Raw genomic sequence first — 60,948 nt, forward strand, 5'->3', positions numbered from 1 at the left:
GCAGTGGGTAAAAATATTTGTGGGGGCACAGAGCAGCAGAAACATTAGAAGACTGGCAGCCACAGGAAGCAGGGTCCTGAGTGAGCGGCTTGAAGCAGATGCAGTTTACCAGAGCACATGCAGCGAGGAAGATTGCCGTGGCTTTTTTGGTGGGAAAACAAAGGGGTACAAGGATTTAAGGGCCTGAAGATGGGAGGTATTTGACATTGAACTGTCTGGAATCTCGGAGGCAAATAGCACTAACTGAGGAATACAAAACGGGTCAGCAGAAGGAGGTTCAGCTTTGACGCTTAGTCATTTTTTTTCTGTGAGGGGCTAACTTCTGGGATTGCTCTAGTTTTAAAGGTTTCATATTTGGGTCATGTCTCCAAACAGAACCACTGGCTCCCTCTGACTAAAAGCTGAGATGAGCCTTGAGAGGAATGTAGGTTGTCACCAGAGCTATTTTGGCAATGTACAGCCACTAATGATTGTGATCACAGAGCGGGCTGCGGAGCAGTTGCTTTGCTCTCTCTTTTTTCTACCAGCAAGTTTGATCATGCAGCTCACACCGGCGCTGCAGGGATTAGAGAGTTAAACAAATGGCATGTCGGCTCCGCTTGCATTTTGCGTCAAGGAGAAGCAACACGGACCCCCTTTCAGAAACTCTCAGTAGCCGCGGTGAGGACAGTGGAGTCTGTGTGTCAGCTCAGAGCCACGCAGAGAGTCAGACGCACAGTTCTGTCCATTTGAAGGTGACTCCTCTGTCACCAGGATTTGCCAACAGTCAGTACTCTTCACTATTCATACCCAGGGTTAACACTGGAGGGTGTAATAAGAAGAGAATTCTGCAAATCTCGCTGCAGCCCTGTGGCCAGCTGAGTGGAGAGCCGGATGGCAATATAGAGGATGGAGACCCAGGGGTTAGTGAAGTTGGAGCAGGTACTGGCTCTGACGGGGGCTCATGCAACAGCAGCATGGCCAGCGACGCTGGGTACTGTAGCAGCAACAGCATATTTGAGCCAGAGGCTCCAGAAAAGCACAGGACCAACCAGGAGAGGAGTCTATTCTGCAAGTCCAAAGTTCCGCTGCGACGGTGTTCCTCCTTGGTTATATTTCCAAAGAGCCCCTGCAGCACTCCACCTGCTTCCCCTGTAAGTGCAGTGGCTCTGCCTCCTCTCCCAGTAACAAGGGGGTCTAATCAGTCATGTCTTCCGACGACTGCCAGTGAATTCTCACAAGACGATGAGGGAGTGACTTGCAAAGGGTCCACCAGCACTGCCGTGAGTGGCCATCGTCAGCCAAAAGGAAGCCATTCAGTCGAGTTTAGGGACACGAAACACATGGTGCACTTTAATATTCCTTTACAGGATGAACCCAAATGCAATGTGGAGGACAGAAGTACAGTGACTGAACTGCCATCAGCTCCAGACAGGTCTAATCGACACTCAAGCAGTGTGCTGCTGCATTTTGCCCACCTGAGACCAACATCATCAGCAAAGGGAGCGAGGCCCATGGCTGCGGTCAATGTGGATTATCCTGAGGCTCAATACCCAGCAAAGCACCATGACTGTGAACTCGATGCTCGGAAAAAACTCTATCGCAGTATATCTGCGTGTTTGTTTTCCTCGGCTAAACCATCAGAGAAAAACAATAATCTCTGCGTATCAGGAAAAAGCCAAGATGGGCCTGTGGAAAACCATTTCCATCATGCCTTTCAAAGGAGCTTTTCCCTTGAGGTGCCTTACCCCAATACTGGAATTTCATGTCATGTTTCAAATCCAAAGCTCAGCAGCCCTTGTTCTCCTCACGTACACATCCATTTGTCCCCTTGCTGCCCTGCAAAGTTGCCCAGCTCTGTCACTGATGTTAACACATGCCACAAAGAGAAAAATGCTCCAAAAAGCCATGGTCAAAACATGAAGGTGAGTGTTGAGTTTAACTGATGCTTCCTGACAATTGTAACAAGCTGGAATGCCTGAAAGCCTATGTATTGAGAGTCTAACAGCTCTGCAAATGATATTCTGTCAAGATACCCGCCTCATAATGGAGTTATGACAGAGCGCTGTGAATCTGCTTGCAATGTTGTTGAACTGGTTCTAGAAGAATCCACACCGCCTAAACTGAACTACTCAGGACAACACGTTTAAATTCCACTTTCAGCTATAGTTGAATGAAGATGTAAGTGCAGTTTAACGTAATTTTAAGGCTGTTAATATTTTCTTGAAATAATAGAGCTCCCCTAAGCTAGTGAGGTATTGAAAGGTCTTTTTGCCAAGGGTGAGCCTTTCTGTTTGTTCCAAGACAGAGCGACTTCCAGTAACCGAGAAGCTCTCTAAAGCAAAGTCATGCAGCTAACAAGCGCAATGTGGACAAACTTTCAGAGGTGTTCAGTTACATTACAGTTAATCCTTCTGCATATTAGCTACCAGGAAACGTGTGAATTAGAGACGCAGGTTTCCTTCAGTGTTGTGGGGCTCATTGTGGGTCTCTTTACTGGCATTTGAACTCAACAACTTAGTTGAGTTCTCCATTTTTATTATTCTGTTAGCACTATGAATGATCGCCCTAAGTATTTACCAGGGCTAATTATAGCAGTGGGAAAAGCAGTGCCCCTTGCTGACATAAATAAAGTGCTTCTGAAATATTCCCCCTGACTCCAGATAGTCTGCTGGTCTGAAGCACTGCCCAGTCCTCCGGATTCATATTTAACAGTGTGATACTAGAGCAGCACACAGTCATGCTAGCTATCTGTGTGTGTGTGTGTGTGTGTGTGTGTGTGTGTGTGTGTGTGTGTGTGTGTGTGTGTGTGTGTGTGTGTGTGTGTGTGTGTGTGTGTGTGTGTGTGTGTGTGTGTGTGTGTGTGTGTGTGTGAGAGCTGTTCCCAGTAAACCGGTGGCGTGCTACTTCCCCTGTGGACTCTCCTACCAAGCAATGTTTGTAAAATATTAGGTGTCAGTCTCCCCATGTATTTAGCAGGTTGTTAAAAAAGAAAGGGCTCCTTGAGTAATTAAATGGTGCCTTTTTCTTTGTTTTATCATATTTTAAGATACCTAATAAATACCAAAATATTACTAGCTCTTAAGATTGTTTTTTTGTCACATTATACAACTTCTTTGAGATTCAATGTACAATTTTTTTGTGTCTTTTTTTGAACTTATTTACCTGCTTTAATTGTACTTTCTCTGCAAAACAAAATGTAGATTTTACATCTAACAGCAGGGTTTTTCATTCAAAGGCTGAGTTTGTGCCCTGGAATGAAAGGAAAAGTACATCAAAGGTGAAATAAACTAAAGGTCATGAATGTAATTTAAAAAATAATTATTGACTAAATATGTTGAAATGAGCTTTGTTGTTAGAAACAACCTCACTTTTAAAACACCATTAAAAAGAAAAATATCATGTTTAGTATTAAACATGATAGTAATGATAAATATGTTTGTCTTAAAAGGATATTAAACAGCATTTCAAAGATCCCTCTGTTGTCAATTTGTGAAGGACATACAGAATAATCAAGATACTGTTTCTCAGCTAGTCTTCAATGCCATTCAATCTAAAAAATTAAAAAATAAATATTAAACCTAACCAAAATTGAAATAAAATAGCATGTATAATATAACAAACACTCCAGGACAGATGACTTATGTGTAGTCAGTGACGGCCGCGTGATACAGTAGCAGTGTCAAGTAGTTAACATGACAGGAACAACAGGAACAATGGGGATCAAGATGTATAATACAGTAGCCTGTGCAAAGCTAGTGCAATAACTTGGATGCTTTGTCTGATATAAATGGCAAGAAGTGGAGTGAGTAGAAGATAACTACAGTATAAAGTTTATGTATACACATAATACTTATGAGTGAATATTGACAATCCAAAATTTTATTGATATAAGTTTGGTATTGGATTAATCATGTTAATTTTTATTACAGTTTTTATGTTCACTTTCATATTTCATCAAATTTTGATGGGTTTTGATTCTTTTAAAATACTGTTACAAATACAAGCTCCTTAGCCTTATAGTTGAATATGTAAAGCAGCTGCATGTGTTTTTAAAAGACCTTTATATACTACTGTTACCTGCAGCTCCTTCATAACTGCACACAGCTCCTCGCCAGTTAAGGAACAACCAGGCATGACTGTAATTTGAACAAATCATAGTGAGAACTTAACGTTGTATTTGATCTTTAGACAACTTAACCTTTATACATTAATTTGCAACATTGAATAGGAAGGCGTGGTGTAGAAATAAGTGTGCATAGCCACTAATTTTTATCTTAATTGGGACTAATAGTTGCCTGAGAGGTCACACTCTTATTGTAAAAACGGCTCAGCATAATTTCTCACCAGTTGACTAATGGCGAGTGCAATGTCAAATTTAGATGGTTTAAAGATTGTTTTTTCAGCCAGCAGAGATGAAAACTGGCAGTTTTCCTTTCAGAGTCAGAATAAATATGTTTTGTTTATACATCAGATTTTCCATGAACAGTGCAAATGATCAATGAAAGCTTTAAGAGACAATGGGGCTGTTTCTTGTGGCAGAGCACACGCTTTCACGTGTGTGAAACAGGTGCCTGTCAAACGTTTCACAGGTTTTGATTCAACTTTACCATGACAGTGAGGGTCCATGATTAGACCCCGTAAGATCCAGTTCAGTACAGATCATCACCACACAGTTAGTTTGCCTACTCCAATAACATTGAACTGAGGAGTTTATTTTTCACAGGCTGCTGCCCACCTGTTAAAAGCAGTTTGTCGTTGCACAGCTAAGATGGATATCACTTAGCTTGCTCCACAGACGCGCAACACGTGTCCGTAGCTGTTTGTACAACCCCATACAGTCTCACATCAGCATTTCTTGGTAAACTGAGTTGCATTTGGTATCACTTGAGACTTTGCGAAAGCTCTGAAAAAACATGTATCTGTGGTTATCTTTTTATCTGGAGGTTCTACTTTCTCCTTTGTTAAGCTTCACCTTACCTCACTAGAGAAGCTTCTAGAAAAAGAGATGATTTCATCGCTGTATCTGTCTGCTACATATATAGATGTGACCTACTCAGTCTTTCAAATTAGCAGGGGGAGCCATCAGCATCAGCCTTTAATTGTTGATGCATTGCTGTTTGCGGTAAACTGAGTTGACAGAAGGAATCACTTATCCAATCAGTCAGTGACTGTGGAGTTGAGCCTCTGAGCATTTAAGCAGACTGTTAAACGGTATGGAGGAAAGCATATGTTGAATAGTAATGTTGCTAATGATTCTAAGTGCCACGAAATTAGTAGTCAACTTGTTCACGGTGAGCTTTAGTTTAATTCTGTTTTAGTGGAAGAAGTTCTGGCAGGATATCCAATCAGGCCTGACAACTAATCTAAATGATGTTGTCTGTTAAGATGTTGTATGTGTTTGCATATATAAGACAACCCAACTAGGCATGGGACGATATGAAAATTTCATATCACGATATTAGTGGACAAAAATATCACGATTACGATATTATCACGATATTAGCGCGTCGCTTATAAAATTCTTAAAATGCAAGGAAAAACACTAACCGTGGATCCACTGGTTCCTTCAGAACATTTATTCTCAAATCATTCTCAACACAGTGACACTTGAGGTAGAGAACAAATAGTGTACTGTAAATGTTATGCATTACAAAGTGTAAACTATAGTACCGGTACCGGTACTTATTTGAACTTTATTTTTTTGTAAGAAAATACTTCCCTGAGAGTCGAAAGAAATAAGTGACAAATAGAAATAAAGTGACAAAGTAGAGCCAGGTCTGGGCCGGATATGCAACCGGGCGAGTGAATTGACACTTTCTTGCAAAAAAAAAATAAAAAAATAAAAAAAATAAAAATTTGGCGATAATTACAGTACCCCACGATAACGTTATCGCGGCCGTTTTTTATCGCGATATACGATAATATCGTATATCGCCCCATGCCTAAACCCAACATAATGTCTTAATGAAGGACTGAACCACCACGTCCCACCGGAGCAGCTTCAGTGTGTTTTGGTGTTTCTTCAACAGATCTGTGACCATCAGCTGGAGGGATTGAACCCCACTCTTTTAAGATATATATCCTTGTTTGATGCATTGATGATGATGTTTAGTGAGGATCTTTTGACTGTGAAGTACATTGCCTGTGTTTCACATTATTTTTCATAGCCACCAAGCCTGTCAGTGGCAGCATACTTACTTTAGATGTGGCCATCCTGAGCAAGGCTGTACTTATATAGACTTAAAATTCCCTCAAAGTGTTGCTACTGTAGTTCCCATCCATTTATTTACGTTTAAACAAGACGGCAAACATCCTGTGAACACTTATGATTGAGGGATTGTGCTTCAGGGAGATTTGAACACAATAATGTGAGCGTATGTAGCTGGAAGAGAGCCTTCATGTGAAATAATGGCATGACGTTATGAGGATTTCAGAAACTCCTGTTTCCTCTGTTTTCACAAGAATTATACTAAATATAGTGTTTTAAATACAGCGACAACCACTGTGTATACTATAAACTCTATTATTTAGTAAATCTCAGATCACTGGTTGATACAATTTTTATATCCAGTTTTGAAAATAGTTCTGCTGTTGACAAGAGGATATAAATAAATACGTGTTATCAATGACACTCAGTGTTGACACATCCTTCAGTCATAAGTATTGGGAGGACATTGTTGTAAAACTGCCACTTCTGACTGGAAATGGAAAGTGTCAAAAAAGGCTGAAGATGATAGAAAAGGAAAAGCTGAGCTTTTGAGAATGCAGATACGAATGTTGTATCTCTGAGACTTTAGTGAGTGTGTGGTGCTAAAAGACACAAATGTAAGTACCTAAAAACATCTCTATGCAGCAATGTCGCGTTTAAAGTGATTTGTTGAACGTGGTCAGAGCTGACATACATGACTTTCTTTGACTATATGGGCCTCTTTTGGCTTCATCGTTAAGGGTGCAAGGACAGACGGAAGAAAGCCCCCATCTAAATATATACACATAAACACTTGTACTGCTGTTAGAAAGTTTGACCTGTTGTGGGTGTTAATTTGGTCCCACCGTGCAGCGTGTTCACCTTCGACCATCTGCTTTCGAGACTGCGTAAAGGGCAGTGAATGTGTCCTGCGTTCAAAGGCAGAACGGTGTATCTGGCAAATCCCACATTATTTTGATCCCAGTCAGTGTAGCAATAACACTGAGCAGCCATTCATTGGGGGCTCATAAACACATTTCTTTTTGTGCTGCATGCTAAATATATACAGAAATAGACCAAGTCAAATTATTATCATTGTTTTAAGAGGGGAAGTGTTTGTGCTGAAGACAAGAGACACTTTCTGCGATCATTAACGATGAGAGTTAAGATTAAACGGGGCAAAGGGATTTCCCAAAAATAACTAAAGGACTTATTTTAAGATGAGGAGATGCACCAGTTTAATCTGAGCAGACAGGAAATGCTTCTGTCTCAATGTAATGGGGGTAATGTAGAGGACAGTCCTGTCCTCTGTGTGTTCTTGTCATAACTCTGACACCTGTGTGACTTCCTGTCTCTTACAGACGCGTGATGACTTTCTCGGACAAGTGGATATTCCCTTAAATCAGATACCGGTGAGTCCTTGATCCCTACTTTATGTCCTGATTTTTCTTTCTTTCTTTTTTCAGTTTGGAAAGATTTTTTACCAGTTAGAGACTTATTTTAAGAGGGTCCTGGTTAAGACAGGCAAAAGCTCAGTCAGCAGCAGTGCACTTGAAATCTAAGCCCAATATAAGTACCGTCATATACACGTGCATATTAAAAACGAGCTTCCAAAACATTAGAATCATAATTATAAGCTAAAGAAACATAAATAGCACAAATATTTACTGGTAAATAACGGCATTAATATTCAGTCATCACATTTAGAGCCAGATGTAGCTTGCCTACAGATCAATTAAAACAAGCTATAAGTTATATAGAAACCCAGTCCTTTAAGTTCAAGGAGCAACATGTATAATTTGTTTTTACTGTACGCACTCTCAACCTCAGTCTCACCCATAAGTCCATGTAAACATAAACATGCGCACCCTTATTCTGGTTTCTGTTCCACATCGCTGTTCACAGTTTTGCAAACACAGTCCGTCATGTTTATTTTCAGTCTATACTTTTGTTTAATTATAAATACAACACGCACAAATTAGCCTTCATTGCACACTGTCACCATCATTTCATGTAAAGTCCCAAAAAAAAATGTGTTCATGTGGAGCTAAGTAGTGGATTCAGTCATGTCTTTGTTAAACTATGCACAGCTTAATTAAAACTTTCCTTTCCTCTTTTTTTTCTTTTCTTTTGTTTTCTTTTCCCCCTCAGACAGAAAATCCTAACACAGAAAGGCCATACACATTCAAGGATTTTCTGCTCCACCCACGAAGGTTGGCATTTCATGATCTTATAATTTCTTTCCCTGTTTCACATTCCATTTTTTTCATATATTGATGAAAAAAAACTATTTGTTTTTCATGCACCATGTATTCTTTCTCATCTGCAGAGGAAAGGACACGTGGAAACAGTTTATCCTTTTGCTTTTCAATATTGCTAACAGTGTTTCTTCCATTTTTTACTCCCTCAAAGCCACAAGTCCAGAGTCAAAGGCCATCTGCGTCTCAAAATGACATACCTGCCAAAAAACTCAGAGGAAGAAACAACAGATCAGCCTGAGAACATGGATGTAAGTTAACTCTCAATGTCACACATCCCCTTGCGTTAGTTTTCACAACGTAAAGATCCTGCATCAGGTTGTAACAGATCAGGTTCGAACTAAGCTTACACAGTGCTAGCTGAGGGGCTCGGCTTTTATTTAAAATGATTCATAGGTTTTACCCCTCAGCTCTATTTCTTGTGTTCGATCCCTTCATTTTCCTAGAAAAAAATAGATTACGTTCTTTTGACCTGCATTCCAATAAGCTCACTTCTGCGTATTGTGAGGGCAGTTTGTGAGTCCAGGAACAGCGTGGATTTAAGAGTAAGGTTGGAGTGACCTCGAATGCTACTGACTAAAATATCGTTGTTAGCCTTTGCAAACATCTACTTTATTAGATGAATATAACTGAAACTGTGACGAGTTGCTCCTCATCCTGATTTAAAATGTCTTCCACTGTGAAATCGGTAGCATCGGTAGCACAGATATCATGACTTGGTACTGCATGTGAACCCCATTTTTCTGCATTTTTTTTTATCATAAAATGAGACCCGATCTTCGTCTGAGTCACAGTAACATAAAACACAATGTGCTGATCTGAAATCTGATAATACACAATTATAATTCCTCATGTCTTTATTGACTATTGAATACGTTAATAGTTCAAACTCCTTTGGCACCAGACACTTCCAGCAAGTGATTTCAGACGCTCTGGATACGTCCTGTTTTATTTTGAAATCCCATGCGTTTAAGTTTTGTCTTGACTTCCCTTGTTCCTATCTGCCCTGATCGTTTGCACCTGCGTCTCCTCAAAACCCTCCATGTGTCATGTCAGGCTTTTTTTTTTTTGTCACGCTTAGGCTCTTGTCTTTTGCAATCCTGCTCAGCAGCGCTTTGGTTTTGTTTGTTTAATAAACCTCGTTTTAATTTTGAAAAAAAAAAAATCGCTGGATCGCACCTGCACAACTGTCAGGAGGTTGTTTAGTCCGTTCCTCTTGTCAGAACTGCTTCAGCTCAGATACATTTGTTAATGTCTCTTAATTCCAAAGCTCTGACTTGGTCAGTCCAAAAGGCAGATTTTTCTTCATCTTCACTGAAATGCACAGTCGTTGTCCTGCAGCAAAGTGAGCCCAATTCATGGTACTGCCTTGATCATTTCTCACCAAATTATAATGTTTTGATGTTGGTAATCTGTGACCTTTTTGTGCCAGTGCTGAGAATTCTCCCCAAATAATTCAATTTTTTGTTATAATTCAACAAAACATTTTTCAAGCTGTGTTGCAGATTGCCAAGGGGATCTTTCACAAACTACAAGTATACAGCGGTCAATTTTGGAGAGCAGCAGCTTCCTCTTAGACGTTCTGCTTTGGGCATCCTGCCTGTTCAGTGATTTATGTATGAAGCACTCATGAACAGAGATGTTTGCCAGTTTCCCGTGGGTTCCTCTTTAACTCACTGAGATTTCTCCGTTGTAATTTATGAAATACCTTGCCTGGCACTCACTTCTAGCTGCTGTCGGGGCAACATGCCCTGCCTTTTAAAATGTTGGCGTTTGTGTTTTTTCTGCAGCCTGATTGGGAACTCCTGGAGACTCAGGACATGTCCGGTCCCAGACAAAGCCAGGTGCTGCCTCCTCTCCCCTCCGGCTGGGAGGAGCGGCAGGACAACCTGGGAAGGATCTACTATGTAAATCATGAAACTAGAACTACGCAGTGGCACCGACCCACAATACAGTAGGAGAGCTCCCATCCCTCCAAAAGTCGCATTGATTCATATTTAGTACATTCCTCGTGAATGACGGTGTATGTGTGTGCTGCTCTGCTAACCAGGGACAGTGATGTTGAAATTCAAGGAAGGCAGAGCAATAGTACAAGTCCGGAGCACGCCTTCATTACGCGCAGACAGATCTCAGACCACGACGAGAGCACCACGCAAGAGTCACCTGAGGTAACAGTGTTGCTCTTTTCTGTTCAGAACTATTTTCTCCTTTTCATTCTGTTATGGAGAGTCATGGCTGGTTTTTATCATGCTAAAAGTTAATTTCCTCTCAGAAAACCTGAAAGAACATTTTTCATTTCAAATGTCGAAGTCTTAACTGTACTGTACTGCCTTTCCTGCTCAGGCCCAAACATGGTAATTCACTCAGCGGGTCAGATATTTGCCTTAGGACTTAGTAGGTACCAAATACAGAGTGAAGGAAAATAGTAGAGTGAATCCTGGACTTAATCAGTCTGCAAAAATAACTCCAAATGAAAAAAGAAATGTTTCTCTGTTGGTGTGTAAATAGGATCGTCTTCTTTCTTTCTAATTGAAATTGTTACATGTTTCTGCTATGCAAAATAGGGAAAAAATGTAAATTCCAGTGTAAGAATGACTGTCAAAGGTAGTCAAAGCAAATGTGTTAAACTCCAAAGAAAGTTTAAGCCTGGAGTGTCCTGTCACTCATCTTTCAGAGCTGGGAGATCATCACAGAAGATGACGCCACCTTGCATCAAAGTAATAACCAGTTCACATCGCCTTCATCCCAGGAGTCTGCAGAGTTCCATGCACTGTGCTGCGACCTAAGAAACGTTCATGTTTCACAGTCCTCACTTAGAGAGCAGCGCTCCTCTTCGATGGTGAGTCATTCTCTGTGCACATGAGGCTCCTGTTACTGAAAGCCAGCGAAACAGAGCCATAAACAGATTAATGGGAACCATGAGTTTCCATTGAGAGAGGTATGAGAGAGGTGGAGAATGCATGCACATTAACAATAAACTGATCTTTGGTGTGATCTGTCTCCTCTGCTGCAGAATCACGCAAGTAATTCAAGACATTCCAGTCTCCGGGAACGTGCCCACTCTTCACCTGGAGAGGAGCATCCAGTAAATCCTGTGGTGATTTATTTTCCTCTTTGTTTAAATCCCTCCTAATTAATTTATTACGGAGACTTCAGTGTTTTAGATTGTTGGGTATATTTTTGTAATACTGCTTTCAGATGCAAAACCCATTTATTTAACAGTTTGAAACACAACGTAGAGAGAAAATGTAAACATTCAGGCAGATCTTTGAATACCCAGTTAAAAATGAATAAAATAAAACTGTAGCCAGCATTCAGGAATATTAGTCTTGGTCACTGATCGATTGTCTAGGCTCTTCTTCATTCTGAAGCTTGTTTGCTGCTTCTATCACATGGTTCTTTGCATCTGCACGTATCAAAAATATGTCCATCTCTCACCCACTGCTGTCCTGCCTTTGAATTGAGGCCGGGACAGAATCCATTTGGTGGTTTCTTATAATAACCAGTTGAAGCGCTTATAAGCGTCAGCAGTGCAGACTGATGGACGTTCTCCAACGGTGAATGTCCCGCAAGTGAGCAACTCATCCCATAATGGCACTTGCTCAGACTTTCAGTTATGAATTGTTTTATAAAGTTCTTTTAGTTCAGTAATCACTTGCTTCTGTAGACGGCTCTTTGCAGAGTGTTTCAACAATTTTACCGTAGTGACCGCATCAGCTTCGCCAGTCTGCACGAGCACGCAGCAGTTCCTTTTTTTTAAAATTATTATTATTTATAATTTTTATTTTCAAAATGAAGACAAGGACAATAAATAAACAAAAAGGTTAACAACACCACATTTCACATAATCAAAAAAAAAAGAAACATTACAATAACAAAAAAAAAAGACAAGGGGGTGGGGGGAAGGGTTGGTACAGATAAACTTTAAGAATGATGGTGCCTCTAGCGTCAGTTCAGGTCCAGCTTTAAAAGAAGAATAAAATAAAATAAATTATTAATATTATTATTACATTATTCTCTCATTATTCAGTTCAGCAGTTCCTTGATTTGTGTTGTCCAAGTTTTTTGTCAACTCCATGTTCAAATTTGTTACGTTCCCAAATGAGTGCCTGACAGTGATTTTAATTACTTATTTAAGTTCACGCACATTCATATAACACAAAACAATAGCTTAACATTTTTTTCTTTATCTTTTGTAAACCAGACCAGCTTTAGCATTTTGGACATATTCACATTAGACTCTGTAACGCTAAATCGGTGTGTTCCAACTTCGGTCTGAAAATAGTGTGGGTGTCTTACCTACTGTGTCATATAATTCTCTGTTGGATGTCGTGTAACTAGACTACTGAAATATTAAGCTTGAAGGTGTCTATAATGATCATTGTATTCATTTTTAATATCAATAGATGCTTCCAGTCTCCGTTGGGTTGCCTCCAGGCTGGGAGGAAAAGAGGGACAATAAAGGAAGACGCTACTTTGTCAATCACCTCTCCCGAACCACTACATGGACCCGACCCATCATTCAGGTGCACAGCAGACTTTCTTACCGACACTGATGTATATTGAAACTACTTACAAAACTTGTTCCGCTTCACTATGATATGCTTAATAAAAATACAACGTAAATCCAATTTTGTTATCGCCTTACACAGAAAATTCAAATGTACTTGGTTTTTAAACGTGTTCCATCCAGAATATGTTGTAAATACTGCCCGGCATCATCGGGATTATAATGAGCAACAGGCTGCATAAAGAGTATATTGTCTATATTACCGTGGTAGAAATGCTCCTGGTCTTTTAGGCACAAACTGTTAATCTGATAATGAAAACTATCCCACAAATAAGTTAATGTCAACTTTATTCTGAAAGACTAACAAGTACTAATCCATAACAAGTAAACTGACAACCATTATAAGTATGCTTGTTGTGTATTTTTAAATTATAATTTTGTTCACTCAAATGTAACTTACATGTGTATTATTAGTAACTTTAAGTAAATCCATTATACAGTTGATGATGAAGCTGCAATATAAAATTAAACTTACATGGAAACTATTCACTTACTTTCATTTTACAAGTCTCAGTCTTTCAGTAAAAGGGAGAATGTGAATGATAGTCGAGTTATAATAAGTATGTCTGGGCTATATACTTAAAAATGCACCATAAAAGAAATTTTAAGCTACACTGTTTCTTAATAGTGTGAATGTAGCAGAATCCTAAAATGGCACTACTGTTTTTTATGTTTCTGCTTAGTCTTAAGTACTCTCAAACCTTGTTTGTGTACTTTTGTTTGCACAGAGAGCTTCAGAAGCAGCTGCCGAAGCCGCTGCACAGAGTTCTGCAGCTGCATCTCAAAACTCCACACCTCCTCCACAACCACCTGAGTCGCCTAATGAATCTGTTCAGCACACTCCAAGTCCAGACACCACCATTGAATCGGGTTCCCTGCCCACTGGTTGGGAGGTTCGCAGCGCTCCCAATGGAAGGCCCTTTTTCATCAATCATAACACAAAGACGACTACCTGGGTAAAAAAAGAAAAAAGAGAGGCTGGTTAAAACATGACAAATGAAAAACCTCCAGGTTTCTCTGTGTGTGTGATGGAAAATTATGCCTTGGCCACTTGATTAAACCAAAAATGCTGAGAGCGACAAAGATGTAGCCTTGGCCCATAAGTGTACAGACTGATAGTCTTCGCCAAAACAGATTAACATCGACCTTAACAGTGTTTTGTCTGCCAGAATTGTAAGAATGATGATGATCATTTATGCTTTAAAGAGATTAAGCTTCCTTTGTTACGTTGTCATTCTGCATCGAGACCCCTGGTGTATGTTCTGACCCATTTGCATGCAACTGCTTAATTACATCTACTGAAATCTGGATCCTCTCTCAAGTCTTATTATTTGGTAAATTAGACGCAGTCAGTTTCAGTCCAGATATTCACCTAGTTGGAAAGAACATATTAAAGAACATTTAATAGTTTTTCCACAAGTGTGTGTGTGTGTGTATGTGGCATTTTATCTTTGACTGAAAACTCCTGTATTTCGCTTCCTCTGAACAGGAAGATCCCAGGCTAAAGATTCCCGTCCAAATGAGGAGGAGACACTCGCTCGACCCATCTGACCTCGGCGCCCTGCCGGTAAGTTCAACAGAAAAACAGCAACAAAAGCATCAGTAATTGTGTATTAACTTTGGACATTTCATATAAACTAAAACTTGTATTTGACATGTAATTAGAATAGTACCAGTTGTGTAATTGTAATCCAGATTATGTTTTCATAATTCCTAGCCTGGTTGGGAGGAAAGGATCCACAGTGATGGGAGGATATTCTACATAGATCACAGTGTGTACAACTTTATACTTCTATACACAATGCATGCACACACACTTATCAATGAATGGTGTAAATGATAACTTTTATTTGACAGACACCAAGACCACACAGTGGGATGATCCCAGATTACAGCACTCGGCTATAACTGGACCAGTGAGTACAGACAGTATTTGACTTCTCATTCTTCTCAGAGCACGAGGCTAGCATGAAAATAAAAGTTATATCTTTAAAGATTTCCTTTTAAATATTCATAATCTTTTTGCAGTTTACATCCTAAGACTCACTGATTTCCCCGTCACCTGACTCTTGATTTTTCTGATTGTAGGCAGTGCCTTACTCTCGAGATTACAAACAGAAGTATGACTACTTCAGAAAGAAGTTGAAGAAACCAGTGAGTGTCCTCAAGCAGCAGTTAGAACTGTGATTACTGTCTCTGATGGTGAAAAACAACTCATTATGTTTCCCACCTAGGCCGACATCCCAAACCGCTTTGAGATCAAGCTGAGGCGAAATGCGGTGCTGGAGGACTCGTACCGACGCATCCTCGCAGTGAAGAGGGCAGACTTGCTGAAGGCCCAACTGTGGGTTGACTTTGAGGGAGAAAAAGGCCTGGACTATGGCGGCCTGGCCAGGGAGTGGTTCTTCCTCATGTCCAAGGAGATGTTCAACCCATATTACGGACTCTTTGAGTATTCTGCTACGTGAGTCAAAAACTGTCTTTTTGAAACCTTGCTTTGTTGTTTTTATTCACTTTGTGTTCAACAGGGGCTCCTATCCTGCTGTACATTTACAGTATTTCATCATTGCTCATTTTGTGCAGTGTTCTTAGGAAAATTAAGATGTATTCACAATTGTAGGCCACTTTTCAAAGCTAAATCGCATGTTCTGCATTTGATTGAGACTGTAATTATAAAATTGAAAATGAGCTGGAATCCTACTCATTTCGTTATTTCCTTTGTACCATAAGACCTTAGCAGAGGTTTGATTAACTAGTTCCTGTGGTAGGGTGTCATCGATTTGTCTGGTTAAAGTTTACACTTTTTTTCCTTTTTTTTTTTTTAAGCCCTTTGGATGTCCTTTGTAACAAAATTGTTGTCACATCAGGTTGCTTGAGATGGTGAAAAATGCAAACTTGTATAATAGTGTCATATTAAAGAAAAGCAGTGATCTTGAAGTGGAGACTGAGGAAGGTTATTTGGGGCTATTTGTTACAAATCCTAATTAGTGTTTTTCCTTGTATGATTTGTCTTGCAGGGACAACTACACACTTCAGATTAACCCCAACTCAGGTTTATGTAACGAGGACCACCTGTCCTACTTCAAGTTCATCGGTCGTGTGGCAGGCATGGCCGTGTTTCATGGCAAACTCCTCGATGGTGAGCACTACTTTATTATACTGTGTTTATTAAAGTTCAGACCGTTTGCAGTACGTTCAGCAGGAAGAACACTTAGCAGTTTCTAACATTGACATGTTCTTCACAGCTTTCTTCATTCGACCTTTCTACAAGATGATGCTACAGAAACCAATCACCCTGCAGGACATGGAGTCTGTTGTCAGTACCACTAGAATTAATGAAAACCCTTAATTCAGGAACTTCACATTGCATCTTAACATCTGCATTAAATAAAATGTCTCATTTGTCTCTGTAGGACAGTGAGTATTTCAACTCCCTGAAGTGGATTTTGGAGAACGACCCATCAGACTTGGATATGAGGTTCGCCATTGATGAAGAGCTGTTTGGACAGGTTTACCTATCATTTAGTTTCTTTCTCCAACATATAATTTGTGATGTATGGTTGTCAGTGTAATTGATACCACATATCCTGTCCTTCCTGTTCAGACTCACCAGCATGAGCTGAAGGACGACGGTGCAGAAATCGTCGTCACCAATGAAAACAAGAAGGAATACATTCAGTAAGGAGCAGCATTCCTTAGACTTTAAGTCCTCCCTAAAGTGCTAAATTTGTTTTTTCTATGCTAATTTGAATGTTTGTATTTTACAGCCTGGTGATGCAGTGGAGGTTTGTGCACAGAGTACAGAAGCAGATGGCAGCTTTCAAAGAGGTAATGCTTAATTTGTTACATTGTCTTTTACATTGTGATGATGTGGCACAGATGTAAAAGATCTTAAGGAAAAAAACTGAGACAATATAAATGTACTTTTTTGTGTTTTAGGGATTTTTTGAGCTGATACCACAAGATATGATCAAGATCTTTGATGATAATGAACTTGAGGTGAGGTTTCAGATGATCTGATCTGGAGCAATTGGATTAACTTCGCAGGAAGATTTATATCAGTTCCCCACCTACTCTGATTTTCCTTCGCAGCTGCTCATGTGTGGTCTTGGAGATGTTGACGTGAAAGACTGGAGGAAGAACACCAAGTACAAGAGCGGCTACTCTGCCGACCACATAGTCATCTACTGGTTTTGGAAAGTAAGACAACACTCCACACCTGGAGCCAGTAAATGTGCTGTGACAAAGGCATCTCTTTGTTTTTCTGTCCTTACAGACAAGCATTTGTTTGAGTTATTTTGTGCTATTATTTTTGTGTTTGTAGGTTGTGCTGTTAATGGATGCAGAAAAACGAATCCGGCTCTTACAGTTTGTGACGGGAACATCCAGGGTTCCGATGAATGGTTTTGCTGAACTCTACGGTGAGATAACATCATTTAATTTCACAACTGTTTGCTACATTGTTTTTGTCTTAAAGTTATTCATGTTTTCTGATTACTGTCATCAATTCTTCTGTCATCTTAATAAGTCATTATTTTCAGCCCTATGTTTTTCTTTTATTCTCTGAATGAAAGACAACCTTAGCCCGAACCCTACCTTCAGAAAATTAACTTGCTTGATCTCTTTTTTATTCATTGATTGATTGATAGCATATGTGACATGGATTTTAACACTTTAAGGCTGTCACAACATGAATCCAAAAAGATATACACCAACACTGTTTTTAAAGTGAGATACTTTTTTTTCCTCTGTTATAATTTTAATCAAATTTTTTCTGTTTTTTTTGTGATCTCACTGATGTTTTCTCTGTCTTGATAGCGAATACACATTGTAGTTGCTTCGCTATACTCGCTTTAAATCACGTATGTTATTTTTGAGCAGGAATCTTAAATGTAGGCCTTGTAAAAAAAAAATTAAAAAAAAAGATGTTAAAATAATATTTTCTCTCGTCTGATGGTTTTATGTTTAGGGTCTAACGGACCGCAGCTGTTCACCATCGAGCAGTGGGGCACACCTGAGAAACTCCCACGAGCCCACACATGGTGAGCACTTCTTAAGTGGGATTTTATTAGCTTCCCTATATAATCAACTCTCTGTTTAACATCTTACTCTAAACCTTTTTCGGTGCTCCTGAGAGTCTGTATCAACATTTGAAAAGCCTAGAGCACATAGTGAATAAAACTTACTGTGCATTTTTGTTTTGTTTTTTAATCTGGCTGCGCTCCTACTTAGTTGATAATGAGGCAATGTAGGTGTGTGGTAGGAGTGCAGATGACGCACAACACTGGTACTAATAATAATAATTTCTCAAGGATCCTTTACAGGCAATAACTGCCTGAGGACTTTGTTGCATGGGGTTGAGGCATATCCTTATATACGCTCCACAATGCACCCAGCTGCTCGTGCCATGCCATGCCCAAGTGATAACAATGACTACACGTTTGCAGATGATGTTGTAGCGGAGCTAATGAGCTATACGCTATTTCATTTTTGTCATTCTTTTTGCTTTCCAGCATCCTTGTGCAAGTTTATCTTCGTTTCAGAATGGGTCTGGCTTTTTAGGAAGTTTTTAACATTGTCTCAAGTTTCAACCATCTGTGTTCGTTCTTGTGAATTTATTTCCTTATCATGGATCGTATTTTGTGATCATCTACTACGCTTGTCATTTTATAAATGACAAGGTCTTTTCATGTTGCCAAGCTCACTGGTTCACTCATTTCTCTCAGAATCTACGACACTGTTACCTGCTTATGGTATTCCTACTACATCTTATGGGTTTTGGTTTTTTTTGCAGGCATGTAATAACTTGTCACGTATAGTTTTTGCACTCATATTGTGGAGTCAACCAAAGCAACATCTTGAAATGCAAATTTCAAGCTGTTGCCACACTTTTGTCCAGACATTTTACCTGCTGAACTGATGAAGAAATATGGAAGAAATGGTAAAAATGAAACGGCTCCCTAGTAAATTTTTCACATACATTTTGGTTGCTAAAAAGAGCGTAAACATGGAGCTTTAAAGGGCTCAGCTTTGAGTACAGTTTAGTGTGGCAATCAAATAAGTAGCTAATTACACAGGACTGTTGCCTAATGCACAATGAGTGAAAACACTTGTGTGTTTCAGTCTTGAGAGTGATACACTTTGTCTCCCTCTTGAATGCAATTCCAACTCTGATTGTCTTTATTTTCACCTCTTCAAGCTTCAACCGGCTGGATCTTCCTCCTTATGAGTCCTTTGAGGAGCTGAAGGAGAAACTTACCATCGCTATTGAAAATGCTCAAGGCTTCGATGGAGTGGATTAGTGAGTGCACAGGGAGGCGGTAACACTGCAGTCAGAGTAAAGCCAGGCATTGAGATGTGAGACAACTCAGGTCTTATTAACCTGCCAGCTGTGTGACAGATGAAGGAAAGTCACACAGCCTTCACTTTGGTCCTCTGCTGGGACACAAAAGAAGAAAGGACACCAAATGTGGAGTGATAGAGAGAGGTATTTTCATATCACTTCAAATGTTCTACAGTTTACAGATCAGGGTTTTATTTTTATTTGATTCTTAATTGAAAGTCGCTCAAAGGTGTATTTACTCTTTTTGCTCTGCGAAAATGCTCAAGTATTATTTAAAAAAAAAAAAAGGATTATGTGAACTGATGTTATCAAAAACAATTACTGTGAATGAATGCTGTATAACAGAAACATCTAATCTTGAAGAACATTGGTTAAATTTAGTTTGAATCACAAATCGCTTTATGCTCGGCCCTTTTCATCAGATACTTGTAAAACTCTTTGACTTTTCACTACGTACTGTTTGGCCACTTAAATGAAATAATCAAGCACTATTTGAAAGAATATTTAATAAAGACTTTCATCTTGACTGTAGAGTCCTTCTAAGTTGATCCGATTGGAGGAATGTTTGTGTACTCAACAAATTTAAAGCCACACCATTCCCATTATTTGGGATGATTTTCTAAATCTTCTATTTATTTTTTCTCATTTTTTATCACTGCATTTGTCAAGATTCCTTCCTCAATGATTTCTTATCAAATGGAGGTTGTCACCGAAGAGGTGCTGCATTAATTATTAGTTCGTTTCACAGTTGAGTCCAGAAGAACCAGACTAACTGTTTCTTTCGAAGAGGAAAATAAGAAAATGTTGGGGGGCCGGGGTGACATCTTCACCATCTCAACACCTTCATTTCTAAAGTTAAAAAAAATAGGAAATTATTCTGTTTGCCCTTTTGCAGTTAAATTTTTTATTTGTTTATTTATTGATTAATTAACAGTATTTAATGTAATCAAACAAATATGTAGGAGGACAAAGTATTTGTCATTTCAGAGTCATTATATATTCTGGGAACTTAGGTATGCTGTAACTTTATTTTGAAAATCATCCCAAATAGTTAGACTGATTTATTTTTTATTTTACAGTGTATTTTTTTTTTCCTGTATTTTGCATTTTTCATTCCAGTATTTTAGAAAGACTGATGCAGTAGAGATTAAATAAATGGACCTCAAAAGCAAAAAATGTGCAGGTCACATACAAATTTGAGCGACTTCAGTTAAACCAAGTGTATCAATGCATAAATAGATTTTTATGGTAGTGATGTACCAATACCAGGACCAGTAATGGGCTACATTAATCAGACTGTATCTTTAGTGTATCTGTGTAGTCCACAGATGATAAGTCAGTGACTGCATGCTGTATTCAAATACAAATACATTTAGCATCCTCCTTTGTTTTTCCTTTGTGCTCAAGTAAAGCTCTGTTTGCATGTAAGGAGAGTGAATACATGAATACTGACCTGTATCTCCTGTGTAATGGCTTTGTGTAAAACTTATTAAACAAGCAGACCTTACAATTTTTTTTTTCATACATGCAGTATGTTAAATTGTATTATTGCCTTATGTCAATTATCATGAATTGCTTTTCCTTCTACTCATCAAGGGTGTCTAATGGCAGTACAGTGCTCTATTTTTAAGAGTGCAATCTTTTGTTTTCAAAATTTGTACAGATTTTTTTTTCTTCAAAAATTAGAAAACACTTGTGATGCCTTTTGTAAGAAAATACTTAAGCAGTAGTTTTAACTACTTTTCTCTGAGCGTTTTTTTCTGAAACGTGTTTACTATACAGCTGTCTTGTTTACAGGTCTGTGAAAAATTAAGATAACATGCTGGTTCTTGTCTCTGACAACACACTTTCCTACTTACGCTTTTATAAAGTGAAGCACTTTGTAAATGTTCATGAGTCTTACTTTTAAACCGTCTGAACCTGCCAGTCTTTCACCTTTGGACTGCTTTAAATCACTCCTTTGAAAATACCATCAAGTGCTCATGTGTTTAAATGTTTACATGTGAACCTAGCTGAAAATAAGCACATTCTCTTCTTTCACCTCTGTTTAGAAAAAGATATACCATATACCAAGGCCTCTATTTGTAATGTGTTGTATAATTCAAATATGCTATTGAAGTTCTGATCTCTGAATGGAAGTTATCCTGTGTATGTGGTGTTGTCTATTAAAGACAACTTTGTTTGCAATGTATCAAATTTTATTATATCACCTATAAGTGCATTACAGTAACAATGTACATGGAACATGTGCACAACACTGTAGAGGGCGAAATGAGCCGTTAAATTCTAATTTGATGACTTACAGTACACCAGACTGATAATAAATATATTTGGAAAATAAATAAATAAAAAAACAATGAAGCTTTGTCTTTTCAGTTTTACATTTGTTTTGTTTTTCATTTGTTGGAGTAAAATTAGGTGTCAGAAGTAACTATTTCTATACTGGAGAAGTTGATAGTCACAGTAAGTTTATTTCTTGGCAACAACTTTACAAGGTGCCATAAAACTCTCAAATTTATTGGCACAATATTTTAGTTCTCCGATTAGATGTTTTGCCATCACAGAAAACTTAATTTGGAGAGCATTCTTTTGACAGCATAAATCACTGCAGGTCACTGAGGTAACTTGCTGTAAAAGATCACGTATGGACACCACAAAGAAATCAGGGCAAAGAAAGGAAACGGACGTCTGTGGTGTGTTTGAAAGCTTTGTGAGGAGAGAAGATCTGCAGACGTGTGCTGCATTAAATACGGGACAAGTTTAAGTCCCAACATAGGCTACTGCAGAAGTTTGTGTTGTGTTGTTTTTGTCTTGGACTCGCTTAGACACAACTGCATCTGACCATGCGATGTGAGCAGAAAACCACAGAATGTTATTTATCTTTGATATATTACTGAAATAGATTTTTTTTTCATACTTCTCTAAAATCAAATACCTTTTTGGGGATGAGAAACCTGTGTGCGGCACATGTTCTCTAAGCTTTCTAGCCTTTTGAATAAATGTGTCTGAAACTTGAAATAACCTATTTTTTTATAGTTTATTTGATCGTTATATCTCAATACTCCATTTCTTTGCTTTTATTTCTCTGGGTAAACGAGTGGTACTAGAGTTGTGTTTTTTTGTTTTTTCAAGTTTGGGCAGATGTTGACAGCGTCAGTACATGGTTGCCGTACTCCATTGTTCCAGCAGGGGAAGCTGAAACACACTACATCTTCTTGACAGATGTCTCAGCAGAAAAGCTTGGTTTTATTCTAATTATTCCTATGTACCGTATTTAGTATTACTTAATTTCTAAAGCATCAGCCGACAACTTGCTAAATACGGTCAAGTTCAGATAAAAGAAGGATTCCTCTGCACATCTCCAGTAGAACCAGACTAAGAGAGAGTGCTCATCTGCTTCAACCAAAACGACAGGACAGAGACGGAATATTGACAGAATTAATAGACTAGAGATATCTGCTATGGGAAAGAGAAGAAGAAGAATACAAACTCAATGACAGCAGTATGTCATAGACATACGTTTCCCAGCAGTCTGGGCCGATAGCAGGATAACTAAAGAGATGGCTCGGGGTCAAGCCAATCCAGCCCTAACTGTAAACTTCATCTAAAGAAAAGTTTGAAGATGAACCATAAAGTTAGAGAGGGCATATGTTTCCTTAGTTCCAAAAGGGAGGAGCGTGAAAACTGAATACTCCACCTCTGTTGGGATAACATGGTCACTATATGGTCTTTGCGATAATTCACCTCAGAAAGCACTCAAAGTCCACAAAATTAAATATTGATACAATGAAGTTCACCTCCTAATGGTTTTAAATGTTAGAAGAAGGGAGTCATTGAGACAAAAATAAATACAAAAAATCTTTTTACCCAGCAGCTGCATCATATCGGCACAAAAGGTAGAACAGGATAGAATTGAATAGAACTGCCCTTGTTATTCCACCAGTGTTCCCCGTTGGTAATTCTGCTTGAACTACCAAATCTACTGTAAGCTGTGAAATGTTCCTTTGGGGATTAATGAACAGGAAAGAGCAGTGCGTGTGATTACACGCAGCATACCAGCTCGGCAGAGTCATCTGAGGGACAGCAGCATCATGCCAAGTCACATGGCAGAACATGGCAGAACTCATCTCCACTGCTTCACACCTCTATTAATACTTTCCCAGGTGGAATAGATTTACCAGAAAAATGCCCTGTCATCCACCTCAGTGTTGATCATGTACAAACTCAGGTGGAACATAAGCCATGAAAAAGTGCAACATTTTGCAGTTGCTAGAGACGTTTCAAAGAAATCTTGGGACAGAATGGTTATAGGAAATTACAATAGTCTGGTCTAGATGTAACAAATGTATGGACGTTTTTTTTATCACAACGCTCTGAAGCATTTACACTATGTTCCTAAGGATGTTAAGGAGGTGAACGATGCTCGTCCTAGAAATTTAGTTTAATAGTGGATAAAAACAAAAAACCCAACAACAACTCCCAGGTTCCTCGCAGTAGTACCATGTGCATCTTAAATGATTAGGTCTAACAACATATAATATCAATTTTTACTAAAGGTATAGGCTAAAAATGTCAAACCTGTGATTCAATTAAAGTCAAATTCAAAAATGCTTTATTTATTTATTGCTTTATTTATTTTATTCGTGTATCTTTTAAAGGGTGCATTCATCCTTTGTATGTTTGGTTTGATTAAAGCAAGCTCTGGTGTAGTAACCACCAAACAACTATAAACACAAGTCCATTGTCCCAGGCCATCAGGAAACGTTAGAAAGAGCAGCATGTGGAGAGAATTCATGGACACTGACCACGCCATGGTCCTAATTTCTCAGCAGCCTTTCCCATCAGAGCACTAAAAGTCCCTTCCCTCTTCAGAGTTCAGTGGAAAAGGTCACACCACACAATTCAGAATGGCCTTTCAGACACTTCTGGGGTCAGTGGGGGTGGGTGCCTGTGGAAGCTGGAAGTCCCAACCCTCAGCCAATGGCAGAAGGTCTTGAGAAAGCTGGTTCCCCTTTACCCACAAGCTCACCAACATACGTAACATGGTAATGACTTATTCTCCATTGATCCTGCCTCAGAGCTTGACCTGAGTTCACGTGCGGGCTGACCATCACTCCACCCACAGACTGGGCTGTATAGAAAGGTGCCTAAAGTGAGACCCTGATGAGCTGACCTCTCTGACTGTGAATGAGATCAGGCTCCAGCTTTCTCACGATATTTAAGAGAGGTGCCCAACAGATACACTCAGGTTATGGGAAGTGAAAGCCTTATGTAACAGAAATTTGTGAGTGTGTTAGACATTTTCCAACAAAAATGAGGGTAGCAGCTGACTTTCAAATGACTGAACTTTATCCTTAATCAGAATCAGAATCAGAAAAGGGTTTATTGCCAAGTTTGTTAAAACACACAAGGAATTTGTTGTGGTGATTGGTGCAATACAATAAAAATAAAAATATAAAAACAAACAAATATATAGAGATAAAATAAGAGATAGAATAAAATAAAATGTATAAACAGAAATAAACAGAAATGTACAATATGAGGTTTTAAAGTGCCCGATATGAGTCTTTACAAAAAGTGACGTTGACTTAGGACAGATAAAATGTATAAACAGAAATGTACAATATGGGGTTTTTAAAGTTAACTTTTAAAGTTCTTAAGCTATTTTTGTCATTTTTTCAACCTTAAAACATATTAATTCCCACATTTAATCTCAAATAGATTGTTATCTTAAGACACACTGTGTCATTTAAAAGAAAATTCTTATGACAGCAGCAAATTTCTGGATTACTTCTAAGCTTTAGGCTTTTATTGAAGAGTGTTGCCGTGACTGAATCAGCACTTTCTATATTTTCCTCCTTTTGAATATCACAGCTGGGCGGCAGTCCTGCTGCTGAATAAAGGTTCACAGATGGATGAAGGGGGAGGACCGCAGGGGGGCAGGGCTTTGAGCTCTCTCAGCAATAAGTGATGGACATTGGATCAATATCAACATTGACACAGCAGCTGTCCTGCTCCTGTCGATGCTTTCATGTAAATGCAGGTCATACTTTGAAAGAACTTTTTTTTTCTCATCCTTTGGAAACCATTTGGGTGTGCAGTTGGTCACTGATACTGAGAGATCTGCTCTCATCAATACACCTCACTGATTATTGATAGGGGAAAGGGAACGGTGCTGCATTGTGAAGTTCTTAATAAGTGCCAGAAAGGTAAAACATGGCCTGCTTTTGCTGTCGAGTCCACACTACTCACACAAAAAGTGGATTAATAATATTCCTTATGAATATTGTCAGTGGTGCTTGGAAGCGTGTAAAATAATACATTTACATAAATATAGCTTCATTTATTTGGTTGTAAACCATGCAAACAACTCCTCCACATGTAACAACCATTAAATAAATCAGGCTGAAATTTGTGTGAAAAACCATTTGTGTGAAAAACCTTGAAAGTGAGTTTGAAGGCCTATTACTGATTTGGGTAGAAATATCTGAACATTATCTCTAAAGCTTAATTTATAGTCTCATCAAGCAAGCTAATACATGACCAAACAACTGTACAATTAATGAAAAATCCTTTTTTATTTGTTGGTGAAATGATGTGGAGAATAAAATGTTATTAGTGCAGTAAAACATAATCAAGTCTAGATAAATTTAATTAGATTATTTAAATTAATTCAATCTAGGACAAAAAGTGGCTTCATTCAATACCATGCAGTGATCTCCGTATTTACAACAGTACAATTATAAATGTTTCTGAGCTGTTTTAACTGAGACATACCTGTAGAAGCTCATTCAGTGGCTGAGATGCTTCAACATGATGAAAACTGTATGTCAGCTTAAAATCACCACCACACATGGCAGGTTTACCTATCTTGTATTTTCCTCTGATAAAAGAGCATAGGAGTGAATTGTGTACATTTCTACATAGGTTGATGTCCACAGTCATGAGCACGATGTGAATTTCCTTTGGCGCAAAATTTTGCTTTCAAAAGATTTTATTATTTCTTCTCCACTATGATACACATAACAAACTATTACTTTTCCAGACTTATCCAACAGACTTGTACTCTCCATACAAGTCCTTGTTCTCTTCACTGTCCAAGGTAGGATGCTGTGATATGAAGAGCTTACGTAATGCTGCCCAATGCTGGATCAAGGATTGAACTCAAACAATTATTGAAGTCCATTTCAAATGTGTATCAAAGAAGTTATGACTTTTTTTTTTAATCTGTAAAATGCCTGCTGCTTGCTCAAAACAAGTGCTGTCCATCTATTAATCGCCATTATAGCAATCTAAATATTAAACTATTATAATCTCAGGAGATATATTTGTGCAGTTAACGAGGTATTTAAAATTATTTATCATAAATGCTGACAACAGATGTAGAACAGCAACATTATTTTGTGTGAAGTAGGTTTACATTACACCATCTGACGATTTGGCTATTATGTCCCCCAGCACTGTTGGGTTCCAGCAGCTGTTGGATTTATGCTCCGAGTATGGGGTTGAGTTTGATGTACAGTACAATGCAAAAAAGAGTGTTGTATTGATATGTAGGACCAAGGAAGATCAGATGCTGCACTTTCCAATGTTTTACCTGTCAGGGCAATCCCTCTGTGTATCTAACTGTACAAAATATCTTGGGCACATATGATGATGCTGACATGTACAGGCAGAGATGAATGTTGTATGTCCAAGCAAACATGTTAGTCAGGAAATTCCATAACTCTTCTGATGATGTTAAAGTGAGCTTGTTTCGTGCTTAGTGCACCCCTATGTATGCAGCCCCATTATGGGTCAGCTACAAAAAGGAGACCCTGCGCAAACTTCAGGTAGCATACTGTATAATGACTGTCTGAGGATACTGCTGAAAAAGCCCAGGAGTAGCAGTGCTAGTAAACTCTTTTGTGACTCAGGGCTAAGCACTTCACAGGCTCTCTTGAGGAACCTTATGTTTAAGTTTATGTCTAGACTTGATGAGTCACAAAACTGTATTATAATTAAGATCACAAGCCCCAGGTGCAGTTGGGTCAGATATTAATCGTATCCAGAGGTGTCAAGTAACGAAGCTATCTATCTATCTATCTATCTATCTATCTATCTATCTATCTATCTATCTATCTATCTATCTATCTATCTATCTATCTATCTATCTATCTATCTATCTATCTATCTATCTATCTATCTATCTATCTATCTATCTATCTATCTATCTATCTATCTATCTATCTATCTATCTATCTATCTATCTATCTATCTATCTATCTATCTATCTATCTATCTATCTATCTATCTATCTATCTATCTATCTATCTATCTATCTATCTAATCTATCTATCTATCTATCTATCTATCTATCTATCTATCTATCTATCTATCTATCTATCTATCTATCTATCTATCTATCTATCTATCTATCTATCTATCTATCTATCTATCTATCTATCTATCTATCTATCTATCTATCAGAGGTGTCAAGTACTTAAGTAGAAATTTTGGTTATCTATACTTCACTGGAGTAATTATTTTTCAGACGACTTTTTACTTTTACTCCTTACATTTTCACACAATTATCTGTACTTTTTACTTCTTACATTTTACAGTTTTTCTCAGTCGCTTTGGTACATTTCTCAGATCAGAATTGAAATTCTCAAAACTACTTGTTTAATCTTTACATCATTGTGTCACTTGTGCACATCAAAAAAGCAGTTTCTCATTTCTTTGAACAAGTTGCAAATGCATTTGTCATCCATGCAAATGATAATGTACAATTTTCTGCTGTTTCCTGCATTATCAGTTGTTTATGTCATGTTGATCGAAATGTATTATAATGGGCCTCTGTTGAATAGTCTCACCCCCCACAACATTTAGGCATTAGTTCATCGCATAAGTCTTTACATGCAAAATGGTTGAACAAGTTGTCATAATATGTCAGCATATTTCTATACATTTCCATTAGACTTTGTTTCTAAATCTGTTTCGTGCCAGCAGGGGCCGCTAGAACCCGGTGTCTCCGCTGATCCATAGAAGTGATTGATTGATCATCCAGAGGAGGAGGCTGCTGCTGCATCCCTGACCACTTCTCCTCCTCGTCAGTAGCGGCGGGTTCATGTGGAGGAAGCAAGCATGAGAGAGTAGCGAAGCATGCAGGGACAATTAAAGTAAATGGCGCCCGCTAAAAGGAAATTACCACAGCGTTTGCTGTTCTTTTTCATTTTTCTTCCAGTCTCAGGTAAGAAACATTTCTGCTTTCACTTTGTTTAAAAATTGTTAAGACGGTGACTGTGTCTAAACCCACATGTGTGTGTGTCTGTGGAGCCAGAGAGCAGATATTTAAATTGAAGTTTTGGCTCCTGTGTGGTCCGACCATTAATTAACTAGTTAAGTCACTTATCTCAAATCTGGTGGCAAAATAGTCTGTTACGGATGTCCTCGCGTTTTCCATGAAATTAAATATTTTCAACGAGAAACAAAATGATGAGTTTCATATAACAAAACTACAACTTTTTTTTTTAAAGGAGCAAATAAGTCTGTCAGTCAACTTTGAAACCGACGTAGTGGCCTAAAAATAGGGTTGCCACCTTTCAGAAATAGAAATAAGGGACGCCCTGATTTAAAAAAAAAAAAAGCCCCAAAACTTCTAAACTGAATAAAAATGTGTTTATTTTATATGAAAAAACTAAATGCTTTGATTTAAAGTTTAAAGTGCTTTAATAGCATTGAACTTGCATGACTGTACAGACAGACAACCATACTAGCAACTGAAATATCCTCCTCTGTATGTCCACATCAGCCCAGATGTATAATATAGCCTACAGGTGAAGAATATGGTGTAAAAGTTAATTTATTTCAATAATTCAACTAGAATATGGTGTAAAAGTTAATTTATTTCAATAATTCAACTAGAATATGGTGTAAAAGTTAATTTATTTCAATAATTCAACTAGAATATGGTGTAAAAGTTAACTTATTTCAATAATTCAACTAGAATATGGTGTAAAAGTTAATTTATTTCAATAATTCAACTAGAATATGGTGTAAAAGTTAATTTATTTCAATAATTCAACTAGAATATGGTGTAAAAGTTAATTTATTTCAATAATTCAACTAGAATATGGTGTAAAGGTTCATTTATTTCAATAATTCAACTAGAATATGGTGTAAAGGTTCATTTATTTCAATAATTCAACTAGAATATGGTGTAAAAGTTCATTTATTTCAATAATTCAACTAGAATATGGTGTAAAAGTTCATTTATTTCAATAATTCAACTAGAATATGGTGTAAAGGTTCATTTATTTCAATAATTCAACTAGAATATGGTGTAAAAGTTAATGAAAATACGGTACAAATCGTGTCCCGTATTAGTTCAATACGGGACGCAAATTTTTTTCTCAAATAAAGGACAATTCCGTATTTTACGGGACGGGTGGCAACCCTACCTAAAAATGGCCCATTTTCACCTACTTTAATGAGTTATATTTTACTTTTTTTTAACCTTTTACTATTTACTAGATAGTTGTAATGACGTTGTTCAAAGCCTCAGCTGTGTAACTAGGAAATAATCCTTTAAGTGCTGGGGATATCCACAAATAATGAGGCTTTATTTATTAATGGCCTTATTTATTTATGCATGAATTCATTAAGTTCATGCTGGGTGTTGAGCAACAGGGTTTCCTTGTAAAGTGAAGGGACTACCAGGATAGTCTGTTTCCCCTTAAGCTGATGACTTTATAGCTTTATGTAAGTGCAGCAGAGGTTCTTTATAGAGCTAGTGTGACTACTGTACTGGACAGTAGGCTTAACACTGGCAGCTTTCCAGGCTTCTTAAACTGGTACCTCACCTTAGTTGGTGCCTCTTGTAATGCCCTCGTAAAAATATACTGTCACGCCACAGTCATTAATAAATGTAATTAGTTGAGTCCAGAAAAGAGAATGGAGGTCAGTGTTTAAGTGCTTTAAATACTTTGTTGGACTCCTGGCAGTGTGCCTTGCTCCTGAGCTCTGACAGAAGGCCCCATGCTGATGAGTGTATTCACTTCTTTTATGTTGTTTTCTGACTAATCTCCTTGTCTCTCTTTTCACAGGTGTCTTTTGCTTTAGTGAATTATTTTTCATCAAGGAACCCCGTGATGTCACTGTCATGCGTAAAGAGGCGGTTATTTTGGACTGTCAGGCACACGGAGAGGCATCCGTTGACATCAGATGGCTCAAGAATGGATTGAAATTAGTGAATAGTGAACGGGTGTACCTGCTATCCAATGGCTCCCTTTTTATTTCAGAGGTGGAGAGCAGAAGAGGAGACAAATCAGATGAAGGGTGCTATCAGTGCCTTGCTCAGAACAAGTTTGGAACAATCCTTAGCCAGAAAGCCCATCTTACAATCGCAAGTGAGTATCATGCTGGAATTGCACAGAGGATATATTATAGATTACTGTACTTGAGTGCTGGTGTTGGGTATGTGTATTTGTTTTATTTTTATTTTTTGCTGATCAGTCTTGCAGTTAGAGTAGCTTTTGTGCCAGGGGGAAGAGGAATAAAGTCTTCAAAGTTAGAGCTTAAAAAGATGTTGCTTGGATAGGGAAAATGTCTATTGGTGTGTTAATGAAGGAGCAGGATATTTGAATGGTCAGTCGCTGTCCAGGATACCAGCCCTCCAATGCTAAAGAGCAGATAACCTCTATTCACTGGCCTGGGCTTTCATGTTATTGCACCCTGATCGCTTGAGGAATTGTTCTTTTTGAATTCTTTCTCCTGCAGTCCTGGGTGAGTTGGCCTCGTATTTTAAGGGGGGGTAATGATGCTTTAGACTGAGTTTGTCTTGTGGGACCTTACATGTATATCATCTGCTGTACATCTTGAAGTGGCACTTTTATAGAATGTGTGTTAATCATCCTACCCTACATGCAATGGATTTCCCGCTTCACAAAATCTCCTATCCCAGATGTCTTGATTTACATTGATTTTGATTTTTAAAGGAGGACAGGAGCTGTTGGTTGTCACTGGTATTGTTGATATCATGTACTTACTTGGTGTTAATTATTGAAGTCCTATGCTGAGAGGATGAACAGAAGTTGAGTAGAAACCTTAATTATTCAAATTATTTCCTCATATTTAAAAGGATCCAGAAAGTCAAAAGAATACCAAATAGTTTACTATGAAAAGATGGATGTATTTACAGTCACTACTATTAATGTATACCGTTGGAACTACAGCTTAAGTAGTCCCTGTAGTTTTATTAATTGATCGAGTAGTTTACCAGCTTAATAGCTTGGGGTAAAGAGGTGATAAAGGCTGACAGTAAGCTTTACTAGTTTGTTTTAAAATGGCACTTAGACCTGCTAGCAGGTCTATCTGGAAGCTCATAAAATTTTCACATACCTGGGAAATGCTCAGTTGAAGGACACAGAGGTAGCAGTGGGGGTTGTCACAAGTGGGGAACACACACACACACACACACACACACACACACACACACACACACACACACACACACACACACACACACACACACACACACACACACACACACACACACAAACAAACAAATGTGAATTGCTGTTTCCCAGTACTGTGGCTTTACCCTGAGTGTTTAAATGACCAAGCTTTATTGCAGGCCTTCCCAGGTCAGGAGAGATTGGAGGCTTTGCACACAATTGTTTTCTGCCTCACTACTCTGGGGAAAGAGTGAAAAGCTTTTCACTTTGACTGGTTTTGTCCCTATTGCCTCTCGTGCTCACAAAGACAAGGGATTCTTTGGGGCAGTTGTTTGTCCAGAAATCGGTAGACCGAACAGCTGGACTTGGTCGCCACAGTGAGGCTATTCACTCTAAAAATGAAATATAAGAACGTTTTTATTTTGATAGAAAATTTAGCTTGGCGTGTTGTATGTGTGACTGTCATTCAGCCTACTCAGAAAACATGTGGTCATTTGTTTTTGTGTATGTCAACTGGAGAAATTTGGTTTATTATGAATGTTTTGATCCACATGCTCTTGTGACCTGAGGTCTTTTCATATGTTCGCACCTCAGCTGGAAGATGAATGGTACAGCATGTGGGGAGCCTCCGTGCTTGCTTTCATGACATGGTTTATGTCATGGGTGCGTGAGTTACTCTCTGTGGGAGCCTTTTAAACACATATGCTGAAACTGCCGGCTGTCATTTGATGAACATGTTGTTGATGGAGGGTAACCTGAAACATTGGGTGGCAAAACACTAAGTTGAGATGGGATTTGGCCTTGATTTGGAATGTGACACTTGAGCTTCATCGCATGACTTTTGTCAACAGACTCCAGATTGATGAGGATTTTTGTTGGAGAGATTGTGTCCTGAGTTGACTCACATTTTCTTGGATAATGTGACCACCAGTACATAAGGCAAGAAAACAGAGAACAATGTGTGGTTTCTGTCAACGAGCTACTATTTTGAAATATTTCAGCGTGTCAAGTTTTATAGATTTCATTGCAGCCTAAATAGTTTCACCTACAGTATATTGATTGACAAAGCCTCAGACCATTCAGTCTTGTTCTTCACTGGTGTTATTGATGTGGTAAAAAGTGAAATCTGGGGTCATGTCTGTAGACAAAACACCAAAATTCTACCAACGGTTGAAACTGACAGAGGATAGATATTCTGACCTCAGCCCACCACTGCCATCATAAACAACATAAATGCATTACGTGATACAACTAAGCCTTGGGATGTATTAGGATCATCCCTAGATTTAAATCATTTCTATACACATTACATTGCATTTACAGTAGCAGACACGGTAATGCACAGGCAGAACATACACATTTGATAAAGAAAAAGTTCTGCTGGGAATCGAACCAGGAATCTTCCTGCTGTACAGTATGCATGCTACCCATCATGCTGACTGACAAAGGAACTGAACATTTTTCTGAATGTGATATTAGTATTATATTTCAATGTATCTTTAGTGTGTAATTAACAGAAGTGAGAAATAATTAACAGGAACCAATTGATCATGCTTTAGGGAATGTCATAAGTACTACTTTGCCAAGATGTTTATTGTAAAAGTGCGTCTTGCATTTTAGAAAAATTAGTTCAGCTATCTAAGGATAATGGTATTAATATACAGCTTCCTACAACTTCCTGCAAAAATAATAATACTGCATCATGATGATCCTTGAGTTGAATTTTGTAGGGCTTTTTATTTCCTCTTGAAAGGTTTTTTGTCACAAATCAAGGTCCTAGTGTTCAAGGCCTACGTTCATGAATTCCTGTTTTATTAGGGCCCGAGCACTTACAGTGCGAAGGCCCTATTGTATCTGTAGGATTTTTTTTGTCTTTCTTTCTTTTTTTTTTTTTCCGACGAAAGGAGGGCCTTTTTTTCCCCCCTAAACGTGCCCCAAAAGTCACCAAATTTTGCACGCAAGCCAGGCCTGGTTAAAGTGTTATATTTAATGGTTTGCATTTATGGGCGGGGCCTAATGGCTCAACAGCGCCCCCCTAGAAAATTTTGTGCCTCAAGCCCCACAAAACGGTTTGACGTACATGCACGAAAATCGGTACACACCTGTATCATGTCGCAACTTAAAGAAAAGTCTCTTGGCGCCATGGCCGAAACCGAACAGGAAGTCGGCCATTTTGAATTAATCGTGTAATTTTGGCAAAATTTATGCCATTCCTTCGGCAGTTAATACGGCCCGAACCGTAACGTGCACCCAGGTGTGTTATACATCAAAATGTGCGTCTCCATCCTGCAACGACGCGCATTACTTTTCTCAGTCAAAAGCGTTACCGTGGCGACGATAGAAGCCAAAAAGCGCGCCCCCCCTGTCATCTGATTGGTCCATATTTGATAGTTCCTACTTTCTGCCATAACCTTTGAATGGTTTGACATAAAGACTCATGGGTGGTGTCATCGGACTCGGTTTTGAGTACTTGACCTTCATTGGCATGAATTAGCCCCATCCCTTCTTCTGATGGATCGATATCTGATAGTTCCTATGTTCTGTCATAACTTTTGAATGGTTTGATATAGAAAGTCGTGGCTGGTGTCATCCGCTAAATGTCCAGGCCTGAAGAATCTACATGCAAGTCATACAAGCGCTTCCACTGCAGCACGCCTGAACGTGCACAAGGGTGCGAGGGCCCGTTCATCGCTGCTTGCTGCTTTAATTGTATTTAAGCTCATGCAAGAATAAGTTTTAACTGGCTGTGACTTAAGCCCTTATTTAAAATAGCCTTCTAGAAACTTTTCTGAAACATTTAAAACTGCTGACTAAATATTTCCTGTTGCTCATCTTATGAAGAAAACTAGAATCATTAAATAAAAAAGCATTTGAGAGATCAAACTTTCTTCCTGAATTGTAAAGTGAAGTTTCTTCAAAACGCTGATGAAATGTATCTGTTGCTCCTGGCTTAAGAGGTAAAAGCACTCATGTCATGATGGCTAAAAGAAGATATAACAAGGGGCTGATGCAGTGGATGTATAAAGTTTCTTATCTGCCTTGGATGCTCACAGGAGACCAGATCACGACCATTACTGAAAGTTGCTAAGCAGTGCACCTGACTTGCTCTGGCTTGGCACAATTAGAAGGTGCAATAAGTTGAAAGCAAACCTTACACATTGTGGACTCTGGTGGGAATGAATGAAATGCCCTTAAGTCAGGCAACTCAAAGCCTGGAATCTTGTTTTTTCTCCTCTGCTGGATAAGAAAGGTTACTATGGTTCCCCTGAACAGCAGGCCTAAAGGTCAAAGGTTTTTTTTTTTTTAACTGTTCAGTACATGGGGGGTAGTAAGACAGAGAACAGGACTTAAATCTTCCAGACAATAATGCAAGTTTCTCAAATAACTTTATCTTTGCCTTATTCGTCAGAGAAACAGTGAAAACATTTTCAAGCTAATTTGTTCTCATTTGTTTTATAATTACGCAACTTTTATTTATTTATTTATTTGTTTTTTATTAATATGAACTAAAAAAAATCCTGTTTAAATAACAATGATAAATATAGACTTATTACTATTTTTAACAATACAGATTTACTTTTGAACTCTGCTCTTATATGGAGTTTAAAGACAATGAAGCCAGTGTGTGCAAGTGGAGAGTTGCTGTTGAGTGATTGGAAAACTTTGTGGCAGAGATAAGAACCTGGCGGAGGGGGATGAATGCTCTTTTTAAACACTGCTCCCCCATCATTTGCCTCGGGGTTTGAGAGGTCACGCTGCTCATGGGAATGGTTCTTTGTTTAGCCAGGCCAGTGGTCACTTGACTGTCCTGCAGCCTGCGTGAAGCAGGAGCACATCTGCCAACCACCTAGTGATTGATTTGTGGGCTTTTTCATCCTTTGCATTCTTCTTGCCTATCATCCCTACTTTTTTTTCTTTCCTGAACTTTATTATTCATTTTCAATGGGGTCACTGGGTATTGAGAAGGACTCATCACTCAGTTTAATAGTGGTGTTAATTAAAACCACTGCAATGAGTATAAAAAAGAATACACAAGTTATTTTTGGTAAGGCAATTAATGGTAAAGTTTTGATGACACATTTCAGTGAACTGATGGCCATCAATTCAGCATACAGCCTGCAGGATCAGGAAAAGCAATCAATTTTAATGTCTCCTAGCAAAGATGGGACTCTTGGGGGAAGACTGGATGAGGAATGGTAGGAGGGGACATCATAGCTATTCACTTAACTGTTTACATATGTTGCTTTTGTCATCAGCCCTTGGGTTAAGTTACTGATACCATCTTTGACTGTTAAGGTCATAATGTTTGGTTGTTAGAAATGTTGTAAAAACTTTTAATTTGTCTGTGTCTATAAGACATTTGACAGAGAAGCAAGTCATAAAGAAAGGCTACATTATTCTAAGGTGTCTAGGTAATAGCAATGTAAATGACCTAACCAGTGAAAGCAGATTGCCAAACATGTTTTTGATGTTCTATTAAAAAATTGTGAAGTCTCGAAATAAACAGGCATTGTGCTAAAGGCCAACAGTAAAGCATAAATAAAAGGAAAATCTCTTGTACAAACAATTTCTTATCTATAGGTAAAGCATGTGTTATGCTGTGTAGTGATCTAACTAAGAAATTGACCGCAAAGAGGGCTGAACTAATTCCTGGCATTTGTAGAGGAATCTTTGTTTGGGCTTGACCTGTCCACTGACCTTTAGTGTGTTGAGTCAGAAGGTCCATCTGCTCTAAGATAAAGTGTGTTAAATATAGCTTTACTTCAATTGTTTACTTTGGACCGTAGGGTGAACATGCTACAATAAATCAGGATTGTTTATTAACTGACTTATTTCTGTTTTAAGCTTTAAATTTGTAAGTTTGGACATTTTTGGTGCATCAAATTTAAGGTGCCATTGTATATGTAAAATGTGTGCTATTAGGATGGAGAGGAAGACAAGTTTTAAATTCATCATAATACAGTCAAGCCCCGGTGTGATATCATGTTTTGTGTTTTTCTGTTTGGGAGATGTCAGATACTAGAGAAAGGGATGTTATGGCAAAACTTTAACTTACCTTAAATCCTCACGGCTGGAGGACAATATAAGTGATTTCTAGGTAGTTTGCTTGGCAGCAGCACTGGGTTTGGACGGTCAAACAGCTTTTTGCCCGAGTTGAGTGCTAGTCAGGATTTGTGGAGGTCAGAGGTGAGAGGTGAGATTGCTGAGAAGGGCAGATGGTCGGAGCTGTTTCTTGAAGCTTTTGGGGAAAAGGCTGAGGTATTTATTCTGTGTTTGAGAAAGGATTGGGAGCAAGATGTTCAGCTAAATGTTTCAAAGCTATATATTTTGGTGTAGTTAAGAAAATGAAAAGCATATAATATAATTATATATAATTATAATTAAAGTAAAAAACAATGATAATACTTTTACTACTTTATTTAGGTAAAACACAATGAAAATAGTAAAAAATTGAGTAAATGCACATGACTAAATAAATCACAGAGTTCGATTTATTTGCCATGATAATTTAATCCACACATCAGATGCCTCCCTCAGCAAACATCATCCCTCAAAGCAGCAGGACTGCTCTTGCCAGTATGTGGCAACCCTGAGCATTTATAGATTTTCCACCTTGTCTTAGTAGTTTATCAATAATCAATGGTTGTTCTGCTGTTTGTCAATCCAGAATCACTTGCATAAATGGGAAGGCAAAGTAGTGAGGCATAGGATAAGTGCAGCTCATCTCTCGTGCCCTCCGGTCATGTCACTTCAACACATGGTGGGTGTGTGGAAGCGGGGGTTTGAATTCCTCTCCCTTCCTCTATGTTCACATCAAACAGCCATAGTGGAGCTAAAGGGGTGACAGCTCAAGACTAATTTGATTAAATGGGACCATGGTGGAGACATCTGATCCAGACTTTAGTTTGCCACTTGTGCAGCAAGAATGAGATCATACAGAGAGCCTTGAAAACATCAGTATTGTGAACAGCAATCATGAATTTCCCAATAGTTTGATGCATAACGTGGTCAAGTTTGTCATATCCAGTCCTAAACCACAAGCATCAACAAACATCATAAGGATGTTTCCATGGTGGTTATGTGAAATTAACTGATTTACTTTATGTTGTGTAACAGCTGCTGATAACATCTGCAGTCTGTCTCGGCCAGGACACCTTTAGAAAAAGATTTTAAGTTCTGAAATCCTATCATTCTTGTTAAATTTACTGTTTTTTATTTTTATTTTTTTAAATGTAGCTGTCAGAAATCTATAATGATTTTTAAAACATTTAACTCAGGAACTCATTTGTCACTGTTTTCTTGGACAAATTTAGTTTCTATTGCCACCACAAGTTCCAGCATGATTTTGTTGCTGCTAGATTTGTAAAGGTCATAATTCATTGAATGTTGTTTTTTTTTTCGTTTAGAGTTCTCCTGCTCTTTAACACCCCAACACCTGGCAATACTGCCTGCACACATGCATTCATCATTCCCTTCATACACACTGCTGTGTGTTTACAGCAGTGTAGTGGATTCCTGCTGGCTTTTCTCGAAAGCAGAAGCTACCACAGCATGGTACTTTATGTTGTGGAATAAAAGAAAATTATATGGATGACAAGTGTCAAAATCAGAACAAAGTTGGCAGTTCTTGTTTTCACTTTTATGATGGTTGTTTCACCTTTCATGAGGTTCTCATTCCCCCGCCCCACACCCCCCTTACATGTAAAGTAAATACTGCACACTTACATAGCACCTTTTAACTGTGTTTAGGTTTTACGAAGCACTAGGGCTGGGCGATTTTGGACAAAAATAAAAACCTGATTTTTTTCTCTGAAAACCCGATTTTCGATTTCAATTTCAATTTTTTTGGTAAAACTACAAAAGACAATGGAATAAATTGTTTCAAATATTTTATCTTTATTTTTAAAGAAAAATAGCAAACAAATTTCCCTATTGGGAATGAAGTGCAATTGAAAGATATTGTAAATCCTCCTTGAGTTTAGTAAACTGACAACATTTATAATTTTCTTGACCAAACAAAGATGACTAGACGAGCTCTGTCTGTAATGCAGCCAGCGGCAAAAAAGGAAAATCGATTTTCCGATTTTCCTTTTTTTAACATCGTCTTGAATAATAAATCCGATTTAGATTTAAAATCGATTAATCGCACAGCCCTACGAAGCACTATATAGAGTATGCAAAGCTTTGTCTTTACAATTATACACTCATAATCCTATTAAGGGACAATGTCTTGCCAACAGATATTACTCATATTTGGTTTGGAAAACAGTTGCTCCATCAACTGAGGCAACCACCTACACATAATAATCCTGTCTGTGCCTTCCATTTTTTTCAAAGGTTTATAGCAAAATAGGAAGTTATAGGAAGAAGTAAGTGTTGGAGGTTAATACTTATTTCTCTGTTTCATTCTATTTGAGTTGTGACAGCTTACTTTTTCTTTGTTACAATGGCTTTCTGAAGCTCTAATTGTTTGCACAGAAGTTAGAGAGCACAACAGTGTGTTTCTTTATGCATACCAATGCAAGGAAAGTGCCAGATAGCAGTATTGCAATTTGAAAATTAGCTAACGGAATTTTAGAAATGATGCAGTTTTGTACAGTCAGTTGACTGGTTTGTCTCTATGCCTTTGATATTTATGTATATTTATTACAGTTAAGAGTTAAAGTGCTGTGAGTCTGTTTTTCTTAGTCACAAACAGCTGCGCAATTGATTTCTTTTAACAAACGACTGACCACAGGCTTCTGCAGCTTCCTGAGAAGAGGGGGATGGTATAGCTTTGGGTGACCTTTTAAAGACTTTTGTGGCTTTCAAGAAGGTCCTGTATAAGGGATTATTTGTCAACAAAATGGCTTAAACAATTTAATTCACTCTTAAGATTCACACTTTTGCTGTTAAAAACTTTTAAAATTCGTTTTACATCTAATTTGCTTCCTGGTTGGCCGGTGGCTGAGATCAGCTCAGTTTCAGGGAAAGCTTATCCATGCATGATGTTGCTGTTCCACTCCAGTCACCTCACAGCACTGGGCTTTAGGTTATAGGCATCATCGTTTCATGACATCCACTATAGATCTCACTGATGTGGATCAGAGGTGTCAAAAGTATTCACATTCATTACTCAGGTAGAAGTATAGATACTAGAGTTTAAAAATACTCCTGTAGAAGTTGAAGTATCAACTCAAGTTTTTTACAAGTAAAAGTATAAAAGTACTGGTTTCAAAACTACTTAAAGTATAAGAGTAAAAGTAATGTAAGGGGGGAAAAGCCATTAAGGACAAAAGCCATTGAAAATGAATGTATCTTAGTATAATGCAAATATATTAAAGAACCATATATGTGTACTATTGAGCATTAACATGTTTTTCAGAAAGCAGAAGATATGATGACTAGTTGCCTATAAGTATTGTAATGGTGCAAAAAGTCAAACTTCAGAGGCATGTTATCATTTATCCTAACCTTTATTGGAATGTACATCCAAGTTTAGTTGCAGGAATCTGAGGGAACGGATGTAAGAACAAAACTGGACAAGAACATCTGAAACAACCACAACCAAATTCACTCTATTCGGATGGAGCAATTTAACTGGATAGTTTTTTTTTTAAAGGCCGAAATGAAATAGAGTAACAAGGCTGTTTTTAAAATGTAAGGAGTAAAAAGTACAGATAATTGCGTGAAAATGTAAGGAGTAAAAGTAAAAAGTCGTCTGAAAAATAATTACTCCAGTGAAGTATAGATAACCAAAATTTCTACTTAAGTAAGGTAACAAAGTATTTGTACTTCGTTACTTGACACCTCTGATGTGGATGGATGTCTGAAATACATAACTATGAAGAACTATGTTTGGATATAAGGATTTTTGTTTTGTTTGTTTGTTTTAAGCCGTCAGTTTTATAGTTGAGACAACACAATGCTTCCTTTTGACACACACAAACACTCTTAGGAATTGAAACAGAAATCATTCAATCAATAAATAAGTTTGTTTACTTTTTCTTCCAGGTATGTCCTCTTTTGCACTCCAGCCAATGTCCATAGTGGTAACTGAAGGCTCAGTTGCCAGGTTTTCCTGTAAAATCAGTGCGCACCCTCCTCCCATCATCACTTGGGAGTTCAATCGAGTCACATTACCCCTCGCCACTGAAAGGTATGCCTTGTTTTTTTCAGCTTATCTTTGTGGTATTCATTTCATTATTCATTCATTTATATTCTTACCAGACACAATCTTTTGAATCTTGGAAGTTGGTCTGTGACCACTGTGAGCCAATATGACTTATTAGAAACATTTGATCTGCCACTCAGAATCACAGTCCTGCCCAGTGGTGTTCTTCAGATTCATGGGGTGAAGCGAGCTGATGCTGGACACTACCGCTGCATTGTCACTAATATTGCTAGCCGTCGCCGAAGCACAGAAGCCACCCTCACCGTCACTCCAGGTGCGTCAGCCATCAACATTTTTTATATGCCTAAAAAGTGAGTTTGTTCAATATTTTGATCTAAATCTAGTCAGAATAAATGTTTGATTAGGTGTAGGGCTGGGCGATATATCGAGATTTGAATATATATCGATATATTTTCAAACGCGATATGGTACGAGACAATATCGTTTATATCGATTTAAAAAGAAAATTTTTTTTTTTTTTTTTTAATGATTTTGATATAGCTTATTTTGTGACAAATTGACTTGAATGTTTTATTTGAGATTTGCACAAATGTTTTGTTATTTGCACAACTGTCAACCTCAGTGGAAAAGTCTGCCTGTTACTGTCTACATTGTATTAATTGCACAGTGTATTTGAATTTAATTGTTATGCAGGAAAGGGATATTTGTTTTATTTTATTCAAGAAGCATTTTATTCTATATATGCAGGCAGTTTATTTTTATTTCATTTGTTTTATACATTTTGATATTGTGCAGATCTCTGTTAATAAAGGTACCTGTGTAACATTTGGCATGAGGCATTGTAATAAAACTGACTGTTTTTTTAAGGGTTTGCCTCAGAAAAAAATGAAGCTAACAGAGATGCTATGCTATAATGCTTTGGGGGAAACCCCAATTGGCACAGAAAAAATATCGATATATATCGAGTATCGCCATTCAGCTAGAAAATATCGAGATATGACTTTTGGTCCATATCGCCCAGCCCTAGTTTATAGACCTCTCAATATTTTAACAGAAGTTCAGTTATTTACTAAAGGGAAAGCAGCAGTCACAACACATGTATATCACATCACATCATAGTAAAACTGTGCTCCCCTCTCTGTGCAGCTCCTGGCCCCCAGCTACCTCAGAGACCACGCATCATAGCTGGGCCACAGAACATCTCAGTGTCACTGCACCAGAATGCCATCCTTGAATGCTTGGCTACAGGTAGTCCACGACCTCTCATCTCCTGGAGCAGAGCGGACAGCAAGTCCATTGATGTTTACAACACCAAAGTATTGGGAAATGGCAACCTCATTATCACAGACATCAAACCCCAGCATGGAGGAGTCTATATGTGCAGAGCCACCACTCCTGGCACACGGAATTACACTCTTGCCTCAGCCAATGTCACTGTGCTAGGTAAAAGAATATACAATAGTTTGGCTGTATATGTTTTGACTCTATTCTGAGCATTTTTAATTCCTAATCTTGCTTTTTCTTTAAAAAGGACCACCGTCTTTTGTGGAGTGGCCAGAGAGCTTGACACGTCCACGTGCTGGCACCGCCCGTTTTGTGTGCCAGGCGGAGGGAGTTCCAGCAGCTCAGATCACATGGTTCAAAAATGGAGAAAGAGTCCAATCCAATGGCCGCATCAAGATGTACCACAGGTATGCTTCTCCAAAGTTAATTTGAATTCCTCGGATCGCATAGATTCGTCTTCCCAGAGGTGTCAAAAGTATTTAAATTCATTACTCAGGTAGAAGTATAGATACTAGAGTTTAAAAATACTCCTGTAGAAGTTGAAGTATCAACTCAAGTTTTTTACTCAAGTAAAAGTATAAAAGTACTGGTTTCAAAACTACTTAAAGTATAAAAGTAAAAGTAATGTAAGGGGGAAAAAAGCCATTAAGGACAAAAGCGATTGAAAATGAATGCATCTTAGTATAATGCAAATATATTAAAGAACCATATATGTGTACTATTGAGCATTAACATGTGTTTCAGAGAGCAGAAGATATGATGACTAGTTGCCTATAAGTATTGTAATGGTGCAAAAAGTCAAACTTCAGAGGCATGTTATCATTTATCCTAACCTTTATTTGAATGTACATCCAAGTTTTGTTGCAGGAATCTGAGGGCAACGGATGTAAGAACAAACCTGGGCAAGAACATCTGAAACAACCACAACCAAATTCACTCTATCCGGATGGAGCAATTTAACTGGATAGTTTTTTTTTAAGGCCGAAATGAAATAGAGTAACTAGGCTGTTTTTAAAATGTAAGGAGTAAAAAGTACAGATAATTGCGTGAAAATGTAAGGAGTAAAAGTAAAAGTAAAAGTAAAAAAATAATGACTCCAGTGAAGTATAGATAATCAAAATTTCTACTTAAGTAAGGTAACAAAGTATTTGTACTTCGTTACTTGACACCTCTGCGTCTTCCTACATATCACATGGATTTGGTTTTCATACACAGACATGGTGAAATAAAGCCCAAATTCTGTTGACCTCTGTTGACCATAAGACGTTCATTGAACAGTTTGTTGCTGCTACCGTAGAAAGAAAACTGAATAATTTACACCTGTGCAAATTAAATTGTAGTTGGTTTTCCAATAATTTGTTCCTTCTCCTTATTCAACTGTCACTGCTTGTTACAGTAATTATAGAGTGACAATGCCCTGGAGAGAGATCCTCATGAGAAAACCCTGTGACTGTACACTCTGCATTTGTGTGTTTGTCCCAGCAAATTGGTCATAAACCAGATCATCCTTGAAGATGACGCCATTTATCAGTGCCAGGCCGAAAATGAACAAGGATCAGTCCTCTCCATGGCGAGACTCATCGTAGTGATGTCAGAGGACCGGCCAAGTGCACCCCGGTATATCCGAGCCGACACAGTTTCAAGCTCTGCCATACTCCTGGCTTGGGAAAGGCCACAGTATAACTCAGATAAAGTTATTGCTTACTCTGTGCACTACATGAAGGCTGAAGGTGAGAACTTTTTTTCATTATTAAACATTTTATGCTTGTGAACCTTGATTTTGTTACTTTCAGTGTTAAAGATTTGTTTTGAGACAAGTCCTGTGTTAGCAGTGCTGTTTTGTTGGAAGTCAAAAATAACAGTACAGTAAATTGAGGAGAACAACAGTTCTTTTGGACAAACACGTGTCGTCATCAGGACTAACATCCTGTGGAATTTAAAGAGCCAAAGTCTTTCTTTTTCCCCTGATAAAATGAACTGTAAAGATAATACTATTCCCAAAAAGCACAAGGGTTGCAGTGTAGCAGCACAAAAGCCCTAAATCCTTTCAGCTTTCCTGGGAACTCTTGCCATTGATAATAAGAGTCACATTCAAACAAGGCAACTTTTCAAGAAAATTGGCTGGTTGTGTAGTCAAGCACTGCACTTAATTACAATGCTACAGACTTCCATTGGAGAAAGGAAATATACAGAATTCAGCTTGGAGAAAAGAACACCTGCTGGGTTTTATTGAGGATAAGGAGGTCAAAATAGAGGCTGAACACATTCTCCCTGTGTTATCCTTGAATAACTGGTATCTTTCAGGAGTTTTCTGCATTTCACATACATTTTCTGAAACAAACTCCTTGTTCTCATTAGAAAGAATATTTGTTCAGTGACATTGACAGAGTATAGGACAGTGCACTCTGCACCTGAGGTTGTTGACAGAGTGGTTTGTTACTGAATTGAGGCTATTCTGAAGGGACGAACTAATTAGCGTGTGTGATGGCGTGTCCAAAAAGTGTGTATTCTGTGAACCAACGAGAGGGTGTGAATTGGACAGAAAGGCAAGCATTGTCTCTTTTCAAAGAGGCTCACTGAGGCATTCAAGCTATTTAGAATTAGATTTTTGTTTACTCCGAAGTACCGTGTTTACCGAGTCAGAAATCAGACAAGGCATTTCTTTTTTTTTCCTCTGTGGCCACTGATCCTGTGTCTGACTTTGCTTAATTGGTCTTCTTAGAAAGGGTAACAAATGATGAGCATTGCTTTATAAAATGTTGTGATGAAATTACTCTGAAAATAATATTGTGAATTAACTAAGTCATATTAGGCTTGTAAAATTGTAAAATAAGGCAAGGTAGGAAGGTAGAATAAGTTAGACAGGACTTTGATATCTTGAATTTAGCTTCCTTAATTCACAAACCTGTTTTTGTTTTCTGAAAAATCCAAGGCCTGTAGATTTTTTTTTCTCTTTTAAAAAAAGGTCTACTCTGGAGTAATGACGTACATTTTTCTGATTTGATGTTGTGGTTCTTTCAGCTCATCTTATGATCTTTTCATTTGTCCAGGATTAAACAACGAGGAATATCAAGTTGTCATTGGAAACGATACCACTAGCTACATTATTGATGATCTTGAACCGGCTAGAAACTACACCTTCTACGTGGTGGCCTACATGCCCATGGGAGCCAGTCGTATGTCTGACCACATCTTCCAGCATACATATGAGGATGGTGAGGACTACCCACAACTAAAATCCCAAACTGTGATATCTCTCCTAAAGCGAATACAGCATCAGAAACAAGAATTTGAAATAAGAGATAGAAGAGAAGAGAAGATTTAAGTTACATATAGTAAAACTACGAACTAAAAAACTTGCTAAATAGCTGCTATTATGTTTGTACAGTAAGTAAGTTAGTTTATTCAAACTCCTGTATTAGACGTTTTCATATTATATACAGGACTGTCTCAGAAGTTAAATTAGAATATTGTGATAAAGTTCTTTATTTTCTGTAATGCAATTAAAAAAACAAAAATGTCATACATTCTGGATTCATTACAAATCAACTGAAATATTGCAAGCCTTTTATTATTTTAATATTGCTGATCATGGCTTACAGTTTAAGATTAAGATTCACAGAATATTCTAATTTTTTGAGATAGGATATTTGAGTTTTCTTAAGCTGTAAGCCATGATCAGCAATATTAAAATAATAAAAGGCTTGCAATATTTCAGTTGATTTGTAATGAATCCAGAATGTATGACATTTTTGTTTTTGTAATTGCATTACAGAAAATCACAATATTCTAATTTTCGGAGACAGTCCTGTATGATTCAAGAACAGGATGCACTACGTATTATATGGCATGCGATTATAGCTGTTTCTACTGTTTGTTTTGCTTTTCTTGGAAAGTTATTGGGAATTTTTCCTGTTTTTAGATAAAACAACCACACAGAAAGTTTTAGCGGATCCAACAATCTAAATATGAGATGTACGTGTACAGCACTTGCAGCACAATGAATTTAGCCTAAAAAACAGCCCTCCTGAAAAAGACCACATTTCCCACATGGCATGGTACAACCCGGTTAATCATTCTGAATCTATTGTTGATTGTAAATTTCAGTACTGCAGGTCTCACAATACAACTTAGCAATGGCATCACACCGCATTTTACAGGGTAGCAGATGTGTGTGAGTGAGCAGCCACTGTCTTTTGTTTTGGTTACTTTAGTGTCGTTATTGATTCTCTTACACTAAACCCTTTTTCTAAATGAATTATTTAAAGAAAATAGCGAAATATTTTTTTCCAAATAAAAGGATGTGCACAGTTAATTTTTGTACATTCTTCATTGTCATATTTTTGAGAAGTTACTGATATTCCCACTCTTGGACATCCTGCAATGCCTCAACAATTAAAGATGACAACCTCAAAACTTTATTTACAACCTCAGGTATATATTTATTCTTCTCTTGATGGATTAAAAAAATAATAACAAACTATTAGCATTTGTTCAACATGTTCATGGATTTATGTATTCCACTGCAAACAAAATCGAATGTAAATTGTTTCACTGCACTGTATTGAATGGTTGTAAGATTACCCCCCGATGTCCACTGAAATCAGTAATTGAAACTAAACCTTTCAAACCCTTGCATATACTAGAAAAAAAAAAAACTTTCGAATAATTGTCTACTGGATCTGCTGCTATGCATGAAATTTAGTTTCAAGTCATTCTGCTTAACAGTTCATTTGTGTCACTTTGTTCTCTTGTGTCACATATGATGTTGCTGACCCAAAAGCACTGCTCTTTGATGCCAAATGTCAAGTCTGGTGATGCAAAAAAACGCTTCTTGAGCAACTATTTCTGAGTTACAACACAAGGGTGTTGTAACTCGGTGTGTTAGGTGTGTTTAAATACGTTACACACATATTTAAACACACCCCAAAAAAAGCAACATTTAAGTTTTAAAGAATTCACTCAGTAATAGGTCTTTTGTCATCATTACAACCAGTCACAGCTTTTAATTGCATGCCATCTCTGGAGTGCAACAGTCTAACTTTTTATTGTGCATAAACCTAAAGAGATAGTAGCCATTTGAAGCTTCAAGTTGTAAGGATGGGTTGGGTGGGGATAGTTGATTTTGTTATGTGTATTTAGGTAATATGACCATTTTGGTTTTACTGTATAATAACAATGATAATGTTGCACTAAAAGTTCTTGCCTTGCTTGTTCACAGTTCCCCTTCGAGCTCCGGAGCTCAGTCTCACCAGCCGCAGCCCCACAGACATACAGGTCTCTTGGCAGCCTCTTCCAAAGAAGCTGAGCCGGGGGCAAGTTTCCGCCTACCGCTTGTCTTATCGCACCAGTTCTGAGGCTGCAGTGTCACAGATAGAGCTACCTGGAGAAAAGACCCAACATCTTTTTGAAAACCTGCATCCTGACACCATCTACCTCCTGCGTATTGCTGCTGCCACCAACATAGGTTGGGGTGAGCAATCTGCCTGGACGTCTCACCGCACTCCAAAGGCATCCAATGCTCGAGGTACAACCTTATGATGAACTGTCCTCTAAATTTTGGAAAAAGCAGCATCAAACTGCAAAAAGGCCAAATTTATGTGATTTTTGTTGGTCCAAATGGTCTTGTATATTTAAAAAAAAATATGTGTATGCACACAAAGGAAGTTAAGTCATCACCTCAGTTTAAATGATAAAACAGAAAGATGGAGAAAAGTTGAACTAATGATGTTGTTGAGGCAATGCGTTTGTTACTCAGTGACCTTCGCTCTGCACCATCAATAGCATTGAAGGGCCGTCAGTCATGGGTCATAAAAGAAGCAACTCGGGCTTCCAGGTGGGAAAGCGTATATGGCTGTTTTGGGGTAAATCTGAAGCTTTAAGGTGGGGGAAAGGAGGATTTTTTTTTATTTCTCCAGTCTAAATAATAAAGATATTTTTTCAGTAAAGTTCCCTTTATCTCAAATGAGGAAGTTTAAAATGGCTCCTTTGAATGTTTGTCTGGTTTGTGTTAGTAGTCTAAAATCTGATCAGGAGACCTGTCTGTCCAACACATTAACTCTGCAAACAATGTATATCCTGATATTCTTCGTTGTATGATATAAATATCATCAAGACTATATCAAATCGTTATTGGTTTTCACTGCATTTATCAAAAATATTTTATTCATTTATTTCTTTCACTCTCTCTCTCCGTAGTTCCACTAGCTCCCGAGCTGCATTTGGAGCCTTTGAATTGCACCACTATTTCTGCACGATGGCAGTTGACAGCCAGGAACTCAGCCAGTGTGAAGGGCTACAAACTCTTTTACCACGAGGAAAGCCAGCCTGAGAATGCACCAGTTCAGTTGCACCCGTCTGCAAATAAGCACATAATTGAAGGGCTTGGTGAGTTTTTTTATCAAGTTACCTTGTGTCACCGTCTTCTGTCTTGTTTAAGTGTTCACGGGAAGTTTCATGTTTGTGCTGCAAGTTCCTGATCTGATTTGTTGAGGCACTTGGCTGCATTGATGAACATCTTGAGAAAAGGGTTGTCATGATTAGTTGACCCTTACTGAGTGTATATGTTTTTATTATTTTTTTTTTTTTTTTTTTGCAAGCACTGTAAGAATTTACAGGATGCATGGTACGTGTCAGAAAAATAAGATATAAACTCACAAATTCAGTTCATTGAACATACAAAACTTAAATATTCTACAGTACACCTCCTGATAGTTTGCATCATATCCAGTGCTATTTTCTCCATCTTACCACCCCCCACCCACAACTTCTCCCCACCCACACGAATACATGTACATCCATATACAATATATATATATATATATATATATATATATATATATATATATATATATATATATATATATATATATATGTGTGTGTTTTTATTCATAATTTCATAGCTAAAGTTAGCTATTTAGCAACTTAAATAATGTTATTAGTGGTCTTACTCGCATAATTGATTTGATATATATTATTGCTTTTGTGTGGTCATCAAGGGTCTCAAGTGCTCTTCACTTATTACAACAAACACAAAGCAGAACAATAACATCCAATAGACAAATATATAAGATGCAGACCCATGCATCTTTAAAAGGTCTATAAAGTTCTTGAAATTTACAGGAGAGGAAAGTCTGCGGCGTTCAAATTTGTTTAAAATCAGCCACAGCATCTGCTGACAACACAGTTGTGTGTGATTAATAGGATTAGATTGTGTCATGTGTTGATCAGAGGTTCACTGCACGTTGAAGAGCACAGCACCACACCCCACTGCCATGACCTCCCAACCCCTGTGTAGAAGTTTTGTGTGTGGCTTTTCTGTGACTTCTGAATGGCGTTCATCACAGCTTTTCTGGCCTTCAGGTCAGATTCATTTCAGCCGTTTTGTTTGAAAGAGGAAAGGGGGCTGAGGCCAGTGCAGTGGGCACTATCTGACCATCTGTGGTCAGAAGGGGTCAACCAGGTGGTCAGCAGCTTTCTTGTAAATCAAGAACCGCTGCTTGAATAAGATCAGAAAGAAAGAAGGAAAGGCAGGAAGACAAGGACGTACAATCAATTGTTGTAGGTGTAAACTTTTAACTACTTATTTACTTCAGTTGATGCTAGTGCTCTAATATAAATGCTGTCAGACTTACTAATTAGATTTAAACTTAATGATGATAATGAATTTAACACCAATAAACATCACATAACTACTAAACTTTATTACCATATGAAATCACACATTAAATATTATTTTAATAGCTTTAAATGGGAGTCCTAAAAAATAGTAAATATATTCGCCTGTAATCAGTCAAATTTGATTTATTATTTATTTGGGATTTGAAGTTGAATACATATTTGAAGAGGGTGAACAATCATTATGCAGAATTAGCTGAATTAGCTGAGCTTTTACTGAATTAAAAGAACTATTGTTTTCTTCTTCTTTGTAAAAGAAGCTTTACAAAGCTGTGTTTTAAAGAAAGGGAAGCTGTTCTGTGGAGTCTGATTTATTATGTGTTTTATGACCGCTTTGAGCAGAGTTCCAGGAGGAGCGCAGACATCAAAGACTATCATTGTGTTTGGCTTTGAGAGTCACAAAGATAGTTTATTAGTCAAGACGTAAAGGAAATGCATCCCTAACCGAGTTGTTGGCCAAACAATGGGCGGGTCTTGTGGGCTCTCTGTCTTGCAGCACTAAGCTGCAGATTTGCGCATGAGAGGAGAGGTGTAAACTGAACTATCTGATCTCCTGTGTGACAATATATCTGCAGCAGTGTCGTGCCAAGGAAAGTTTATACAAGAGGTGGTTTTAAAATGACCTGACGACACTGACATTTTAAAAGCCTTTGAACCTTAAGAACAAAGAAATGATAAAAACACATTTATATTTTAAGACAGTCTACTTAAGAGGGCAATGATAAATGTTGTCCTAACAGTAACACAGAGAGGAACAAACTCAGTCTATGTCAGTTATAAAGTCATTCACACTGTCCCTAGTTTTTACTCATTTTGTGAAGAAGGATATGGCATTGTCTGTGTCAGATTTTACTAAATCTATTTATTGTATTTTTAACACATTTTGCTTTTCTTTTAAACTTTAAAGCTCTGTGTTAAGTAACCCAAGGCCTGGAAGCTGATCTTTCTCAGTCTATGGTCACTGCAGATTAAATCAACTTGCACTGTAAATGGCATTTCCTATAACCCACTCGATGTTGAACACAGCAGCCATACATTTTTGTCAATAACATTGATTTCTGAACTATTACCATTGCCAATGCGGTTGAGTCACCTCTGTGCACAGCTACAGGAGAGAATACTCTGAATAATCACTTATGACAATCCATATGATTGAAAGCACATTATGAGGGACAGGAATGTGTTACAGGGGCTCCAGTTGAGTATAATGGCACAGTGTAGTGACCTTTCCTCACCTGGGTAAACTCTCCTTGGCGTATGAGGGGAAGATGTAATCATCACTGAAGCTTAAATACCTCTCATACCTGTTGGCACCAGGCAGCTTTCAATGCACAACTGTAGACGTATATCTATTGCAGGCCAGACTGCATCCTGTAAACTCCTTCTGCTAAAGATGCTGTGAAGCATGATCAGTATGAAAACTTGATCAAACCGGACATCATTTGGAAAGTGTTATTTTATGGTTAAATTGCAAGTGTATTAGTATGTGTGTGTGTATGCTGATCGTGTGAGTAAAGGCAATGGAGAGAGGGTTTGTGGGAGGGATGATAGATATTGGTGTGGGAGTTCATGCAGGAGTTGACATTTACAGCCCCTGTTCAGGCCTGGATTGCTGTGGCCTGGGGGGCCTTTTGCAACAGAACAAAACTTCAGGGGCCGATGGGAACTGCATTGCAGGCTGTAAAAAAAAAAAAACAAGGCGAGAGAAGAAGGGGGTGGGGAAACCATAAATGACTTAAATTTACCCTTTAATCCAAACAGAGTAATAAATGGCTGTACTGTAAGTCTGCACTGAAGTGACTACTTCCAAAGTCCTACTCTAGTTTTGTGTGATTACTAACTGGTTGTTAATTTAATAATTTTGGTCTTTTTACTGTACAAACATTTTCCTATTTTGTTGGTATGGCATAAAATAATAAGCTAATAGAAAAAAATGGTAAAAGAGTAATCACTGTTGATAAAAATGTAAGTTACCGCCTTAATATCAGCATCTTAAAAAAACTCCATCAACATACTGCTGTCTTATCTGAGGCAGACTGTGTTTATAGAATTGGTGCACTGTTGTGATGTTTTTTATGGATTGTAAAGTAACATCCTTGTTCCTGTATGTCAGCATCCTGGTAAGCAAGCCTAGACTTATTTGTTGAAATTACAGACAGCAATATTGTATTTTGGACACATAATGCTGCTGTTCTACCTCGGCAGGCTGCTCAACCGTGGCAGAAAAATAAACCGTTCAGTTATCTTTAGTCATGACATCATGACAGGACTTATTAAGAAGCATTTTATTCTGACCCTTGGTGATTCCCTGTTTTTCCACTCACTTCCTCTACTTTGTCCTCCCCCTTCAGAGCGAGATGTGTGACCCCTCCTTTTGCACGATTTAGCTTGCCTAGATTCCATGTCAAAGGTCATGGCCCAGATGTCACAGCTTCCCCCCCTCACAGAGCTCTTCTCATGCATAATTACGGCCAACCCATTGTATTGTGGGGCTGGAAAGAGGTGCCTGTTATGTGCCGGTCCCTTTTTTGGAAGTGGACACTGCTTCTTAGCAAACTGCAAACTGTTGTTTTTTTATCTATCTCTTGGAAAAAAAATACAGATTGATATTAAATCAGATCATCTCCCTGTTTTGCCTCATGTTAAAGATTTGCATATCTCCCACAAAAAAACAGGAAATCACAGATCACATCAGTGATAAGCAATCATTTTTTTTCTCTTAATTGTCTTTGCAATTAAGAGTATTCAGATATAGGATTCCTGAGCAAAACATAGCCCCTTCTCATATTCCACACCCACCACCCTGGGTTCTTGAAGAATTTTATCTTGGTGTGACCTGCTGGCCTCAGCGAGGCTGCAAGGAAACTCCCCAGGGCTGCTTGGGTTCCAAGTAGCTTAGCTCCACCCCTCCTAAACTTTGAAAACCTCTGTGGAAACAAATTCATCCCCTGTGGTCCCCGTCTTCTCTAAAGCCCTTAAAGCAATAGAGGTGTGTTTCTGGTGGACATGCAGTATTCTAAAAATACCAATAGGATCATTGTTATGCGTAGTGTATACATTTACATGTGAATTATATAGTTTTCTTCTGTGTAATGCCTATGTGAAACCTTTTTGTTAGAAACCAAACACCTCAGAAAATGCATTAGTATCATGCTATCATTTAGAAAATGTTGTACAGTAAGTTTGTTTGGATGTTGCTTAGTAACTGTGGAAATTGTGGATCACACTATACTTTTTAACTGTCTATAAGGGACAGTTAGGGAAGACACTTATGGCTCCCAGCATTATAATTGAAGTCAACAATTAAAATGGAACCTGGTAATTATTCCATCATTATGCTTTTAGGAGTAAAAGGAACATTTGGTCAGCTGGCTATTGTTTAAAGGCAGGTTTTCGGGGTCACTGAGGCCTACCACTGTTGTTGACCGTCTACACTGCCCCTCCCAGGGGATTTTGGGGTTTCTATTTGACCCCCAGATTCAGAACCTGAGTAGTTGTGGCCACTGACCAGCAGGCCTGACCGAGGCCGGAGAGAGGTCTTTCTCATTTGCAATCAAAAGACTCAGGGTGACAGTGTGATGGATAGCGGAGCTCTTCTGTTCTGCTGCCCTGAGGGGTGTTGAAACTGACCAAAGGGCTCACAGCACCAAGCATCTGTCACACTGCCTGACCGCTCGTTCCCACCACACCATCACACCAGAAAAGCTCACCGACCCCACACCCACAAAGTTGTGCCCTCTTTGAAATAGCACCCCTGCTTCCCATTAGTTGCAGGAATATGTCACAGCGTCATGCTTCATGCTGTGTCATTACATTGTTTCCAAACTGATGGCAAACACAAATCTAGACTGAATGTTGTTTTTTTTTTTTTTTTTGCTTTTTTCCCTTTTCTTAAGACCCGAGGAAGAAGTACCATGTGAAACTTCTGGCTTATAATGTTGTTGGAGAGGGGTACCAAGCAGACCAGACCATTAGCACCCCTGGATGTGTCTGTAAGTACCAATAGGCACGGGTACATTTGTTTCAGGTACTATGATTTCTTACATTTCTTGTAAATCAATGTGCTGTGTCACTCAGCTGTTCGAGATCGCCTGGTCCCCCCTCCACCTCCTCCACATAATGTTCACGCCAGGACTAACAGTTCCACTGCTGTATTTCTGCACTGGGGCCGACCGGCCTTCAGCTCCAACAATCCAGTCAACTATACCGTCCGCTGCAACCCTGTTGGCCTACAGAACGCCTCGCTGGTGCTCTATCTGCAGACGTAAGAATGTCTTTACAACAACACTTGTCATTTAAAGCCTTTGTAATTAATTTATTCACCCAACATTCGGCAAACCTATTATTATGTCATTTCAAACATGTCAGAGATTGTGTGTTTTCATATCTAAATTACACAACTGTTTCTCACCTAATGAATTAACTTTGATTTGTACAGCTTTAACCAATTTCTAGTAACTTCCATTTATTGCTGTCATGTCCGGAGAGTTTTATGAAAGATCACACTATATTCACATCCTGTCATTAACACATACAATTTTGTTTAGGTCTGGTCTTCTGTCAATGCTGTATTATTTAATTTAAAGTAAAGTGGGCTGATCCTTTTGGATCTACCAACATGAGTAGTTCCTCAGGCCCAGCATGGTCAGCAGAGCTCCACATCACCATCTTCTGGACATTTTTAAAAGGACAGCTTAAGCCACTTACAGTAAACTAAGTAAAAAAAGCAGTGGAAGTGGCCACTTCTCACATTTCACAAAAGAACATTAACGTTACTGATCCTGGATGTTTTTGCCTAAAATCCATTGCATAAAGCACCCATCGTAAAAATATGTTTGTGTGTGTCATGTCTCGATTTTACAGGAGTGAGCAAAGCCTCATGGTGCAAGATCTGGAGCCCAACACTAAGTATGAATTTGCCATCCGTCTTCATATTGACCAACTGTCAAGTCCTTGGAGCCCTGTGGTCTATCATAACACTTACCCTAAAGGTGAGCATTAAATGCATTTCTTCATTTATTCCCCTTACCATGGACAAGTATGTTCAGTTTTGATAACTATTCAAAGTTAAGAGAGGTCACCTTGTATTCAGTTCTAGTGTTTTTACAATATAGTTTGTTTTTTGTGGGGGGTTTTTTCACATTGTCTTTTTATCCGTCACCTTCCAGCTCCTACTCGGCCCCCGTCCAGCATCAAGGTGAATCTGATTGACGAGGACACAGCACTTGTTTCCTGGAAGGTCCCAGATGAGCCCAGTGTAGCCGTGACACACTACACAATCCTGTATGCCTCCAGAAGCGCCTGGATCGCTGGGAAATGGCAAGTGCTGCAACGAGAGGGTAAGGATTCGAGTAAAAGGAGAAACACACATTAAAAAGCTGTCAATGAGAACAATAGAGAAGACATTAATTCTTTCACCAGGAAAATGGCAATCACTGTTTTATTTTTGTCTTTTTTTCGTGTTCTTTAAGCCCTGGAGAGTTTGAGCTTGCTGCTTTTTTGTAATTGATAAAAGATAAGTTAAGTTTTATAGAAAGAAAGTTTGTTCATTTAAATTATTTAAAAAAAAAGAACATTACAGTTACTAAAAATAGTCTAATTAGTTAGACTAGTCTTTTGGTTGTAGCTCTGTTTACACCGGGTTAATAGAATCTGCTTTGAAATCACAGTCATGCATGGCTTTACTTGGAGGGAATTTTGTAAATGTCGGTTGAATTTGTGTCGTAATTCCCAAGATCCTCATATAAGACTACGCAAAGCAGGGATTCACACAATATTCTTGAAAGTGTCCTTGAAAATCTTTTTAATAGCTGATGACCCACACACATACACAAGAGAGCCCGTAAGGCCATTGGTAAAGAGGTTAAAAGTGAAGCCCTACAGCACAGCCACCCTCTCACCTCAGACTGAGCATCCTCCCCTGAAGAATTACCCAGATTCTTTTCAGGTGGCCCTCTCAGGAGGATTGTATTGATGTTTGACGTTTGCTGCTTTCACTACACCACAAAGTGCTGTTCTTCACATCTCAGCTCAGCAGCTCCCCTTTAAAGACATAAATATCCATTAACATTTACACCTTGACTTGGATTTCTGTGCGATATCATGTGCGATTGAAGAGGAAGCAGAATCTCTCTTGCTCTTTCTATTTGTAATACAAAACCAAGATTTATGTTTTGTTAACAAATGCACAAGTGAAATAATGGAAAAATCTTTTTATCAAATGTGTAACTATTGTACAAATGTTGTGGTTAACATTTAAATACCTCATTGTGGTTTGTAATAAAAAACTCAAGCTTATCCAGATATTCTTCTTTTCCTTTTGAATTTTAATTTAATGATTTGATTATTTGTTAAACTAGTTTGTTCTTAAAATAAGATTTCACAAAATATATATAATTCCAACAAAAAACACAATTTTAGTTATTTGACTTTATATTAAACTACATTAAGCTAAATTAAGCTTTATATCAAACCACATAAGTTAAACTACATGTGTCCTGATCCCTGACTTGATGATTGTATTCTGATAAAGATATAGTTTTATAGCTCAGGTAGTATTGCTGCATTTTTTTTATAGCACCTTATGATACTGGTGAGTGGCCCTTAAAGGTGTTACTTTTAAGGAGCTGTTATCTTTTTTAACCACAGTCGAAGTCAGAAAGGCAGCTCTCCATTTTTAACAGTTCATTTACAAATTCATGTCACCACAGGAAGCATCACCATGGCGCTGCTGGAGCACCTGAAGCCCGGCCAGGTTTACTTGGTGAAAGTTTCTGCATCCAACGATATGGGTGATGGTCCATTCTCTCACACTTTGGAGTTGACAGTTAAAGCAGATCTCCCCACTGGAAAGAATATCCGGCTTTCCAGCGGCTCCACACAATCCACAGGTCAGTGACATCAATGTCATGGTCAAAGAAACACATTTTAAAATGATTGGATGCAGATTGTTGCAGTTCTTTTTTGATAATTAAATTAACAGTATATTTGTTTTTATCACAGGCTTTTCTGATGGCTTCTACCACCTGGACCAAAAGTCAATGACTGGTATCAGTGTGGGAGTCTGCATCGCTCTCATCTGCATCGTCATCTGTGCTTTCATCATGATCTGCAGAGGCAAAAACAGGTATTAAATATCTCTGAACACTGTGATAACAGCGATTACTGTCCTGCATCACGTCATATTCTTCAAATGTCTGGTCTCATGTTTGTTCCCCTGCAGCAAACTTTCAGCTATTAAAACACAAAGAGAAGAGGAGAGCAGATCCACCACAGCTGCAGGACAACTTGGATCTGAAGCACAAGTTGAGAATGCAGACGTCAACATGCCAATGATAAGTCGTCATTTCATTGATGCCAAGGTAGAGACGATCAATATCCCGGAAAATCTTTGGAATATTAAGAAAGGTGTAGAATGAGATATTTGCCCCCCCAAAAAAGGCAGAACTCCTTAAAACATAGAAGTACTAATAAATCATATCCTTTTCAATTATTTTACAATAATAAGTTGTGACATTTTGTGGGTTTTCTGCATAGGGTGGAACAAATCTTATCATCAATGCCAACGGCCCTGTCCATCCCAGCCCCCAGAAGAAAAGGAAATGGTTTTTCTTTGGAGGTGATGTGAAAAAGAGCAATAAAACCATACAGGTAGGTACAACAATGATGACTCCTGCTCATTTAGTCTTAAATATTGAGTGTAAATTACAAAATATTGTCATGTGTTGAGCTTCTGTGCTGACCATAACCATTTGTAAACTAAATCTAATCTCTTGGAATTTGTAGGAAAATTGTTTCAAAAGCTTTCTAGTTGAATGATTATATGCAAAGGAAGAAAGTATTTTCTTTGTATAGGTCCATTTTCAGATTTCAGACATTTGAATTGTAAAACCAAGCCATAGATCATTAGACTTACTAGCTTTCTCTGTGCTCTAGAATACGAGACATGACGCTGTCTCCTACCAGCCCAGCACCACAGTGCTGATCTACGAGGAAGAACTGTCTATTTCTCCAAACCAGCCCATAACTCTGCAGGCCCTGCTCGGGCATCCTGGCTGCACAGAGGGATCGTCTAACAGTGAGGGCAGCCACGAAACTGGCGACTCAGGTCACTACTCTCACAACGAGACAGAGTTGACAAATCTGTCCTCTGGTCCCAGCAGCCGCCCACACTCACTGACAGGAGAGGACAGCAGAGACTCAGACTGCAGCAGTCCTGCTGGAGAGCTAAATGAGCTGTCAGAGGATAGTTGCACTGACATGGAGGCAAAGGAGTCAGTTGTTACCATCTCAAGTCATCATGAAGCTCAGAGAAGGTCTACGTCTGCACTTAGTGTGTAGGTTCATCTGTGAGTTTGTGAGTATGTGTGTGGAGGCATGAATGTGAGTTTGTGTGTTTGTGTGAGGGCAGTGTATCACTTGCAAAGAAATATTAATGCGCAGACAGAGAAAATCAGTTACAGGAAAATGACAGGATAAAAGAATTTTAAGCATGGTCTGCTTGTGGAAAAATAGATGAGAAGATTGATACACTCTTGTCCTGAATGTTGAAGCATCAGCCAACAGCTTGAAAACTTGTTACAAAGACAACCAAAAGATAACAAAATCAACCTACCTGCAGCCTCTAAAGCTCACTAACATGTCATACTCTATTTATTATATATGTACAAAAAAGACATTGCTTATTCATGGGAATAGTTTTGTATCGTCTATCTCAGCTGGATATCTCACACAACAGTCAACAGTGCAGAACTGTAATAAACAGACAAACTAATAATGAATAAGTCCAGCACATTACCTTCTTTAAGAAGGAAAGAGTATGAAATAAACACATTTGCATATTTATTCTGGAGCTTTAAAGGTAGTATGTAGGATCTGTTGTTTTTGCACAGAGCTGGTTTTTACCAGTTTTCAGGTGAATATAAACTTGGTCATGCTTGAAATTACTGATATTGAGAGTCATAAGAGGTCTCTCATCTAGGTCCACCATAAAGACAGATTTGACTAAAATTGACTCATGAAAACCTGCCCAAGTTATTTTGGGTTGCGAGTGCTGCATGCATGAATGTCAGTGTGAGAATTTTGTAAGTTTAAAGGGGAAGTGTAAAGAAGCAGAGATAAATGTTTTGTTATCTTTTGCTCCTCAACACTATCATCAGGAAGCCAAAAAAACCTTGACTGTATGAAATGTTGGCATGTAGGGTCTTTTGATTTCTATTACCGCTTTCCTTTTATTTCGCTGAATGTCTTCTTTATGTTCTTTTTATTTGTGTGTATATTTTGAAAAGAAATCTCACCCACCATGAATGTTTAAAGAAATTTGTCATAAATGTCAGAAAGTGATATTTATGACATTATTTATGAGAGTTTATCACTGGAGTGGAAGGGAAACGCAAGTCCTTTTTGCTGATTATCTACCTCAGTTTACCTCAGGGTAAACTTTTCACTGTATATTTAGTAACTACTTATACTTAGGTTACATGATGGGCTGCTTCAGTAACTTCCTGATTACTTCTTTTTCTGACGTCATCCCATTGTGACTTTCCTCTTGCGTTTGTTTTAGTGGATAGCAAGGGTGCTGCAGTTTCCTCCTCTCTCCCTCATATGATTTGAAAAGGAGGATTTAAACACACACACACACTTTGTTATTTATCCCCTCAGATGCTGCTGAGGGACTGAGCCAGTATTAATAATATTTTTGTTCATTTTGTCCATTATTGGTGTGAAAGCCTTTATGAATGTCCGTTTATGTTTTGTATGTATGTGCAGTTGCCCTTGCTATTCCAGTTTTATACTACCTCATTTAAGAGTTACTTTTATTTTCTTATTGTTTTCCTAAACTCAGGGAAAAAGGTTTAGTACATTTGAAAAGTCATGTAGTGTTACATGGTGAACTGACAGGGTATCTTCTCAGTACTAAATCGCTGTAGTGTGTAATTTCCAAATAGAAAATGCTATGAATGTATCTCTGACATTGTGTGCCAGTAGCTCAGAACTTAGTGCTGCCTTCTCCACTAATGGAAATCATCTCTGATGTCTGTTTTGCCAACATACTCTTGTGTTTGTTGACTTCTCCGTTTGATTTGTGTAAAGATTTACACCAGAAGTGCTTGCAGTGATACGCCGGAATAGAAAAGCTTTATAATTGGCCTTAATGTGGAAAGCATCTCTCAGAGAGGGAAACTGAAGTCTAATCTGACTGAGGGAGCAGCTCCACGTGAGGATGCAACACATGAAGAATTACTGTAGTGAAAGCGATGGAGGCGTTGAATCAAAGAGATTGAAGTAAAGAATGAACACCGTAAAATGTTTTACCTTTAAAAAAAAGTCTATTTTTCTTAGAAGATAATGTACTTCAGAGGAGTACTGTTTGTAGTTGCCTTGTAGTCAGTATTTTTTTCCTTTTCTGTAGAGTAGATAAAGATTAGCACTTGTCTACCATGTAGTTTTGTATTGCAGGCCAATGTGCAGCGGTGGCTGTGAAGCTATTTCCCAAAGAGTTGTTTGCTTATTTAGTTTATTTCAGCTTTTCAATCTCTAAAAGAAGGTTACCAAATAAGAAATGATCAATACGCATCAGACCAAAGAGGAAATGTGGCCTTGGAGATGAGTTGAATTGCTGCTCCTCAAAAGAAGCCATGCACATTAGTGGCCTTGACCCACAACAAAGATAATGTGAAGGGGTGAAAAACTGTGAGGAAGCCCCAGCAGGTGCTTCATGGAGTCTCATGGAATAATCATTGTTATGCACACTAGCCAATTAATCCTGTTGCAGATTTCCTCATCAGCTGTTGCAAACAGACACTTGTACATTATAGGTGAATATTATAAGAGATAAAGACTGTATATTATATTGATTAGTCGTCTGTATTGCAACAGTGCAGTTGTGTGTCAATGTGCCCCACTGATTTTTCTCCTTGTGACCAAGTGGAAAATAATTTACAGAATGATTTATAAGATTGTAGTTAACAGAGAATACTTTTGTTAGCAAATATTATTGAGATTTAATGTTTATGATGTCATACTTTTAAGTGTTCATGCATCAAAACTAATTTAGATTTGGATATTTTATGACTTAAGAGAGATTGCAGAAATA

At 38.2% G+C, this 60,948-nt stretch overlaps 2 protein-coding genes across 3 annotated transcripts in view; both read left to right on the forward strand.

Moving 5' to 3' along the window:
* nedd4a (NEDD4 E3 ubiquitin protein ligase a) overlaps positions 1-21,697 on the forward strand; it is a 37,100-nt gene extending 15,403 nt beyond the window's left edge. The window contains exons 1-25 of one of the 2 annotated variants that reach the window (XM_061743796.1): positions 141-1,904; positions 7,531-7,581; positions 8,321-8,382; positions 8,582-8,678; positions 10,218-10,381; positions 10,478-10,595; positions 11,102-11,266; positions 11,441-11,524; positions 12,834-12,953; positions 13,726-13,953; positions 14,487-14,564; positions 14,715-14,769; positions 14,855-14,913; positions 15,086-15,151; positions 15,232-15,461; positions 16,015-16,136; positions 16,243-16,313; positions 16,411-16,506; positions 16,602-16,675; positions 16,765-16,825; positions 16,937-16,996; positions 17,090-17,197; positions 17,322-17,418; positions 17,967-18,039; positions 19,197-21,697. In XM_061743796.1, coding sequence (XP_061599780.1) covers positions 582-1,904; positions 7,531-7,581; positions 8,321-8,382; positions 8,582-8,678; positions 10,218-10,381; positions 10,478-10,595; positions 11,102-11,266; positions 11,441-11,524; positions 12,834-12,953; positions 13,726-13,953; positions 14,487-14,564; positions 14,715-14,769; positions 14,855-14,913; positions 15,086-15,151; positions 15,232-15,461; positions 16,015-16,136; positions 16,243-16,313; positions 16,411-16,506; positions 16,602-16,675; positions 16,765-16,825; positions 16,937-16,996; positions 17,090-17,197; positions 17,322-17,418; positions 17,967-18,039; positions 19,197-19,299 — 3,765 coding nt within the window. In that variant the 5' untranslated portion in view covers positions 141-581 and the 3' untranslated portion in view covers positions 19,300-21,697. Of the gene's footprint in view, positions 1-140; positions 1,905-7,530; positions 7,582-8,320; positions 8,383-8,581; positions 8,679-10,217; positions 10,382-10,477; positions 10,596-11,101; positions 11,267-11,440; positions 11,525-12,833; positions 12,954-13,725; positions 13,954-14,486; positions 14,565-14,714; positions 14,770-14,854; positions 14,914-15,085; positions 15,152-15,231; positions 15,462-16,014; positions 16,137-16,242; positions 16,314-16,410; positions 16,507-16,601; positions 16,676-16,764; positions 16,826-16,936; positions 16,997-17,089; positions 17,198-17,321; positions 17,419-17,966; positions 18,040-19,196 lie in introns of those variants that run through there. The other variant, XM_061743803.1, reaches the window with a different exon arrangement.
* A 6,753-nt stretch (positions 21,698-28,450) lies between these two features.
* Positions 28,451-58,193, forward strand: prtga (protogenin homolog a (Gallus gallus)). Its single transcript, XM_061734966.1, has 19 exons — positions 28,451-28,572; positions 30,428-30,730; positions 40,772-40,916; positions 41,072-41,205; positions 42,039-42,335; positions 42,424-42,583; positions 43,659-43,906; positions 45,227-45,391; positions 47,398-47,703; positions 48,375-48,563; positions 53,750-53,845; positions 53,931-54,117; positions 54,717-54,844; positions 55,022-55,192; positions 56,564-56,743; positions 56,856-56,979; positions 57,076-57,214; positions 57,390-57,503; positions 57,789-58,193. Exons 1-19 carry the CDS (start codon positions 28,506-28,508, stop codon positions 58,191-58,193), a joined length of 3,558 nt encoding a protein of 1,185 aa, XP_061590950.1. The 5' UTR covers positions 28,451-28,505.
* The last annotated feature ends 2,755 nt before the right edge of the window (positions 58,194-60,948 follow it).

This window comes from Cololabis saira, chromosome 2 (assembly GCF_033807715.1).
Source record: "Cololabis saira isolate AMF1-May2022 chromosome 2, fColSai1.1, whole genome shotgun sequence".
Lineage (NCBI taxonomy): Eukaryota > Metazoa > Chordata > Actinopteri > Beloniformes > Belonidae > Cololabis > Cololabis saira.

Bases quoted from the DNA above. Each gene is read 5' to 3' on its own strand.
- prtga (XM_061734966.1), top strand. From the start codon at position 28,506: ATGGCGCCCGCTAAAAGGAAATTACCACAGCGTTTGCTGTTCTTTTTC. The intron at 48,564-53,749 runs GTGAGTTTTTTT...CCTTTTCTTAAG, and splicing joins GCACATAATTGAAGGGCTTG to ACCCGAGGAAGAAGTACCAT. The intron at 56,744-56,855 runs GTCAGTGACATC...TTTTTATCACAG, and splicing joins CGGCTCCACACAATCCACAG to GCTTTTCTGATGGCTTCTAC.